Below are 71,683 nucleotides of genomic sequence, written 5' to 3' on the forward strand. Positions count from 1 at the left end.
AGTACCATATCAATGTGGAGGTATATACAGGGAGAACCAGTACCATATCAATGTGGAGCTATATACAGGGAGAACCAGTACCAGATCAATATGGAGCTATATACAGGGAGTACCAGATCAATGTGGAGCTATATACAGGGAGAACCAGTACCAGATCAATGTGGAGCTATATACAGGGAGTGCCAGTACCAGATCAATGAGGAGCGATATACAGGGAGAACCAGTACCAGATCAATGTGGAGCTATATACATGGAGAACCAGTACCAGATCTATATGGAGCTATATACAGGTAATACCAGATCAATGAGGAGCTATATACAGGGAGAACCAGTACCAGATCAATGTGGAGCTATATACAGGGAGAACCAGTACCAGATCAATGAGGAGCTATATACAGGGAGAGCCAGTACCAGATCAATGTGGAGCTATTTACAGGGAGAACCAGATCAATGAGGAGCTATATACAGGGAGTACTTGTACCCGATCAATGAGGAGCTATATACAGGGAGAACCAGTACCAGATCAATGAGGAGCTATATACAGGGAGTACCAGATCAACGTTGAGCTATATACAGGGAGTACCAGATCAATGTGGAGCTATATACAGGGAGAACCAGTACCAGATCAATGAAGAGCTAAATACAGGGAGAACCAGTACCAGATCAATGTGGAGCAATATACAGGGAGAACCAGTACCAGATCAATGTGGAGCTATATACAGGGAGTACCAGATCAATGAGGAGCAATATACAGGGAATACCAGTACCAGATCAATGTGGAGCTCCATACAGGGAGTACCAGATCAATGAGGAGCTATATACAGGGTGTACCAGATTATTGAGGAGCTATATGCAGGGAGTACCAGTATCAGATCAATGAGGAGCTATATACAGGGAGTACCAGTACCAGATCAATGTGGAGCTACATACAGGGAGTACTAGTACCAGATCAATGTGGAGCTATATACAGGGAGAACCAGATCAATGTGGAGCTACATACAGGGAGTACCAGATCAATGTGGAGCTACATACAGGGAGTACTAGTACCAGATCAATGTGGAGCTATATACAGGGAGAACCAGATCAATGTGGAGCTATATACAGGGAGAACCAGATCAATGTGGAGCTACATACAGGGAGTACCAGTACCAGATCAATGAGGAACGCGGTATTTTAGGTAGATATGTACATGATGGCAGAGTAAATAAGAATAGATAATAATAAAAGTACAGTACAGTACCAAAAAAAAAAAATGCATGAAAAAATTAGATTAAATGTATGTATTCACTACTGTAAGTCGCTCTGGATAAGAGTGTCTGCTAAAATGACTAAAATGTAAAAAAAAAATTAAAAAAATGTACAAGTAAAATAAAAACAGAGTAGCAGCAGCAAATTATGAGTGTAAAAGTGTGTGTGTAATGTATGTGTGTTTGTTTCTTGTCTGTATGCTTGTGTGTGTGCATATGTTGCGTACAGTGAGGGAAAAAAGTATCCCCTGCTGATTTTGTACGTTTGCCCACTGACAAAGAAATGATCAGTGTACAATTTTAATGGTAGGTTTATTTGAACAGTGAGAGACAGAATAACAACAAAAATATCGAGAAAAACGCATGTCAAAAAATGTTATAAATTGATTCGCATTTTAATGAGGGAAATAAATATTTGACACCCTCTCAATCAGAAAGATTTCTGGCTCCCAGGTGTCTTTTATACAGGTAACAAGCTGAGATTAGGAGCACACTCTTAAAGGGTGTGCTCCTAACCGCAGCTTGTTACCTGTATAAAAGACACCTGTCCACAGAAGCAATCAATCAATCAGATTCCAAACTCTCCACCATGGCCAAGACCAAAGAGCTCTCCAAGGATGTCAGGAACAAGATTGTAGACCTACACAAGGCTGGAATGGGCTACAAGACCATCGCCAAGCAGCTTGGTGAGAAGGTGACAACATTTGGTGCGATTATTCGCAAATGGAAGAAACACAAAAGAACTGTCAATATCCCTCGGCCTGGGGCTCCATGCAAGAGTTGCAATGAGCATGAGAACGGTGAGGAATCAGCCCAGAACTACACGGGAGGATCTTGTCATTGATCTCAAGGCATCTGGGACCATAGTCACCAAGAAAACAATTGGTAACACACTACGCCGTGAAGGACTGAAATCCTGCAGAGCCCGCAAGGTCCCCCTGCACAAGAATACATATACATGCCCGTCTGAAGTTTGCCAATGAACATCTGAATGATTCAGAGGACAACTGGTGAAAGTGTTGTGGTCAGATGAGACCAAAATGGAGCTCTTTGGCATCAACTCAACTCGCCGTGTTTGGAGGAGGAGGAATGCTGCCTATGACCCCAAGAACACCATCTCCACCGTCAAACATGGAGGTGGAAACATTATGCTTTGGGGGTGTTTTTCTGCTAAGGGGACAGGACAACTTCACTGCATCATTTGACGGGGCTATGTACTGTCAAATCTTGGGTGAGAACCTCCTTCCCTCTGCCAGGGCATTGAAAAAGGGTCGTGGATGGGTATTCCAGCATGACAATGACCCAAAACACACGGCCAAGGCAACAAAGGAGTGGCTCAAGAAGAAGCACACTAAGGTCCTGGAGTGGCCTAGCCAGTCTCCAGACCTTAATCCCATAGAAAATCTGTGGAGGGAGCTCAAGGTTCGAGTTGCCAAACATCAGCCTCGAAACCTTAATGACTTGGAGAAGATCTGCAAAGAGGAGTGGGACAAAATCCCTCCTGAGATGTGTGCAAACTTGGTGGCCAACTACTTGAAACGTCTGACCTCTGTGATTGCCAACAAGGGTTTTGCCACCAAGTACTAAGTCATGTTTTGCAGAGGGGTCAAATACTTATTTGGTCCCAGCTGCCTTGAGATCATTGACAAGATCCTCCCGTGTAGTTCTGGGCTGATTCCTCACCGTTCTCATGCTCATTGCAACTCTTGCATGGAGCCCCAGGCCGAGGGATATTGACAGTTCTTTTGTGTTTCTTCCATTTGCGAATAATCGCACCAAATGTTGTCACCTTCTCACCAAGCTGCTTGGCGATGGTCTTGTAGCCCATTCCAGCCTTGTGTAGGTCTACAATCTTGTTCCTGACATCCTTGGAGAGCTCTTTGGTCTTGGCCATGGTGGAGAGTTTGGAATCTGATTGATTGATTGCTTCTGTGGACAGGTGTCTTTTATACAGGTAACAAGCTGCGGTTAGGAGCACACCCTTTAAGAGTGTGCTCCTAATCTCAGCTCGTTACCTGTATAAAAGACACCTGGGAGCCAGAAATCTTTCTGATTGAGAGGGGGGTCAAATACTTATTTCCCTCATTAAAATGCAAATCAATTTATAACATTTTTGACATGCATTTTTCTGGATTTTTTGTTGTTATTCTGTCTCTCACTGTTCATATAAACCTACCATTAAAATGATAGACTGATCATTTCTTGGTAAGTGGGCAAACGTACAAAATCAGCAGGGGATCAAATACTTTTTTCCCCCACTGTATGTGAATGTGTTGGGCTTTTGTGTGGGAGTGTCAGAAGTCAGCCTGTTGGTCCTGTTGACACTGACTGAGGTTCCTCATCTTCACCAGTAGAGGGCGTCTCCTCTCACACCTACAGTACTAGTGCAGGTCCAGTACAGATCTGTCTGAAGAATTGACACAGGATGGAAAAAAGTCACGAGGATTGTCGACTATACAATATGATTTGACGACATAGGTGTTCAAACGTGGTTCTGGGAAGCTGCAGGATGTCAGGCTGTTGTTTCAGCCCAGCTTTGGCACACTTGATACAGACTCATGATGGTTGTCGTACAGAGTATTACATTCCATGGAAAAACAATTGCAATGTTCTAGAATTATCGGGTACTACTGTGCTTGTATCATTTATGCACTATTTTGTGACAAAATCATGAATTATTGTGGATGATATGTGCTTTTGTAACTTAAATCATCCATAATAATTAATAATTTGATAGCACAAACAGAAGAAAATCAATGGGTACATTGTATTAAGCACAGCACATAAAATCAAGGGGGAAACCCGCATACGAGCAAGGAAGAGAAAGAACACAAAACGCACAAAGCAATCAATATTCATGCTGTCATTTCAGATTTACCTCAAAATGCACAAAATGTTCCTTCTGGGGATTCCTGATCTATAGGGAGCATAGAAAAGAACATCACTAAAAGTCCCATATCATATTAATTTCCCATTTTTCATTATATTCAGGGCTGGAAACGAGGAGGAACTCGGGGGAACTGAGTTCCAAAAGTGAAATAATTATTGGCCTGTAAAATGTTCTTTTCAAGGTGAATTCAAGGATTTTACATTGATGGTTTCCCAAAGTCACATTTTCACCCCAAAAAAATCACCATAATGTGACACTTGGAAATCAGGTCAATATCCAGCACACAGTTGAGAGCCAGTCCATTTCGGCCTGAGATAGAGCCTTGTAGAGTAGTGGCTATCGTCATGCTTTATCCGCAGGTGTAACTCACCCCTCTCTGCAACGAGTTGTCTGGTGATGAGGAAGCTGTAGCCATCAAATAACAGACCATTTAGAAAGCTTGTTTTTATATGGAAAATAAATACTGAATGTCAACAGAGAAGTAGTTATATTATTCAATTCAAAACATGTAACAGTAACGCTTTATAATAACATTCGTTAATACGCTATTAATAGATAATTTATAAGGAATGTGTTAATGACTTGCTGGAAAGAAAAGCCATCTATTAACAGCTTGTAAATTAAAGTTATTATGAAGTGTCACCATAAAAAAGCACTTAAGAACGTACTGCATGACTTTTCATTCAATTCGTTCTCACCGATGCATTCGGGATTACAAAAACTGATGATCCATCTGAAGTACTATAGAAAAATATTTTTAAAATCCCAAAATCTACACACAAACCCTTTAAACAAGCTTAAAAACTCAGTGAAAACCCCAGATTCAATGTTGAATTCACTCAATTGAAATGTCTAATTTGCAAATGCCAGTAGTCATAATGTAGGAACTCATTTTCGCCTCTTTTAAAAAGTCTCAACAGTTACTGTCCATTCTTCACTGAAAAACAGTCAGTCATCCCTGTCCGAAATGAGAACAAACTTTTAGGAATAAGTCAAATCACAAATCCAATCACAAACCATAGATATCTTACTGTGTCCAAGCTGAGACATGGCCTTATAGCAGGGGTGGGCAACTCCAGTCCTCGAAGGCCTGATTGGTGCCATATAGCAGGGGTGGGCAACTCCAGTCCTCGAAGGCCTGATTGGTGCCATATAGCAGGGGTGGGAAACTCCAGTCCTCGAAGGCCTGATTGGTGCCATATAGCAGGGGTGGGCAACTCCAGTCCTCGAAGGCCTGATTGGTGCCATATAGCAGGGGTGGGCAACTCCAGTCCTCGAAGGCCTGATTGGTGCCATATAGCAGGGGTGGGCAACTCCAGTCCTCGAAGGCCTGATTGGTGCCATATAGCAGGGGTGGGCAACTCCAGTCCTCGAAGGCCTGATTGGTGCCATATAGCAGGGGTGGGCAACTCCAGTCCTCGAAGACCTGATTGGTGCCATATAGCATTCTCAAGTCACTGCAGCAGCCCTGGCTTCCAAGACTCCACATGTAAGTACAGTAGTTGGACTGAAGAACAGTCCCTTTTCTCACACAGGCAGTGAATGGCCATGCTTGTGCCTGCTCCTGTTTCCACAGTGACCAGCACTACTCACAGTATCCAATCAGGAAATACCTTCCAGCCTGGAGCTACAAACATCCACTGAGCCAGTCATTTGACACAACATTACCCCCCCTCCCCTCAATGCAAAAACACTCTAGGGTATATAAACCGCCCTATGGCTAAAGAAGGGTGACAGAAAAGCACAACTCACATTCGGGATTTTAAAGTTTTATGTTTGTTGCTTTTTAGTGAGAATCGACAATGTTATGGCAACCTGGTTGTCATATTGTTGCAAATACAATAGATGTATGTTCTGTGACACAAATATTCTATACATCTTTACCCTTATAACCCACCCATAACACTGTAATCAACGGTTGTCCATGTTTTTATATTAAGATGGGAGTGCACATAACGGTCATTTTCATTAATCGTATTGCCTATAGGCTCTATTGCGTCTCTATTACTGCACGATGATATCCACCAGTTCATTGTTGGGGTCAGATTTGGTTAAGCCTCCAAGTGAGTAATTATGGTGCGACAGATGGCTTCACAAACAGCCAGCCAGAGAAAATGGGGTGTGACTGTTTATGTGATGCTATATCTGGAAGTGAGCAGAAGCTTAAGAAGAAGAGGGACAAGAGAGACATCTAGTGTCTTTGTCTAGCCTCTGCTCTTAGGTACTAGACCTTAAAATAGAATTACGACTTTCAAAAGAGTAAAAGAATCCATAAGTCTAATATACAGCATATAAATAATGATGTACTATGGTAATGGAATTTTTAAAAAAAGAAAATAATTATTGCTGAAATAGCACACGTATTTTTAGTCCTTCATATATATGTTGATGACAAAGGAGAAATAGGGTGTAAGAGGAAGTCATAAAATGTGATAAAGCATTTATAGTAGGGCTACACCCTCAACTCAAGCACAGAGCACCACCTTTCCACGCTGCTGTATCGGTCGCTTCCACCCACTGAGACACACATCCACCACGCCCGCTCTTCACGTCAGTCCGCAACGTCAGATTGTGCGTGTTGCTCTGTATCGGTGGGCGTAGGTTTGACCGGCTTTTCAGAGGCAGACACAATGAGCCCTCGGATGATGTAAAGCATGCATGTGGGGCTGGAGGAACGGACACGTTTTGGTAGTATAGTTTTTTGCTTTTGTTTTATATAATTTCGAGCACACATATCGACAAGGCTTTGTGACGGTATAGGGATAGCTGGAAAAGGTCGGTTCAACGAGTTCGTCTGACATAACGAGGTCGAAATCTCTGGCTAGTCCCCTTCGAAAACGACACCGAAAACAAAACAGAATTTTACAAAGGACTTGCAAAAGTCAACGACATAAAACAAGAATGTCGATGGTTGCGTATTCGGATTACTTAGCCGCCGAATGTCTGATGTCGATCTCTAGCGGTCCTGTCCTACACCGACCCACCCCGGTTGTCCCCGCCGCCCAGCCTCCTCCCCAGGCCGTTCATCCTGGGGAGCCCGAAGGGTCGAACGAGGACAGGGAGGTGCGTGAGACGCTGAGACTCGAAGGGGCCAACATGATGACGGTGGCCGGGATCCTCACGGACCTCCACGGCAAGTTCCGGTCCATGTCGGCCTACTCGGAGAGCAGCAACTCCTCATGTGGGGAGAGCGGCTACACCACGTTGTCTGACTCAACTACCCCAACCATGACCCCCTCTGCTACTCCAATTCCTGGACAGTACAATGCTACTCAACAGCAGTGGGGAGGAGGGGCGCCTCGGTCCCCAGTAAAGCGACATCAGTGCATTTACGACGGCTGTGACCGAGTTTATGGAAAATCATCTCATCTGAAAGCCCATATCAGAACCCATACAGGTACAATTATATAGCTGGCTGTTATATAGCTTAACTGTACATTTTGGGGGGGAATTAGCTATAGTCTCCACAAATGTCATTTTATTATGCAATTTGATCCAGAACTTCAAGTTTGTCCATACTTACTAAGCACTCCCCCCTTTGTGAGTCACTCATATCTACAAGTATCATATTTCTGCCTGAAGAAAACTGTTTTTCTTCACAGGGACACTGTCGATTGGGTGGGCGAGACGAGTCGTTTACCCGCGAGTTAGTAACGTTACAATACTCCCAGAACAAAAGGGGAAAAACTCAAACAGAGGGCTCATAACAAAGAAGTAATCGAACAAAAGAATGGGGTTGGACGAAAAAAAGCCTAGTGACGAACATGCTGCAACTAGGTTGGATTTGCATACGAAGTGAGTTCGAGATTAAATGTAACATTCGGGGCGTTTGCGCAGGTTCGGTGGTTCTTTCAGCTCAAACAGCCAAATCTTTTAATCCCACCTCGCATCAATGTGGCCATCGTGTAACAGTCACGTCTTTTTCGAAAACATCTTTCTTGAAATCAGCCATTGCTGTCATAGTTTTCCCATTCAAAATGGTATGTTTAGCGCTGTAACGGTGTATAGATGCATCAGGTGTCCATTGCCCAGGTGTCCGCACAGTCCTGGGGGGGGGGGTGTTCAGGGTCAGTGATGGATTAGAACGGGAACAAATCGTTAGGGAACGCCCACAAAACGGGAGTGAGTGGATCACGGAGAGAAGGGTTTCGTCACATTACGTCATAGTCCCGTTCACTACGACGAGAGTTTGTGTTTTTACACAGCGTCGAGTTCTACAGCAGACTGAATTTCATTTGATTTCCACAGAATCACTTGCGAACTAAAATCGGTATCCCTTCTAGCCATGACCAGTGAGTGGAAGTGTTGCGGTCTTGAATATAGCTCCTGGCACCCCTGCGTCTGTCCTGGGTTAACTCCTATTAGCAATGTTACTCTATTGTATTAGGGCCACAAAATAGGCGTAGGAGGCTGCACATTGTGGATACCTTAATAATGCATTAAAGTCTAGTCAACATAAAGGGTGTCCTCAACGGTGGAAACTCCTTTATTCGCAAAAATGGATATAATGACCATCACATCGATGTAAACTTGTAGTCATGCGATGATATGTTGTGTTGTTGTCCCACTACGACTCGGGAAAGCAGTTTATTCGGCTACAGATTGAATAAATTATGATGAACTTCACATGGTGGTGAACGTGCACAGTGATGAGTTTGATGCTCCTTTCCAATAAATATCGAGGGTCTTATTCTGGTGACATGATCATCGATGCTAGGCTGCCGTTTACAAAACAAAAGTTAAAATCTTGCTCTTATCCATATCATCATCGAAGTAGCCTACCCTCACTGTATATGTGAGGTGTTGGCTAGAGCACACGTGCCAAGACCAGAGTCGGCACATTTGCTATATAATGCAACAGTTTTTGTGACAAATCCATCAGTAGAACTAAAAATGCGATGGAAACCCATTTAGCTTGTATTTTTTATTTGCTGCATGGGAATTTAACCACAAGTTATTTTTATGTGCACTACCTCATCACGCACAGACTTTTATTCGCAATAAATCAGTTTGTTGGTAACGCATCTCTGGCGGGAAAATGTTTTATGCCGATTTTAGAATATTCCCATGAAAATTGTCTTGGGAGCTCTATTGATCCTTTGTAGCTCAGTAGTGCACAGCACTTGTAAAGCCAGGGTAGTGGGTTCGATTCCTGGGACCACCCATAAGTTAAATGTATGCACGCATGACTGTAAGTCGCTTTGGATAAAAGTGCCTGCTAAATGGCATATACTATTGAGGCCATCTCCATTTTGAAGTAGTCAATTTTCTTCATCTACTACTTCTGAGTTGGCAAACAAACTGAAAGGGTGCACACTGCCACCTAGAGTGTGTTGTTTGAACAGATACAAGGCCAAGGTTGTTGATTTACTGCCACCTACAGTTATGGAATGTTTCCTCACGAGAATAATTCACTGGCCGATCTCCTGGTAACCTGGATGGAATTGATTCTATGTTATGTGATTCTTCCTTCACCCATAGGAAGTCCCACCCAGTTGACTACTTGTAGCCCCGTTCATTGACTCGGTACCCCCTGTATATAGCCCCGTTATTTTAAGGTCTACAACTGTTGTATTCGGCAAATGTGACAAATAAAATTTTATTTGATACTTCAAAATGGTGAAAGTCCTCATATGCGCTGGCCATGCTAAAACAGGCTTTTGGGCACTAGAGTCCTCTATCTATCTCTTTTGGATGTGTTGAGGGCACCTTTCTAAGATGGCCGCCCACTGTATGTTGGTGTTAGTCTGCCCTATGAGTGTCAATATCTATTGCTGTCTACGTTTTGCATTCACTTTTCAAAATGTCTCTCTTCAATATGAACCATGACCAGAGTAAGTTTTTCTTTATAACGTAGGTTGATTTGGTGCATTAAATAGAGCAGAGGGGTGGATGACCTTTTTGAGTTGAAAGAAAATGGCTGCTGTTAATCTTATACACTTTCTACTAACTTGATGGGTATACTGGAGTCTGCCAAGAATCTAGCTTACTACCGACCGCTGCATATCTAGTGTTAGTGACTGGTACGAGCAGGGCAATATTTGCCAGTCTGACATTTGTGCCACACTCAGTATGATAATTTGAATGTCTCTCTTTCTGTCTCCCTTCATCAGGTGAACGACCTTTTCCCTGTACCTGGCCCGACTGCCAGAAAAAATTTGCCCGTTCGGACGAGCTGGCTCGCCACACGCGCACACACACAGGCGAGAAGCGCTTCCTGTGCCCGCTGTGCGACAAGCGCTTCATGCGCAGCGACCACTTGATCAAGCACGCCCGCCGCCACCCCGACTTCCAGCCGTCCATGCTGGGCCGCAAGGCCTCGTCCCCTGGGGGACAGGGGGCGTCCAGCCCCGCCATGAGCCAGTAGAGTGCAGGGGTCAGTGGGTTCACTCCCACGTCTAGGGCTGGGGTCAGCAAGGGTCACAGGGAGTGGTCCTAACCAATCAGATCCACTAGCCAGGCCTGTCTGTCACAACTCCCCACACAACAGTATCTAGGTGGGTGCACGTTCACCACCCAGCCGACGTATGAAGACGACACCAGTCTCAACGCTCAACTATAAAACTGAAATCATTTAACTGAAAAACACTCACACATGCAGGGAATTCTCTTTGTCTTCACTCCGCAGTCTCAGCACACGCATCAGCCAAATGTTTTCCTTCCTTTCCCGGCTTATTTTAGAGAGATGGTGCTCCATGCTTTTTTACTGTGGCTGTTTCCTTTCTTGCTAGCGCCATTTTGGATATTTAACTAGAGGCGTAGAGAGGCTGAGGTCAACTAAATGTGTAGCAGCCTTGCTGATGACATGTCCTCAGTTTCTAGAGGTTGCACATTCCATGCATTTTTGTCATTGGAATTTAGTTGGCTTAGTTATCTTTTTTTTTTGTTTTGTTGTAATATCGTATTTACTGTATTATCATTTTAAATTCAGGGTCAACTTAACTTTCAGTAATGATGATGAATGGTTTAAACCGCTAAAGACTAGCTGGTTACACACCATCCTTATTAATTCTAGATCGACTTTTCTTTTTACTATCCATGAAACCTTGACCAATGATATACGTATTATTATGTCCGTCACGGATGCAAATGTATATATCCTTTAACCTTCTATTGTAGAGAATATCGTGAACAAATATTAGAGGAAGTAATACTTGTGATGAATTGTAGTCCTTATATTAGGGGTGACAGACTATACACATGGATAGGATAGCGCTGCTTGTGAGTAAAGCGCGTGTCTGTAATTACATTTTGTTAGAAAGAGAAGACACTTTTTTACTGTTTTCACTCTGTCCATCTAAATGGACATAATTACTTTATCTCAGTGAACAACACTTCAGGAAATTCAGAAAGCCTTAAACTATTTCATACTTATTGTTGCACCATGTTTACAGTTTAAATCATTTATACAGGTTTACGCCGACTCGTTGGCGCATTACAAATACACATATGCAATATTCCACTTTTAACCAGAGGTTGCTTTTAATGCTAGCTACTTGGCTAATTTGTGTGATAGGTAGTCACTGTGTTAATATGCTTCTACAATTGAACACTGTGGAATTTGATAAAGATACATGTGAATTCATTATACTTATTATAACGGATGGTTAGGTTAGTAAGCCACATTTGTCTAAGTGCTTTAGGAAAGTGTGATAAAGGATAGATTGGGGTTATTATGTGTTTGTTTTTTAACTGTTTCTTTGCTGAGCATAATGAATTGTTTCTATCTATGTGGCTTTTCTCAGACACTATGCTCTCAGAGCCTTGTTTATAACTGTCATTTCTTCCACAGAACGATTGAATTGCATGACTAAGGCACCTCTCTCGTCATACTGTCCCTCCAGTATATTCCTTCCTTGTCTTTACTAACAAACTGACTTTAATTGATCATTCTTGCTGCATCATTTGATCACTGTTAGTTCCATTGTAATGGGATGTACCTGTATTCAACTTTAAGTTGAAATGCTTTTGCCATTTGTACACATTTTCACAAGTTCTTATCTGTTTACAGCTCTTGGTAACTGCTGGCAGTTATCGAACAAAAATGGACTACTTCAAACAAAGCCACAATATGACTTAGTAAGAGTGTTTGCTATGTTTTCAAATGAATTGAAAATGTCTCCATGGATCTCATCATTTTCCAAATGTATTTGTTTAATTTTCTGACAGCAAGTCTGCCTCGCGCCAAATTTATGATTATTTCACAAAGGGTAACAATTTACCTCGCAATGTTTGTGTAATACTTGTCTTCCCTTGGAAAGTAGTTGGACAAAAAATGGAGTCCATTAAGAAACTCACCTTTTCTCATGAAATGCTTCTAAACACAATCAAGCCTTAGGTTTGAACTTCCTGCGTTCTTCAAGTGAAAACTACACTCTGCCAGGGAAACATCTCTTTAGTCGTCTTGTCTATATTCTCATGTATGCTCCGCGTACAGAGTTTTGACTGTGCTTAACACTTTTTCATAGTATATTACGTACCCCTGGTGTTCAATAGTGCTGATCATCAGTTTTGGCATCTCACAAGTGTTCAGTATGTATCACTACCCTTCATGTTGCACAATGCTACTTATATCAGTTAGTTTGGACCTACTGCGTTACATTTTGTAACTTCATTTCAGTGGTACCTACATAAGGACTTAATAACCCATTCATAACATATTCTTAAGTAGTACATGAACATTGCATAAATGCTTATGTTAACAAGTTGATATTTCAGTTTTGTCACTATTTGCAGTTAACAAACAAGCATTTATGCACTATTCATTAACTGCTTATAAATGTGTACTGTATGGGTTATAAAGTGCTTATGTAGGTTCCCTTCAGATAAAGTTGCCAATAACTCAATATACATTTTACAAACCACTAAATCTGGCTGGTGGGGGCATAACCATATCTCAAACAATTGAATTAATCGCGCTGAACACCTTATGGGGCATACTATGCTAATTGTTTCCCGCTGTACACTAATTAAACAAATATACACAGCTGCATTGTTTGTATAGAACCAATGTTTTTAGAATTTTGTTAAGCCAAATTTTTACACCAATAACTCTTTAAGAAACCTCTTATTTGAGCTTTGGTTACGTAGATAAGAGGACCTTTGGAACTAATTCAATAAATGCTGCGACTTGTTCTTTGATATTTATACTCTCAGGTGTCTTTGAAACATTTCTTCCATATTTCCTGTGCAGCACCCAAGTGTAATCATGTATTGTTGCTATTATTTTAAGGATTAATTTATTGCGATTTATAATTTTAATTCATTTTTTCCCATAGCTTATTATTTTGTGATATGGAACATATACTAACTGTTTGGTTCCATTGTTTGCTTGATACAAAACTGCCAGTGCTTTTTAATAATAAACAAAAACCTTAAGTTGAATGTTTTGTATGTGTTATTTTCTTGTTAACAGGTGACTTTATCTTGTATCTGTATATAAATGTTGAGTTATACTTGACATATCCACTTTTTTGTGAATATTGTGAAGTTGAAGGGAAGGTTGTCTGTAGATGGCTTTCAAAGTAAGGACAATTTGATCAATCCCTTGAGAAGAATAGTTCACCCAAAATACAAAATGACATGTTGGTTTCCTTACCCTGTAAGCAGTTTCTGGACAAGGTATGACCACAATCCTTGATTCATGATTTGGTTTGTTTACTTGACAACTGCAATATTTTTACAATCTGGCACCAATCCTCTGCAAGTCGATGGTACCTGTGTAAGTACATTTTCTTGTCTCATGTCCAAATGATATTTAAGGAACTTCATTGAGCTTTTTGGATACTTTAGGATGATTTGGACGTTAAGATAGAAAAATGCTAAAATCAGAACCATTGACTTGCACTGGATTTGTGCCACAGATGCAAAAAAAAAGTTAGCATTTGGAAACAGTGGCCAGGTAAACAAAACCAAAGCATGGATTGCTGTCATACCTTGTCCGTAGACTGCTTACATGGTAAGGAATCCAATATGTAATTCTGTAATTTGGGTGAACTATCCCTATAAAATATTGAATATGTGTGTATCCCATAAACTAATACAATCAGCTGGAATGTTTGCAGACAGTTAAAATGCATCATTCTTTAATTAAGCAATAAGGCATGAGGGGGTGTGGTATATGACCAATATATCACGGCTAAGGGCTGTTCTTATGAACGACACAACGCGGCGTGCTTGGACACAGCCCTTAGCCATGATATAATGGCCATATACCACAAACCCCCAAGGTGCCTTATTCCTATTATAAACTGGTTACCAACGTAATTAGAGCAGTAAAAATAAATGTTTTGTCATACCCATGGTATACGGTCTGATATACCACTGCTGTCAGCCAATTAGCATTCAGGGCTCGAACCACCCAGTTTTTAATCCTGATTATATAACGGATGGGTCTAATCCAGAATGCTGATTGGTTAAAACCGCATTCTAGCCGGTGTCTATTCCACACATTACCACCGGCTAAATCTATGACATTAAAATGCCTATTTACTTTATTCCATCTGACTGCACAATCCACTGTCTCATCAGCCCAGTCAGGCAAGTTATGAACTTGATCTCCACTATAAAAAGCATCTAGACATTATCTCACATTTCTTTTAGACTAACATTTAGTTTTCAACAGAGGAGATTTGTATAAATATTGCCGACATTTGCAACATTGTTTCAATATTAAAATTAGATCTCCAGCTGTTCCATAGTAATGAACATGTCGGGAGTCGGGATGAGACAGACGGGCAGGCAGCGTTTCTAAACCAGTCGAAATCATGAATCAGCTGACATCATTTTGATGGATATATACAAAGTAATGTCAATTGAAAAAAGGTCAAACAAAACGAGGTGCAGCTAGTTTGCAGTATTTTCAGCTTCAGTTTGAAGTGATTGTGTTAGGTGTGTTGTTGGCTAGCTCCTCTGATCAACAGTGTCCTGACGAGAGAGCAAAATGTCATTGTGAATGCATTGTGAACGCACAATGTCAATGCCATCATTGTAAATAAGATTTTGTTCTTAACTAACTTGCCTAGTTAAATAAAGGTTAAATAAAAAAATGATATGCCAGGCGAAATCGCGCCACATTAGCTCATTGTTATGCATGTATCCAAATAAAGTTCACTAGAAAACAGCTTAAACAAATGCAAATGCAGCTACTGTTGTTATTCTGGCTGCACTGTTTGACGTGACTGTAAATTAGCCGTAGCAAGCAAGAGATAAGAATGTTGCCAGCCAGTATGGCAATGTAAGATTTCATTTATTAATCATAGGCGTAACGTGTGTGTTTATGTGACCTCAACTCCTCAGAGTTCATCTCTTTGTGTGCTGGCAGATGAGGGTGGGGGCACGCCTCCTCCTTCCTTGGCGATGCCTGGGGGCATAGGCCGCCCCTGGCCGTCCTGCTTGCTGCTTCGCTGGGTGTTCTGCCGGTCCCAGTCGGTGGTTGTGGCCTCATCGTCCCAGATGGTGGAGGTCTCTGTGTCGCTGAAGTAGCCCGGCTCGCCAGTATAGTGGGTGGGGAAGAGGAGCAGCGGCTCCACAGAGAACGCCAGCAGGTCCCTCTGCTCAAACTGGGCCATGTACTCCTCCCTGAGGGCAAGGAAAGTTGAGGAGAATTAAAAAACAACAACACATGCCCGGTATAAAACAACCCCTTCTCCTAGCTCCAAAAGGCCCATTGGAAGATCTGCCTGGAACCACCGCCATATTGTTTGCACCGTTTTAATCTCTACTTAGTCTCTAAAGATCAGCAAACACTGGGTTTGCAGGGACAAATGTCACTCAACAAGCATGTGCTAGAGTGAGAATGTGGACACTGCAGTTAAAAGACAAAAGCCTGTCCGACCACTGGAACTCACCTTGGGTGCTTGTTGAACATGACAGGCAGGTACTCATCCACAGGTAGCATCTTGCCCAGGGCCCGGGCTCCCAGGAGCCTCTTGGCTCCCTGCAAGGAGAGGGCGTAACCCAGGGTCCAGTAGGAATAGTCAGGGTATACCAGGTTACTGACCCCCTCCACCCAGCGCTCCGGCTGCTTCACCTGCAGCCGCTTACGTCCCACGTAGCTGAGGGAGAGAGGGAGAGAGAAACGTCAACCTCTTTCCATTCATTTTATAAAGCATTCCTAGAAAAATAAGCCATTTTACACTATTATGCTGCATCCTAAGATCAGACACACGTTGGCATCCTGTCTGTCTGTCTGTCTGTCTGTCTGTCTGTCTGTCTGTCTGTCTGTCTGTCTGTCTGTCTGTCTGTCTGTCTGTCTGTCTGTCTGTCTGTCTGTCTGTCTGTCTGTCTGCCTGCCTATGTTCGAGTGTGTATGCAGCCAATCAGCCCTCACATCAGATCCCAGTCCAGTCCCACTCGGTCCACGTTCTCCATGATGGTCACCAGTCTGCTTCGGAAACGCGGCTCAAACCTCACATCATCCTCCAGCACCAGCACACGCTGCAGTCCCTGTTCCACCACCTAGGGGGAGTCATGCACCACAGGACAGCCACTGAGCCAGGGTTTGAATTTCCAAATACTTGATACATTAAAACAAGTGACATTGCTTTCTATCTTATATCTTTACATCTAAAGTAGTTTGAGCACTGTTACAGATCATTATCCTTTTACTGCAGTGGGCTAAATCAGGGTTACACAGAGTGATTCTTGGTGGTCTTAAACACATCTACTTTGAAACAAAAATATACACCTCACACACATGGTTATGAGCTTAAAAACACCTGTACCATGTCAGATATAGAGTTTAAATGTACTCCATTTTGAGTTTGCTTCCCAATATTACACTTTATATACATCACAGAAGACTGAAATATAACAAAACTGTTTGACATAAAAACACCGGATTTTTGGGCCCAAAAAAGAAAGGAATGTTTATTAACTATGAACATTCCACCCATAAGGCCACTAGAGGGAGATCTGGTCATTTGACTGCAGGAAAGGGGTGTACCATTAACAATAAAAGTGCTAGCTATAAAGATTTATTAGTATTTTTACGCAACGTTTGCAAGTGTATAGAATCGATTTTCATGTATAGACTGGATGTGTACCGGTTTCATGTATAGACTAGATGTGTACCTGTTTCATGTATAGACTAGATGTGCACCTGTTTCATGTATAGACTAGATGTGTACCTGTTTCATGTATAGACTAGATGTGCACCTGTTTCATGTATAGACTAGATGTGTACCTGTTTCATGTATAGACTAGATGTGTACCTGTTTCATGTATAGACTAGATGTGCACCTGTTTCATGTATAGACTAGATGTGCACCTGTTTCATGTATAGACTAGATGTGTACCTGTTTCATGTATAGACTAGATGTGTACCTGTTTCATGTATAGACTAGATGTGTACCTGTTTCATGTATAGACTAGATGTGTACCTGTTTCATGTATAGACTAGATGTGTACCTGTTTCGTGTATAGACTAGACATGTACCTGTTTCCAGATGTTGTAGTGACTGAGGAAGCAGCCGATCTCCCCTCGCGTTAGCACGCGCCCCGAATACGGGTCTTTGTACCCAGGCAACATGTCTATGCCCATCGCTTGCAGCTGGGAGGAGTTCAGGGCTCTGAAGAAAAGAGAAGAAAAGAAAAGATTAATAAAACATAATTAAATGTTCAAACCCAGCCCAGGTGCGTAAGTCTAGATTTACTACAAGTTTGCACCTGTGCAGTGTTGGCACCTGTTCTTTTTCTGATTCAATTCACAACGGTAGAACAAAAGATCAAAGGAAAATTAAGATACTGATAATACATCAAAGTTTCATGTTTGAGGAATCCATGCTCACTTTATAAAATGTTTTATGTAACCTTTATTTAACTTGGCAAGTCAGTTAAAAACAAATTCTTATTTACAATGACGGCCTACCCCGGCCAAACCCGGACAACGCTGAGCCAATTGTGCGCCGCCCTATGGTACTCCCAATCACGGCCGGTTGTGATACAGCCTGGAATCGAACCAGTGTCTGTAGTGACGCCTCTAGCACTGAAATGCAGTGCCTTAGACCACTGCGCCACTCAGGAGTCCGAGTGGAACCATAGTGGAGAGGAGTGAGGATTCAGTATGGATAGCAGGAAATGTATTTTATTTCCTTCTGAAATAAGAGGTGCAGAAGGTTATGTAAAGTGCTTTTGGATTGTTGTGTCATACTTGCCATCCACCGCCTCTGTCAGTGTGATATCAATGCCCAGAACGGCAAGGGTGCTCAGCATTCGATCCCGCCGGTCAATGCGACGCTTCAGATTAATCAGAAAGATCTAGAATGAAGGCGGGGAGAACAGGTCACTAAAATCCGACTGTTCCATCCATTATCACCTTTCTCATGATTTGTATGAAATAGACGTTTCTGTGATTTCTTTCAAACAATGACAGTGGATGACTAAAGATATACAGTAGATATACAGTAGTGTAGATATACAGTAGTGTAGATATACAATAGTGTAGATATACTGTAAGTACATTCTCAGTACCTCATCAAATCCCATCTTTTCCAGAGGTTTAGCTGTATGGTGCATGTATTTGGATGGCTTCATGAGGTAATCGACTGAAGAAAAATACCTGTATTAGACTCTTATTACTAGATAAAAGATAAAAGCAGATCACACTGTGTTAAGACATTTCCCATCTATGATTTGTAAGGGAATTCGTCAGTCTCTCATTAATGACCAGTTTAGGGATTCTCTGAAGAGACGGGGAGAGATGGAGAAGCAAAAGAGATAACGGAAGAGTGAGAATTCTGACACGGCTGTGAAAGTGAAAGTCAAACGGAATCACAGAGACTGGTCTGTAGGAGAGGAAACAGCAGGAAAGAAAGAAAGTCAAGAGTGGAGAGATACGTTAAAATATAGTGAGGGGAGTGTGTGGGTGGGTGGGTGTGTGTGTGTGTGTGTGTGTGTGTGTGTGTGTGTGTGGGTGTCTGTGTGGGTGGGTGGGTGGCTGTCTGCATGGGTGTGTGTGTGTGTGTGTGTGTGTGTGTGTGTGTGTGTGTGTGTGTGTGTGTGTGTGTGTGTGTGTGTGTGTGTGTGTGTGTGTGTGTGTGTGTGTGTGTGCATCAGATTACTCACTCAGAGCCTCGGTCATGGTGTGGCTAAAGCTCTCCACCTCCTCCTCCAGACTTTGCTCTTGCTTCAGAGGCAGTGGCAGATACCCATAATGCTCTCTATTACATATGTACATCTGCACATCTGTATGGAGTCACAGGTTTAGCATTAGACACAAAACATAATACATATAAATAATAATGGAGTGTTTGTTTGAGCCTGCCTGGAGTGCCACATAGCCCGGCTATTCCACTGGTTCCACTGCGCCAGACAAGCTCAATCAAACGCAACTAAAGTATTTGAAAGAAAACAATGACTATTTGAACTAAGATTCAACACATTCAATACACAGTAAGGAAACTGAGCATTTAAACACAATTCATTATGACTCTATGACTGACCTGCCTGCCGCGCAGAGAAGGCGAAGACCATGATGTCATCCAGGGGGAAGGTGTAATCGTGGTGTGGAGGGTGGAAGGCCAGCGCCCGGGTGGCGCTCCGCCTCAGGTCCACCAGGAAGGTAGAGTGCACCATGGGAACAGCAAAGCAGCCCTGGCGTTTCCAGTTCCTGATGGGGATGTACTCAGGGGTGCGCTTGTAGTAACCCTAAGAGGGCAGGGAGAGACACAGTGGATCAGAGAAACTTAAATAGAGTCCCCAGGGCCAAATTCGGCCCATCGTTACATTTTCTGTGGCCCCTTGACATAAATGCATTTAATGAAGAAAAAGCTTCAATGGTATGCTCTCTGGAAATGTGAATAATTTAAGTCTTTAAATACAATGATGAGCGAACACAAAAGCAAGATGCTATAATATAATGAATTAACAAAAGAAAACACATTTAATGAGCATTAAATGTATAAATCATGAGCATTAAATGTATAAATCATCATCTACACTCAGTGGCTAATTTATTAGATACACCTATCTAGTACCGGGTCGGATCCCCCCTTTGCCTCCAGAACAGCCTGAATTCTTTGGGGCATGGAAACATTTCTCAATTGGTATCAAGGGACCTAGCGTGTGCCAGGAAAACATTCCCCACACCATTACACCACCAGCCTGTACCGTTGACGCCAGGCAGGATGGGGCCATGGACTCATGCTGCTTACGCTAAATCCTGACTGCCATCAGCATGACACACCAGGAACCGGGATTCATCGGACCAGGCAATGTTTTTCCACTCCTCAATTGTCCAGTGTTGGTGATCACACGTTCACTTGAGCCGCTTCTTCTTGTTTTTAGCTGATAGGAGTGGAACCCTGTGTGGTCGTCTGCGGCAATTGCCCGTCCTTAACAAGGACCGACGAGTTGTGCGTTCTGAGATATCGTTCTGCACACCACTGTTGTACTGAGACGTTATTTGCCTGTTTGTGGCCCGCCTGTTAGCTTGCACGATTCTTACCGTTCTCCTTCCACCTCTCATCAACAAGCTATTTTCACCCACAGGACCGCCGCTGACTGGATGTTTTTTGTTTGTTTCCCCATTCTCTATAAACCCTAGACACTGTCATGTGTGTTAAGCCCAGGAGGCCGCCGGGTTCTGAGATACTGGAACCGGCGCGCCTGGTACTGACGATCCTACCACACTCAAAGTCACTTAGGTGACTTGTTTTGCCCATTCTAACGTTCAACCAAACAGTCTCTGAATGCCTCGATGCCTTTCTGTCTGCTTTATATAGCAAGCCAAGGCCACGTGACTCACTGTCTGTAGGAGCAATCCATTTTAGTGAAAGGAGGTGGTGTACCTAATAAACTGGCCACAGAGTGTACAGTCGTGGCCAAAAGTTTTGAGAATGACACAAATATTAAATTTTCACAGTCTGCTGCCTCTGTTTGTATGATGGCAATTTGCATATACTCCAGAATGTTATGAAGAGTGATCAGATGAATTGCAATTAATTGCAAAGTCCCTCTTTGCCATGCAAATGAACTGAATCCCCCAAAAACATTTCCACTGCATTTCAGCACTGCCACAAAAGGACCAGCTGACATCATGTCAGTGATTGTCTCGTTAACACAGGTGTGAGTGTTGACGAGAACAAGGCTGGAGATCACTCTGTCATGCTGATTGAGTTCGAATAACAGACTGGAAGCTTCAAAAGGAGGGTGGTGCTTGGAATCATTGTTCTTCCTCTGTCAATCATGGTTACCTGCAAGGAAACACGTGCCGTCATCACTGCTTTGCATAAAAAAGGCTTCACAGGCAAGGATATTGCTGCCAGTAAGATTGCACCTAAATCAACCATTTATCGGATCATCAAGAACTTCAAGGAGAGCGGTTCAATTGTTGTGAAGAAGGCTTCAGGGCACCCAAGAAAGTCCAGCAAGCGCCAGGACCGTCTCCTAAAGTTGATTCAGCTGCGGGATCAGGGCACCACCAGTACAGAGCTTGCTCAGGAATGGCAGCAGGCAGGTGTGAGTGCATCTGCATGCACAGTGAGGCAAAGACTTTTGGAGGATGGCCTGGTGTCAAGAAGGGAAGCAAAGAAGCCACTTCTCTCCAGGAAAAACATCAGGGACAGATTGATATTCTGCAAAAGGTACAGCGATTGGACTGCTGAGGACTGGGGTGAAGTCATTTTCTCTGATGAATCCCCTTTCCGATTGTTTTGGGCATCCGGAAAAAAGCTTGTCTGGAGAAGACAAGGTGAGCGCTACCATCAGTCCTGTGTCATGCCAACAGTAAAGCGTCCTGAGAACATTCATGTGTGGGGTTGCTTCTCAGCCAAGGGAGTGGGCTCACTCACAATTTTGCCTAAGAACACAGCCATGAATAAAAAATGGTACCAACACATCCTCCGAGAGCAACTTCTCCCAACCATCCAGGAACAGTTTGGTGACGAACAATGTCTTTTCTAGCATGATGGAGCACCTTGCCATAAGGCAAAAGTGATAACTAAGTGGCTCAGGGAACAAAACATCAATATTTTGGGTCCATGGCCAGTAAACTCCCTAGACCTTAATCCCATTGAGAACTTGTGGTCAATCCTCAAGAGGCAGGTGGACAAACAAAAACACACAAATTCTGACAAACTCCAAGCATTGATTATGCAAGAATGGGCTGCCATCAGTCAGGATGTGGTCCAGAAGTTAATTGACAGCATGCCAGGGCGGATTGCAGAGGTCTTGAAAAAGAAGGGTCAACACTGCAAATATTGACTCTTTGCATCAACTTCATGTAATTGTCAATAAAAGCCTTTGACACTTATGAAATGCTTGTAATTATACTTCAGTATTCCATAGTAACATCTGACAAAAATATCTAGACACTGAAGCAGCAAACTTTGTGGAAATGAATATTTGTGTCATTCTCAAAACTTTTGGCCACGACTGTATATGTAAAAAATGACATACTCGCTAATTGAATTGACTATCAATGCCATAGAAAACTGTGAATGCTAATTGAATTGACTATCAATGTCATAGAAAACTGTGAATGCTAATTGAATTGACTATCAATGACATAGAAAACTGACAAACCAGAAGAAAGAAAATGGGAAAGGACAGAAGAGCCAATCATACGGTCATATATCACTAAGGGAAAGTGGCTAGGGGAGTGGTGATGCGAAGATGACAGAAGGCAAATCATCAAAGAGGAATGGCTCCATCTGTTTCCCTGCCCCTACCAAAACCCTTTCCACCATGACACTAACAGAGCCAGCCAGACAGACAGGCAAGCTTGGCATGACAGACAGACAGACAGACAGACAGACAGACAGACAGACAGACAGACAGACAGACAGACAGACAGACAGACAGACAGACAGACAGACAGACAGACAGACAGACAGACAGACAGACAGACAGACAGACAGACAGACAGACAGACAGACAGACAGACAGACAGACAGACAGACAGACAAGCTTGGCATGGTAGACAGACAGACAGATAGACAAGTGTTATGCTTGATTGAATAAACATTTGGGTGGCAGCTAAACAATAAAGTTGTCTTCTGAGAATGGGGCCAGTTGTGGGCCAGAAAAAGTTGGAGAAGTTGGAGAGATTGTTACAGAGATTAATGAAGGGTGTACCTGTGGTGTCACGCCACACCAGAAGTTGGAGTAGAGGACGTGGGACTCCAACATGGGCGCTACCACCGTTAAATTCTCTGCTATCATCTCAGTCAGCACCCGCCGGTTGGTCAGCAAGTTGTCAGTGTCCACAAACTGATTGAAGAAGGAATCATCTCAGTGGAAATTCTGGGTTTCTGCGAACTGGCTCAAGTAAAGTGAGGGGAATTCGCAATTGGCTATTGGTGGTACTTTCGTCCAGTTACAGCTTTAAAAAAATGAAAGTGTCGTTACTGTAACAGTAAACAGTGCCTAAAACAAAACAGTTTGCCATCTCAAAATGTGATGCCTCGGCGCCTAATGACACCTACTACTGACTGTTGTTATCCCACTGTGTTGAGTTATGGGTGACCTCACCAGTATGTAATCAGCCCAGAGAGCCCTGGCAGATCTGAGAGCAGCCTGTTTTAGCTCCATCACGTGGGTGAACCGAGAGTTAGGCCAGTGCTTCGGCCCCAACTCACCCACATGCGATCTAGGGGAGAGGGGGAGATGGAAGGAGAGAAATGAGTGGAGAGGTCTTTATTCTTGACTTTTGTTGACATAGATATTGAATGACAAGAGTGCACAATATGGGTCCTTGATAGTTATGAACACCCCAGCTTCACAGGGAAAGGTGAGTCGTCTGAGAAGAAGACATGTAAAGTGAATGTGGAGAAAATGGAAGGATGTATTTCAGAGTGTGCTCACCTTGGTTCTTCCATGGGTGTCCACTTCACAGAGTGATACTGGCTCTGCACCCCTCTGATCCACTCCTGCAGCATGGCTGTGGTGTTGTCCACACTGTGGTCTGCAGCAGCACTGGAACAAAGTGGCTAGAGCATCAGCCCACTAGAGCTACTGGCTGGATTAGATAGCTCTGTTGGTTGGAGCATGGTGCTTTCTTTCCACACCATGGTTTTAAACTTGATTCCCATATGAGCCTTAGACCCGGTTTCCGGACACAGATTAAACCTAGATTTAAGCATGATGAACAGAGAGTCTGGACACCAGATTTCTACATAGCATGTGATTTACTGTAAGTGTCTTCAGATAAAAACATATTACTGTATTACATCAGCATAGACTTCTTTATTATCTCTCTCTCTTTCTCTCTCTCTCTCTCTTTCTCTCTCTCTCTCTGCCTGGTGCTGTGCCACTCCACGTCACATCTCACCCTCTCTCTCTGCTCCAAGACCACTATTTACTCTTCTCACATTCATCTCATATTCATCTCTGAATATTTCGGGTAGAGAGGTTGAACTCGGGCCACTTAATCCACTGACAGCAACTGGTTTTTAATAGGTTTTGCCCAATGAAAGTGCCCTCCGTTCAGGGATTGATATATATTTGATTCATTTATTATGGTAAAATGCAGTTATAATTAGCCCATAGGGCTGGGTGACACTGTAAATAATCTATCGAACTCCACCTCAGTAACGTCCTTAGTGGAACTGAGGAATTTTTCAATTCAAAACTAAAATCTGATGCTCTTTAAACAAAAATACCCAATATTCCCAAAATGTAAGCATGTGGTGTCTTCTGGAATTAATGGGCAACAATGTGACAATACGTGACTGCTTTAGTTTACATCACTCAATGAGCTAGCCATACTCTGACTAACCATGGATATGATACATAATTTAAAGGATTTTCAAAGGGTTAAATGTCTAAAAGTAATAAACAATGTGGAACAAAATATTAAACTGAACATGTTTTACCAGATGGCGATACGATCCTTAGGATATTCCAGCCTGTCGATGCACCCCAAAAAGTAGGGAAGACTGTGCTCCGCATTGCGCGCAAGGATACTGAGCAATACTTTGGGCTTCAGCAACGAAGACTCGGGCAGGACAGGTTCTACGGGTTCAGTTATCAAGTCTTCTGTACATGTGTTGAATGGGAGTATCGCGGTCAAAATCAAGAAAAGCAATCCGAAACCCACAATTTCAAACGGCATTATTTCCTTAAGGGTGCTCTATCTCCCTCCTGAACTACATGTACTGCAGCTGAGAGTGGATGAATGGTGCAAGTCGAGTATGTGGCACTGATCTGGTAGGTGAGATGCAGACAGTGTGAAGACAACCGGTGAACGGCTGGTAAGCCGACTATCTATCCACCCAAATATGTTTTATTATTTATGTTTTCTGGGGGTTTTCCTTTCGGTGTAGGACTACCAATTTAGGCCTATCCCAGCTAAATACAAACGTTCTCACAACTTTAGAGAATGTTCCCTTAAAAGTCTCATTATGTCATTACATAACGTTTTCATATGATCATTTCCAGTGATGTGCAAGGACCGTTTCCAAGAGACCATTTCCTCAATGTCAAATAGAATTGACCTAGAACGTAGTTACCATGTTCTCAGAATATAAGATATTAATGTTGTAGACATGTTTCATAGGAACATTGCAAGAACATTCCTGTGTTCATGATGTTGAAAAAGTAGGATGTTCGGTTATGGCCCTCTGGAGGTTTGTCTAGTTCCCAGCTTGTTCCTCCAACGTCCCTAAATACGTTTTTACAACGTCTCCTGATGGTCCCAAAGAAACATTCTTGCCACCCCCAAAAAAACATCTCTTCACATGCCACCCCTTGTTACTGTTGCCAAGCCGATCGGTGAACCACTGATCCACCCAGAGCCTGTAACTTACAATGTTTTCAACTCACATATTTAACATACATGATTACATTGTGCATGTTCATACAGTAATTATTATTCAACATGTCCTCACCTGGGTTTTGAACTCAGAACCTCTGGGTTCACAACATTCCGATCTTCCCTCTACACCAACATGCCTGTGTCAGTTATCAGTTAATCTCACTATTATTTAATTGATTTCATATACTTTATTTCAGCAATTTTAGGGTTTTCTGTATAGTTGTCTAACGTTGGTGGAGTATTGTAATAGGGGATTTTAGGGTTTTCTGTATAGTTGTCTAACGTTGGTGGAGTATTGTAATAGGGGATTTTAGGGTTTTCTGTATAGTTGTAAAAGAGAAGAGCAGGCGCGGATATTGTCAATCATAAATCAGGTTAAATAACAAGTTACAAAAGGGAGACATCTCCGGCACAGAAGCAGAGAAAATGTCTAGCAGTCCTTCTCTGAGAAGGCACTTTATATTTTAATCAGACAGTAACAAATGTTCTGTAAACACAACATCAGCGGCTACAGATTCACACAGTGTCACAATTTCAGTGTGCCCTTCGCTCAGTGTGGCGTCAAACTTGAACCATAACACCATATTTGATACTGGCAGTTTAATTAACAGGTCAAATGTACCAACATCAGTACTTAGTTACAGTACATCAAATACAGGAGAGGAATTCATCAAACAGAATTCCCCATTACAGGCTTATTGGTATGTTTTAAAGGGATAGTTCACTAATTACAAAATGACACATTGGTTTCCTTACCCCGTAAGCAGTCTATGGACAAAGTATGACAGCAATCCATTCTTTGGTTTAGTTTCCCTGGAACTGTTTCCACATGCTAATGTTAACTGATATGAGCTTTTTTCGCTCATAATGTCCAAATCATCCAAAAATATCTACAATTGACTGTGAAGCTCAACAAAGTCACTTATAGGTGATTTTAAGGTTTCCCTTCATCTCCCCTGGAGAGCTGCCAGTGAGCTCTGTGGGCCCTCAGGACGGCACATTTCTAGCTGTGAACAATGATACAACAAGTAAGCTGCCTATCAGTAATGAGGTACTGACCACCAGAAACACTTTGTTCCTTGGAGAGGAGTCCTCCACCAGCCTCTCTACTGCTACAGGTGGAAGGAAGAATGCTGCAGGAACTGGCTGCTTCCGTGGACTCTGGAGAGCACTGAGAGGGTGACAGAGGAAAGGAGAAGGAGCCTGTAAGCATTACCAGTCACTGTTGTACTGTTATTCTGTATTTCAGTTCTCTAATATCGTAGCAACACATGCTGTCAACACAGTTGTAAATAACAGTTTTTTCCCCTTATTTTTTTGTCTTTATTTTTCAGGCTCACTGAGTTGCTCAGGCAGATGAAAACCAGATACACCTTCCAAGCAAAATAGTAATTTTAGTTGTGTGTTGTTAACTTTTTATCATTGTTTTTAACATTTTTTTTTCTTCACCTTTATTTAACCAGGTAGGCTAGTTAAGAACAAGTTCTCATTTACAACTGCGACCTGGCCAAGATAAAGCAAAGCAGTGCAACAGTAACAACAACACAAAGTTACACATGGAATAAACAAACATACAGTCAATAATACAATAGAAAAAGTCTATATACAGTGTGTGCAAAGGAGGTAGGATAACGGAGGTAAGCGAGGGCCAGCCAACGAGAGCATACAGATCGCAATGGTGGGTAGTATATGGGGCTTTGGTGACAAAACGGATGGCACTGTGATAGACTGCATCCAATTTGCTGAGTAGTGTTGGAGGCTATTTTGTAAATGACATGGCAGAAGTCAAGGATCGGTAGGATAGTCCGTTTTATGAGGGTATGTTTGGCAGCATGAGTGAAGGATGCTTTGTAGCGAAATAGGAAGCCGATTCTAGATTTAATTTGGGATTGGAGATGCTTAATGTGAGTATGGAAAGAGAGTTTACAGTCTAACCAGACACCGAGGTATTTGTAGTTGTGTAATTACATTAAATGTGTAATTTCTTTGCAAATGTGTTCTGTTTTTCACTGAAACCATAAGTACTGACTAACTATTAAAAGTAAGCTCACTTACTACAATAAATACAATTGGCACGTAGAATAGCAATGCAGTTTTTCAGTAAGAAGTTACTCTCCCAAGGCATACATTTAACTAAAGAGATTCAGATCTATGAGAAGAAGAACCTGCCTGTCTGGTGCTGTAGACCAGGTCCATGATTAGGTTGTACACACTAACCGCTTACTGAAGTTTTACACCTAATCAAATACTTGATTTTGTTAGTTTAACTTAAAAAAAAAAAAAAATCATAATTAACACACATCTCCATATCTACCTAAAGAAAGGGAGTTAGAAGTGCCCCGGAACTTATAATACCGGCAAAACAATTACCCGGACCGTTTACATTGCAGTACTTTAGCGTTCTAAATGGGAGTGAGGCGCTTTCACTCGTTGTCAGCGTCACAGTGTATGTGTGGGATTTAAAGTGATTTACAAAATATAGACGAGGAAATATGTCGGAGTTGACGAAGAAAACAGACGAGGATGTAATTGAGAAACCACTTCCCCCTAATTGGATTTTACAGCATCCAATGGTAAGTGCCAAATGCCATCAACAAACATGTCCAAGCTGACGTTAGGCATGAACAACAACCGATGCAGTATCAGCCAATGTTTTAAACTTTTACCCTCATGCTCATAGTACCAGCATCTGATGAACCTAGACGTTGGAGACGGTGCTCAAGTGCATGCAGCTTTCTTGGTGTACCTGGATCTTGCTGAAGGTTAGTTAACCATGAATTGGATCGACAATCAACTCTGTGTTTCGCATCATCACAAGCTAGCTACTTGACCTTTCAGGCGAGTGCTACCCAAGGGGGCTTACATCCTTTTGGGTTTTCAGCTGAAGGAAGGTATGGAGGACAACTCAATGTGTACTACAATCCCGACGCTCTGTTTTAACGTTTCAAAACGCATGCAATACGGTTTTGGAAACATTTGTAACTTTCATACTACCAAGAAATTATCTTTCAAATACAAAAGATCCACTTAATGTACGGAGTTTAGCAAAGTTACAAGACAGCCTCCAGTCGAGGTATGACACATGCTCTCTCCTTGCGCTCACATTTCCATTGGACCATTCCATATTTCCAGCAAGTGTTAAGCCTCGAACCCACCAACCTTTTATTTACCAAGGTGTGTGTGTGTGTGTGTGTGTGTGTGTGTGTGTGTGTGTGTGTGTGTGTGTGTACATACACACACACACTTATTTTTTTTATCCCGTCCCTGCAGGAGACCTTTTGTCTTTAGGTAGGCTGTCATTGTAAATAAGAATTTGTTCTAAACTGACTTGCCTTGTTAAATAACATTTAAACAAAGTGCATGGCAGTGTATATATATATAGATTAGATCACCACTTCATTTTAAGAATGTGAAATGTCAGAATAATAGTAGAGAGAATGATAGATTTTTTTTTTTAAAGCTTTTATTTCTTTCATCACATTCCCAGTGGGTCAGAAGTTTATATGCACTCAATTAGTATTTGGTAGCATTGCCTTTAAATTGTTTAACTTGGTTCAAACGTTTCGGGTAGCCTTCCACAAGCTTCCCACAATAAGTTGGGTGAATTTTGGGCCGTTCCGCCTGACAGAGCTGGTGTAACTGAGTCAGGTTTGTAGGCCTCCTTGCTCGCACACGCTTTTTCAGTTCTGCCCACAAATTTTCTATAGGATTGAGGTCAGGGCTTTGTGATGGCCACTCCAATACCTTGACTTTGTTGTCCTTAAGCCATTTTGCCACAACTTTGGAAATATGCTTGGGGTCATTGTCCATTTGGAAGACCCATTTGCGACCAAGCTTTAACTTCCTGACTGATGTCTTGAGATGTTGCTTCAATATATCCACATAATTTTCCTTCCTCGTGGTGCCGTCTTTTTTGTGAAGTGCACCAGTCCCTCCTGCAGCAAAACACCCCCACAACATGATGCTGCCACCCCTGTGCTTCACAGTTGGGATGGTGTTCTTCGGCTTGCAAGCCTCCCCCTTTTCCCTCCAAACATAACAATGGTCATCATGGCCAAACAGTTTGTTTCATCAGACCAGAGGACATTTCTCCAAAAAGTATGAGCTGTGTCCCCATGTGCAGTTGCAAACCGTAGTCTGTTTTTTTTATGGCAGTTTTGGAGCAGTGGCTTCTTCCTTGCTCAGCGGCCTTTAAGGTTATTCCGATATAGGACTCGTTTTACTGTGGATATAGATACTTTTGTACCTGTTTCCTCCAGCATCTTCACAAGATCCTTTGCTGTTGTTCTGGGATTGATTTGCACCAAAGTACATTAATCTCTAGGAGACAGAACACGTCTCTTTCCTGAGCGGTATGGCGGCTGTGTGGTCCCATGGTGTTTATACTTGTGTACTATTGTTTGTACAGATGAACGTGGTACCTTCAGGCGTTTGGAAATTGCTCTTGATTTTTACTTTTGATTTTCCCATGATGTCAAGCAAAGAGGCACTGAGTTTGAAGGTAGGCCTTGAAATACATCCACAGGTACACCTCCAATTGACTCAAATTATGTCAATTAGCCTATCAGAAGCTTTTAAAGCCATGACATCATTTTCTGGAATTTTCCAAGCTGTTTAAAGGCACAGTCAACTTAGTGTATGTAAACCTCTGACCCACTGGAATTGTGTTACAGTGAGTTAGAAGTGAAATAATCTGTCTGTAAACAATTGCAACTTTGCTGAACTGTGTGCAGTAAGTGTAGCTTTTTATATTTAAAAAAATACATTTCTTGCTCATATGAAAGTTAAGTTCCAAAACCATATTGCAGGCGGGGCATATTTGCGTTTAGACAGAGCATTTGGGCAGCCTCGGGGCATTTCCCTCACAAGGCAAAAGGGGACATGCAAGGGCTAGTGCTACAGATGATATCAGTTGGATAAACCTACCTAGGCTACATAAAATGTCAACTAAGTAATTTGCAATGAAAACCTATTATTAGCCAGGTGTACCTAGTGTATAGCAAGTTACTTATCATGCTCCTGACTGTGCCCACAGCTAGCTAGCCAGCGAATCATCTCTGTCCTTTCCACTACAGTGCGTCAATGGAAGGAGGTGAGTGGAGTGGGGTGCTCCGAGCTGCGACTGGTGTTGCTGGAGGGAAGGGAGAAGGAAGGAGAGCCCACTCAGACGGTGCTCCCACTACCTGTACACAGAGGCCTGTGCCACAGAAGGTGAGATAAGACTGGGCCTCTTTATCGAATACCCACTCAGCTATAACACCTCCAAATGCAGCGAACATAGAAAGGAATGAATTAATGTACAAAAATAAAAGACTGATGCTATGCTACAGGGTTGCAGTCAATTCCATTTATATTCTAGTCAGTTCAGGAAGTACCCTACTTTTCAATGAGGAACATTTGGAGTTGGAATTTGTTGACTGTCATTGAAATGGAATTGACCCAACGTTAGATTACGCCACAAATCAACATTTTGCAACACTTGCGGAACACCAGCGGATAATGAACGCAGCCAGCCCCAAAGAATGTAGGCGAACGGAAACTGGAGTGTGATTACTGTGCATTTTCTTCAATGTAAGATCATTTCTTTATACATATCTATGATTTGGTCCATCTCTGACCTCTTCTCCTCCCTCTCCTAGTGTGCGGTCAGTGCTGGCCAGAGGCTCGCCCATGCTCCTGTGTGTGGTGGCATCTGACTCCAGCCTTGTCTACCAGAGGATGTGTGATGGCCTGTTGACCCCTGACCCCCCCGTGGGCATCCAGGACCAGGGCCGCCGGCAGCACCGCAAAAGACGGCAGCAACATTGAACCGCAGAAGAACCACAGTGACCGTTAGTAGACCGCTATGGTCTGGTAATGAACTCTGCAGTGACCAGGAGAGAACCACAGACTGAATGGCAGGCTGTTGTGGTCTCGTAATGATGAACCAAAGTGCCAGTGTTTTCATTAAATTTGGCAGGGCGCGTGCCTAGCTTCATTGCTCCCTTTCTGAACTGTTTTTGGGAACCTGGGCATAGCGACTTTCTTAAGGCTCAACAGCTAGCCTACATAAAGTATGACAGACCCTGAGAGACTGCGTCAAGATAAATATGACAAATATTACAACAGCCATAACTGCCTTTAAAAGGTGCTACAGTCTGTGGACCAGAGGGTTTGTGTTATAGCTTCTCGGACAATTGAGAGACAATCAATCAGACACTGGATTGCAGTTGGACATAAAATTGCCAGAGGATACATACGTTGTATTGAATTAAATCTCCATACAGTACATCCATGAAGCAATACATGCTTATGTAGCAGACTGCAGAAGGCTACTTCCATATGACACCACTTAGAAGTCGTTCAGCTGGTTATAGTTACTGCAACACTGTTTTGTTTTGTGCCGATTCCATACCCATTTACTTTAAATGCAGTTGTGATTTTTAAACTGTAGAGGGCATGAAAGATACCATGGATGCCTCAGTGATATCATTGCTAGACCGTCATTTGACATTGACAGATAAAGAGTAAACACAATGTTGGGTGTGCCTGTGCATTATGAAGTATTAGTAACACCACAAGGACCATATGAGAAACCATTTTGTTTGACTAATTATATTACAGTGACCTGAAAACACTTTATTTTACTAGAAAAACTCAAATTGAACATGAAAAACGAACAAGCAAAAATGAGCATGATAACAAATGCAAGGAGCACTACATAATCTGACTATGCTCCTTATACAGTATACTGTCTTTAGATTGAACACTGATATGGTCTTATTAACAGGTAAGAACTGATACTGACAGAGTGCTGTGTGTGTGTGTGTGTGTGCGCATGTGTGTACAATTGGTGCAACAAAGCCTAATGAAGAGGTAGGCTTGACTACAAAACAACAATGACTAGAACACTTCAACCCTGAGCATTGACATTAAACAAGAATACTCTACGTAGTAAAGTAAGAAGACATGGGCCGACTATGAATCACATACAGTGCATTCGGAAAGTATTCAGACCCCTTCACTTTTCCCACATTTTGTTACGTTACAGTCAATTTCTAAAATTAATTAAATAGGTTTCCCCCCCCCCTTATCAATCTATGCACAATACCCCACAATGACAAAGCAAAAACTGTGTGCTTAGGTTTGTTGTCCTGTTGGAAAGTGAACCTTTTCCCCAGTCAGGTCTTGAGCGCTCTGGAACAGGTTTTCATCAAGGATCTCGCTGTACTTTGCTCTGTTAGTCTTTCCTTCAATCCTGACTGGGAGGCTAGTCCCTGCTGCTGAAAAATCTCCACACAGGATGATGCTGCCACCACCATGCTTCGCCATAAGGATGGTATTGGCCAGGTGATGAGCGGTGCCTGGTTTCCTCCAGGCGTGACACTTGGCATTCAGGCCACAGAGTTCAATCTTGGTTTCATCAGATGAGAGAATCTTGTTTCATTGTCTGGGAGTCCTTTAGGTTCCTTTTGGCTAACTCCAAGCGGGCTGCCATGTGCCTTTTACTAAGGAGTGGCTTCTGTCTAGTGGCTTCTGTCTGGCCACTCTAAAATAAAGGCCTGATTGGTGGAGTGCTGCAGAGATGATTGTCCTTCTGGAAGGTTCTCCCATCGCCACAGAGGAACTCTGGAGCTCTGTCAGAGTGACCATCGGGTTATTGGTCACCTCCCTGACCAAGGCCCTTCTGCTCAGTTTGGCCGGGCAGCCAGCTCTAGGAAGAGTGTTGTTGGTTCTAAACTTCTTCCGTTTAAGAATGATGGAGGCCACTGTGTTCTTGGAGACCTTCAATGCTGCAGAAATATTTTGGAATTTACCACAGGTGGACTCCAATCACGTTGTAGAAACATCAAGGAAAATAAATGGGAACAGAATGCACCTGAGCTCAATTTTGAGTATCATAGCAAAGGGTCTGAATACTTATGTAAATAGGTATTTCTGCGTTTTATTTTTAATACATTTGCAAAAATGTCTAAATCAGTTTTCGCTTTGTCATTACAGGGTATTGTGTATAGATTGAGGAACATTATTTTATCAATTTTAGAATAAGACTAACATAATAAAATGTGGAAAAGGTGAAGGTCTGAATACTTTCCGAATGCACTTTATAAACATACTGTAGAAAAGAAAATTCAAAAAGTATCCTGGAATGCAGGAAGTAACCAACCCCGGTTTCCCCTCCAGGGGTGTGTTCATTGGGGTGACACTCGCAGAACATTGCAGATAGAAATACGCTACATAGAGAGACACTGATAAGAGAATCAATGATACAATACGATGATGGGAGAATCCCCAGCTCTATTACTTTAAGTTTCTATCTGCAATGCGCTGAAGGTTTCAGCCACCTGGATTGCATTCATTAAGGCACACCGTAGCCAAATGTTTTGCAAAGGAAAACGTCAACTAGCGTTTCTTATTGGAAGTTCTTCCCTGTTTCAGTCTGTTTTCTTCCATTTGGTGCCTAATGAATACGACCCAGGAATAATTTCCAGATTCATTTTCCTCTGCCCCCCCAATTACCTCCATTGTTCATCATCCAATCAGAATCAGATGAGGAATGACAAATGTTCCTTTAAGCCATTACGAATAACCATGATGGACTGGTCTCAGTCAATCCATGGGTTCAAAATGACTGGACCTCCATTGTCTTTTAATGGACCACAGTCACAGAGTCGAGCGGCTGCTGTACTTATTGTCCATGGTTACTGTGGCGACAGACTTGGAGAGCCGTTCAGTATAATAGGCCTGGTGCTGAAAGTAGTCCCGGCCATGTCTTGTAACATTGCTCCTTTGGGGGTAAAACATTGTCGCATTGGACTCGTAGATCCGTTACGTGGAGTCAGGGTTGTAGATATAGACACAGGGCCGGGCAAAGGTGCTTGCTTTGGGTCAATGTGTCTCCCCCTCCATCCTCGAAATGGTCTAAAAGGAAGAGGGCCGTTGGGTAAGGGTTATGTGGTACAGTCCGTCCATACCATTGGACAAATCCTTCCTCTCGGGAGCAGATGGTGGACCTCAGTGCTATGTCATATCTTCTTCCTCTGAGCAGTAGTCCTGCCCCTGAAAAAGCAAAGCAGAAGATTGAGTAGAATTAAATCCTCCCCAGACACTGATCTAACCACCCCACCCCAGACACTGTTTGGTCGTCTTGCCGAACCCTATGAGGTCATTGCTAAAATCCCAGATCTGTTTGGTCGTCTTGCCGAACCCTATGAGGTCATTGCTAAAATCCCAGATCTGTTTGGTCGTCTTGCCGACCCCTATGAGATCATTGAACTCACCTTTTCTATCTTCTCATCCAGCATCCTGAAGAACTCTTGCTGGCTCTCTGAAGAATGGATCCTGTGGAGAAAGAAACAAGACAGTTCCAATTCAACACTGTTAGTTCAGGGATGGAAAGGGAGAGGGAAAACCCTGCATTGTGAGTGACAACAAAAATAGTTGGTTGAGCTCACTGTGTCTTCCCATTGCCATTTGATCCTGTGTCGTCTGTTTGTTGGACCGTGGTGAGCAGGGCAGTATTCTCCTGAAACACACACAGGGCTATCACTGATCCTGCTGCTCCTTAAATATTTGTTACTTTTATTTCTTATTTTTTTCTTTAAACTGCATTATTTGTTTAGGGCTTGTAAGTAAGCAAGGTCTACACCTGTTGTATTCGGAGCATGTGAAAAATACAAATTTGATTAGATTTTAATAGATGAGTTCTGGCCAATATATTAAGTATCCACATTTTGTAATGGAACACATCTCCTTAGAACTTACCCCGCCCTTTATATTTTTAGCAATGACCTCATAGGGGTCGGCAAGACGGCCAAAAAGATCTGGGATTTTAGCAATGACCTCATAGGGGTCTGCAAGACAACCAGCATCTTTCTACGGCTGGCCATGCTTTCCACCTGGCTATCCCTACCCCGGCCAACAGCTCTGCACCCCCCACAGCAACTTGCCCAAGCCTCCTTCACCCAAATCCAGATAGCTGATGTTCTGAAAGAGCTGCAAAATCTGGACCCCTACAAATCAGCTGGGCTAGACAATCTGGACCCTCTCTTTCTAAAATTATCCACCACAATTATTGCAACCCTTATTACTAGACTGTTCAACCTCTCTTTCGTATCGTCTGAGATCCCTAAAGATTGGAAAGCTGCCGTGGTCATCCCCCTCTTCAAAGGGGAGACACTCTAGATCCAAACTGTTACAGACCTATATCTATCCTACCCTGCCTTTCTAAAGTCTTCGAAAGCCAAGTTAACAAACAGATCACTGACCATTTCGAATCCCACCGTACCTTCTCCGCTATGCAATCTGGTTTCCGAGCTGGTCATGGGTGCACCTCAGCCACGCTCAAGGTCCTAAACGATATCATAACTGCCATCGACAAAAGACAGTACTGTGCAGCCGTCTTCATTGACATGGCCAAGGCTTTCGACTCTGTCAATCACCGCATTCTTATCGGCAGACTCAACAGCCTTGGTTTCTCAAATGACTGCCTCGCCTGGTTCACCAACTACTCAGAGTTCAGTGTGTCAAATCGGAGAACCTGTTGTCCGGACCTCTGGCAGTCTCTATGGGGGTGCCACAGGGTTCAATTCTCGGGCCGACGCTTTTCTCCGTATATATCAATGATGTCGCTCTTGCTGCCGGTGATTTTCTGATCCACCTCTACACAGACAACACCATTCTGTAAACTTCTGGCCCTTCTTTGGACACTGTTAACTAAACCTCCAGACGAGCTTTAATGCCATACAACTCTCCTTCCGTGGCCTCCAACTGCTCTTAAATGCGAGTAAAACTAAATGCATGCTTTCAACCGATTGCTGCCCACACCTGCCGACCCCCAAAGTAAATTCCTCCTTCGGCCGCCTTTCCTTACAGTTCTCTGCTGCCAATGACTGGAACGAACTGCAAAAATCACTGAAGCTGGAGACTCCTATCTCCCTCACTAGCTTTAAGCACCAGCTGTCAGAGCAGCTCACAGATCACTGCACATGTACGTAGCTCATCTGTAAATAGCCCATCCAACTACCTCATTGCCATACTGTTATTTATTTTGCTCCTTTGCACCCCGATATCTCTACTTGCACACTCATCTTCTGCACATCTATCACTCCAGTGTTTAATTGCTATATTGTAATTATTTTGTCACTATGGCCTCCCTTGCCCTACCTCATTTGCACACATTGTATATAGACTGTTTGTTTATTCCAAGTGTAACTCTGTGTTGTTGTTTGTGTCGCACTGCTTTGTTTAATCTTGGCCAGGTTGCAGGTGTAAATGAGAACTTGTTCTCAACTAGCCTACCTGGTTAAATAAAGGTGAAATATATATTTTTTTAAACATACACTAAATTGACTGGGCCTTTAAACAGCTTGGAAAATTCCAGAAAATTATGTCATGGCTTTAGAAGCTTCTGATAGACTAATTGACATCATTTGAGTCAACTGGCGGTGTACCTGTGGATGTATTTCAAGGCCTACCTTCAAACTCAGTGCCTCTGGTTGACATCATTGGAAAATCAAAAGAAATCAGCCAAGACCTCAGAAAAAGAATTGTAGACCTCCACAAGTCTGATTCATCCTTGGGAGCAATTTCCAAATGCCTGAAGGTACCACGTTCATCTGTACAAACAATAGTACGCAAGTATAAACACCATGGGACAACATAGCCTTCATACCGCTCAGGCAGAAGACGCATTCTGTCTCCTAGAGATGAACGTACTTTGGTGCGAAAAATGCAAATCAATCCCAGAACAAAAGCAAAGGACCTTGTGAAGATGCTGGAGGAAACGGGTACAAAAGTATCTATATCCACAGTAAAACAAGTCCTATATCGACATAACCTGAAAGACCGCTCAGCAAGGAAGAAGCCACTGCTCCAAAACCGCCATGAAAAAGCCAGACTACGGTTTGCAACTGCACATGGGGAGAAATATCGTACTTTTTGGAGAAATGTCCTCTGGTCTGATGAAACAAAAATAGAACTGTTTGGCCATAATGACCATCGTTATGTTTGGAGGAAAAAAGCAGATGTTTGCAAGCCGAAGAACACCATCCCAACCATGAAGCACAGGGGTGGCAGCATCATGTTGTGGGGGTGCTTTGCTGCAGGAGGGACTGATGCATACTTCCAAAGTTGTGGCAAAATGACTTAAGGACAACACAGTCAAGGTATTCGAGTGGACATCACAAAGCCCTGACCTCAAGCCTATAGAAAATTTGTGGGCAGAACTGCAAGCAAGGAGGACTACAAACCTGACTCAGTTACACCAGCTCTGTCAGGAGGAATGGGCCACAATTTACCCAACTTATTGTGGGAAGCTTGTGGAAGGCCACCCGAAACGTTTGACCCAAGTTAAACAATTTAAAGGCAATGCTACCAAATACTAATTGAGTGTATGTAAACTTCTGACCCACTGGGAATGTGATGAAAGAAATAAAAGCTGAAATAAATAATTCTCTCCTATTATTCTGACAATTCACATTCTTCAAATAAAGTGGTGATCCTAACTGACCTAAGACAGGGAATTTTTACTTGGATTAAATGTCAGGAATTGTGAAAAACTGAGGTTAAATGTATTTGGCTAAGGTATATGTAAACTTCCCGACTTCAACTGTTTATTTCACTGGTCATCCACAAAGCCAACTCCTCCTTTGGCCGCCTTTCCTTGCAGTTCTTTGCTGCCAATGACTGGAACAAATTGCAAAAAAATCACTGAAGCTGGAGACTTATCTCCCTCACTAACTTTAAGCATCACCTGTCAGAGCAGCTTACTGATCATTGCACCTGTACACAGTCCATCTGTAAATAGACTACCCAACTACCTCATCCCCATATTGTAATTTATTTTTTTGCTCCTTTGCACCCCAGTATCTCTACTTGCACATCATCTTCTGCAGATCTATCACTCCAGTGTTAATGCTAAATTGTAGTTATTTTGGCACTATGGCCTATGTATTGCCTTACCGCCCTAACCTTACTACATTTGAACACACTGTATATAGATTGTTCTATTGTGTTATTGACTGTATGTTTGTTTATCCCATGTACAACTCTGTTGTTTGTGTCGCACTGTTTTGCTTTATCTTGGCCAGGTCGCAGTTGTAAATGAGAACTTGTTCTCAACTGGCCTACCTGGTTAAATAAAAAATGACATTTTTTGTTTAAACGATTTGAAAAAGTGTGTGTCAAACTGTATGATGAATGAGTAAGTTAACATCAGTCTTTCTCACCGTGCTGTCCTGGTCGCAGTTTAGTCTGTCCTCTTCTCTATTTATATACTTCACACTTGCCACGCCTTTCTTGTACTCCTCTGTAAAAAGAGCAGGCGTATGAGGAATTTGGGTACAAAAAAAAACATGCCAGAGTGCATTTATATTTTTTGCCATTGTTAACACTACCAGCAACGTCAACTTATTTTTCCTTGTGACAGTACAATTTTATTTGATATCTGCACGCTTCAGATTAGAGGATGACTGATTAGAGCATATATTCATGACAGTCCCCATCAATTAGATTGATCAGTAATCGACTGTTCATCCAGATAAGTGGAGAGGAGGAGCTGCAGTAATCAGCAGAATAATCAGTGACATCCAGGTCAATACTTGACAAATAATGACATGCTCAAATTAACTGTTCAAAGAAGATTCTCTTTTCACAATGGTTGGAAAGCAGGACAGCTCCTGTTCCCCCCCCCCTTACACACACACACACACACACACACACACACACACACACACACACACACACACACACACACACACACTAAGCAGAGAGATTAGAGGAAAGGGAAACAGATGCATGATGCACAGCCAATGACCTAATAAAGAGAGAATGACCTGACAACAGACATGCAGCCATAAACAAGCCATTGTGGGTACTACCCTCATCAGAACATAATGTCATAATAGTAGTACAAGGTCTTCTTGTTCCTCATTTTACAGGTCAATAGGAACAAGATAAAATGACTGGTATTAATGGAAAATATGGGACCCATATTAGGAACCAAGGATTGGAACCAAAATTATTTTTCTGAACAGAACCACAAAAAAATGTGGTCCTTTCCACTGTTCCAAACTGGAAAATAAAGTTCTGAACCGGTTCGAACCCCCAAAAATGCAGGTTCATGTTGTTCCTTTTTTAACCTGTGAAATCAAGTTAAAAAAACAACATTTAGCTCATTAAGCTGCTGCTACTCTGTTTATCTTATATCCTGATGCCTAGTCACCTTACCCCTATACATATCTAGCTCTATCACTCCAGTATCCCTGCACATTCTAAATATGGTATTGGAACCGACCCTGTATATAATATGCTTATTTACTTATTGTGTTCTTCATATTTTTCGTGTGTTTTTTTTTCTAGCATTACATTGTTATTGATTATTGCATTGTTGGGTTTTGAGTTTGCAAGAAAGGCATTTCACTGTACTTGTAAATGTGTCATTAATACTAAATGACTTCACCAATCAGTGCGAATTGAGCAGGCAAACTAGTTGTTTCCATGCGTGATGGACAGTGTAGCCTTATGGCGCAAGATGCGACTGAAATTTTGCGGGTGAGGAGAGAGCGTTGAGCATCTTGTTATGGCATGCATTATCTGAATTAGGTTCGTAGAATTCTACCTAGGAGGACCGGCTTCTATGGAGGAACTTTGAATGTCCTTTGAGCTAGCTAGTTAAACACGTCTTACCTATTTGTAGTTAATAAATCCAGCGTGAAACGTGATAACTAGGCCTATAGTATCCTTTAATAGCATTGAACAAGTTAATCCATTCTTCTCTAGCTAATAAAGAATCTCTTTCCCTGTCTTCTGAATCACGTTTGTAACGTCAGTACAGTAGCCTATGGTAACGTCAGTATGGTAACGTCAGTGCAGTAGCCAATGGTAACGTCAGTACAGTAGCCTATGGTAACATCAGTACAGTAGCCTATGGTAATGTAGGTGCAGTAGCCTATGGTAACGTCAGTATGGTAATGTCAGTATGGTAACGTCAGTACAGTAGCCTATGGTAACATCAGTACAGTAGCCTATGGTAACATCAGTACAGTAGCCTATGGTAATGTAGGTGCAGTAGCCTATGGTAACATCAGTACAGTAGCCTATGGTAATGTAGGTGCAGTAGCCTATGGTAACATCAGTACAGTAGCCTATGGTAATGTAGGTGCAGTAGCCTATGGTAACATCAGTGTGGTAACGTCAGTACAGTAGCCTATGGTAACATCAGTACAGTAGCCTATGGTAACATCAGTACAGTAGCCTATGGTAATGTAGGTGCAGTAGCCTATGGTAACATCAGTACAGTAGCCTATGGTAATGTAGGTGCAGTAGCCTATGGTAACATCAGTACAGTAGCCTATGGTAATGTAGGTGCAGTAGACTATGGTAACATCAGTACAGTAGCCTATGGTAATGTAGGTGCAGTAGACTATGGTAACGTCAGTATGGTAACGTCAGTATGGTAACGTCAGTACAGTAGCCTATGGTAACGTCAGTACAGTAGCCTATGGTAACATCAGTACAGTAGCCTATGGTAATGTGGGTGCAGTAGCCTATGGTAATGTAGGTACAGTAGCCTATGGTAATGTAGGTGCAGTAGCCTTTGGTAATATCGGTGCAGTAGCCTATGGTAATGTAGGTGCAGTAGCCTATGGTAATGTAGGTACAGTAGCCTATGGTAATGTAGGTGCAGTAGCCTATGGTAATGTGGGTGCAGTAGCCTATGGTAATGTAGGTACAGTAGCCTATGGTAATGTAGGTACAGTAGCCTATGGTAATGTGGGTGCAGTAGCCTATGGTAATGTAGGTACAGTAGCCTATGGTAATGTAGGTGCAGTAGCCTATGGTAATGTGGGTGCAGTAGCCTATGGTAATGTAGGTACAGTAGCCTATGGTAATGTAGGTACAGTAGCCTATGGTAATGTAGGTGCAGTAGCCTATGGTAACATCAGTGCAGTAGCCTATGGTAATGTAGGTGCAGTAGCCTATGGTAACATCAGTACAGTAGCCTATGGTAATGTAGGTGCAATAGACTATGGTAACGTCAGTACAGTAGACTATGGTAACGTCAGTACAGTAGCCTATGGTAACATCAGTACAGTAGCCTATGGTAACGTCAGTATGGTAACGTCAGTATCGTAACGTCAGTACAGTAGCCTATGGTAACGTCAGTACAGTAGCCTATGGTAACATCAGTATGGTAACATCAGTACAGTAGCCTATGGTAACGTCAGTATGGTAACGTCAGTATGGTAGCATCAGTACAGTAGCCTTTGGTAACATCAGTACAGTAGCCTATGGTAACATCAGTATGGTAGCCTATGGTAACATCAGTATGGTAACGTCAGTACAGTAGCCTATGGTAACGTCAGTATGGTAACGTCAGTATGGAAACGTCAGTACAGTAGCCTATGGTAACGTCAGTATGGTAACGTCAGTGCAGTAGCCAATGGTAACGTCAGTATGGTAACGTCAGTACAGTAGCCTATGGTAACGTTAGTACAGTAGCCTATGGTAACGTTAGTACAGTAGCCTATGGTAACGTCAGTATGGTAGCATCAGTACAGTAGCCTATGGTAACGTCAGTATGGAAACGTCAGTACAGTAGCCTATGGTAGCATCAGTACAGTAGCCTATGGTAACGTCAGTATGGTAGCATCAGTACAGTAGCCTATGGTAGCATCAGTACAGTAGCCTATGGTAATGTCAGTATGGTAGCATCAGTACAGTAGCCTATGGTAATGTCAGTATGGTAGCATCAGTACAGTAGCCTATGGTAATGTCAGTATGGTAGCATCAGTACAGTAGCCTATGCTTCAGAGGGGGGATGGGTAGGTAGCCTAAACATGCACACACATTGGCAAAGATTTTCAGCTGGCAGGCAGGGAGGCAGACACTGGAATACGTTTCCGAGTGACAGAGTAAGGGCTTTCCATAAGCGCTTTGTTGCGTTTTTTTGTGGGACTAGAAAAAAATGCCTGGAATGTAAAATAACGTTATTAACCGGTTCCCATGCTTTTAAAATAACCAGACCAGTATGGATCACTTTCGTTCCCGGTTCCGTTCCTTGAAAATGTTAATTATTTTCCTGTTTTCTGTTCTGTTCCCAGAACCGGTTCCAACCACTGTAAGAAACTCCTCCTGGTTTGAATAATTTACTGAAACTGCTGTTTCATTGTAACAACCAAAGTGAACCCTATTGGGACTGTGTGGATAGCGGTTTTTCATTTGACCCACTAATGGTTAGGTTATGATTGGGGGAGAGGAAGCTGATCCTAGACCTGTTCCAAGGGAAACTTCACCTCGGAGCGGTAAAGCATGTTGGCACAGTGTGCTGTCTGTAAATCAGGGGTGTATTCAGTGAGGCGAAATGTTCCTAACATTGCAGAGAGAATTGTAACAAATGAAACTAACATAGAATTCCATATTCTACTGACACACGCATTTTTGTTTTACAGCATGTTCCGATATGAATGGATGGTCTGAGTCTCCTGAACGCAACCCAGGTGGATGTGTTTCCAGCACTGACCAGAAAGAACATCCCCATTGCTGTAGGCTTTACTGCGGCCCTCCTCACCACTGGGCACGGCCAACACCTGCTTGGCCGAGGTGCAGCCCATCTCCTCACCCACACACATCACAGGCTGACCTAGAGGAAGGGAGGGAGGTAAAAGGAGACAAAGATATGAATAATTCATAATTCATTTATTGGACTTACATAGCGCTTTTCTAGACACCCAAAGTGCTTTACCTACTGTAGCAAGGAGGAAGCTCACCTCATCCACCACTAATGTGTAGCACCAACTTGGGTGATGGACGGCAACCAATTTGCGCCAGGACGCTCATCACACATCAGCTATCAGGTGGAGAGGTGAGGAGTGATATATGCCATTTAGAAACGAGGTGGATGATTATGTGGCCATGATCGAAATATGGACAGGTTGCGAATTTAGCCAGGACACCGGGGTTAACACCCCTACTCTTACAATAAGTACCATAGGATTCTTTGTGACCACAGAGAGACAGGACACCCGTTTAACGTCTCATCCGAAATGGAAGTCAATGAACTAAGTTGACCAGACCCAGCTGCTATCGCATTGGTGTCTAAGGGAGAGCCACTCCCTTAAGTAGACAGGAACTTAAAAAAAAAAAATCAATGATAAACACCTGAGTTGAACTATCTTAATTTATCCACCATCTTGGACAGCACCCTACGCAGGGCTATGTCCCCATCACTGCCCTGGGGCATTGGGATTTGATCTTAAGACCAGAGGGAAGACTTTCCCCCTACTGGGCCTCTAACACCACTTCAGCAACATCTGGTCTCCCATCCAGGGACTGACCAGGACCGACCCTGCTTAGCTTCAGAGGCAAACAAAGAGGTGTAATGGGTTCGCACTCAAAAATATGTCTCATAATGATTACTTCATTATTCAATGTTTTAAAAAAAAAAATGTTTTACTGTGTCAGGGATAGCGTACACAAACGTTCCGGCTTCACAGCCTTCTTCAGTGTGTAGGACAGAGGCAAGCCAGAAGTGGGATGCAGACCAGGGTGGTATGCTGCTGGAAGGGGAGGAGTGGGGGTGAAGAGTAGGGTGGAGTGGTGGTGAAGGATATACATTCCAGATAGAAGTGGCCCATAACCACAGATCTGAACTTAACCATCAGGAGGATGGGAAAATATCTGACCTTGTGTCAGTGACTAGTCAATTAACTTACCTATTAGCAGGCCACCCAAATGAACGTTCCACCATGATAAAGTAATCATAAATATCCAATAATAACCCACTGGAAAAGGACTTCACTAAGTCTACATGAATATATGAAGAGGCCTTGTTTTATGAAGAGGCCTTGTTTTTTAATTGTCCAATCCCAACACACGGTTTAGCGATGCGCAGTCGTGAGCTCCAATCACAACACATGGTGTGCCAGCTGCACCTCACACCATGGGCCATTCAAAGGCGTGCGCGATGCCAATGGTGCCAACGTGCGGGGTAATCTTCTGCGAGACGGATTGCGCCACCAGCAAATGGAGGGACGTGACAATTAGGAATATGCGTTCGTGACCCAATCAAGTTACCAGCCATGTCTTGTGCGAATGGTAGACGAGAGAGTATATAAATAATGGCTGGTTGTGTGTGCTATTGAGGCATGTTAGTTGATGGTCAAGAGCACGGATACATTTTTTTATAACATGAGCCCTCAAATGGAGACGGATTGTTTGTAGTGCAAACATGCAATAGGCTATATTGGGATAGCTATATGGTCATATTTGCCATCATCAGGCTATTTCAATGCATCGAGGATGCTATCAATTGAGCTTTATTTATAGGCAGGCTATTATTATTTTATTTCATAAGCGAGAGCTGGAAAAACGGGACCAAAATTGAATCGAATTTAAATGAAAAAAACTAAAGAAAGCTGAATATCAGCTTTTGAGTATAATAACAAAAGAAAATCCAATAAGAACACGGTTCCATTGCACAACGATTCCCTATACAAAGAGCCAGCAAACCTTAACACAAACAAAACGACTGGACAAGACAAAATACAAATATACAATGTTATCGCAAGGACAAACATGAGTCAATTTACCATTTTTTACAGGATCTGTTCATGGTTCTGCCTGTATTGGTTCTTAGGCGTTCGAGCAGCTTCAAAGGACAGGCGCCGGCATCAGGGACATCTGCATCTCTCAATACACCATCAGACATAAGCAATCGAGGTGCTATCCGTCTGGCTCACTGTCTGGTCCGGTCTGGATAATCGAACTTCATGAGACAAAAAATCTAAACAAAATTACCTTACAACATATTGTCAGGGTTTTTTTTGCAACAAATTCCGTTGCGTTTGTTATTGTATAACTGACAAACGATACAGTTATGGCTATTTGTAAGAAAGTTGCAAAAAAAACGGATATGCAGTCGGACGCAACAACACGGACTTCCGGCCAGCTCACACATCCAGCGCGTCAGATTTGACAGTAGAAGCTACGCAGCCAAGTTTATAGGAAGTTTTGGCACAGCCAGTAAACACCTACAACTCAATCTGTAGTGTGAATTTGAGAGATTTCGGTCAATATGGTTTTGCTGACAATGATCGCTCGGGTAGCAGATGGACTGCCGCTTGCTGCATCGATGCAAGAAGACGAGCAGGTTTGAATGAATACAATGTGTTTCCTAGCTAACGTTAGCCCTCGATCACGACTCGGTGTCATTACATTGCACATAAGTTATTTGACGAAGGCGTCTTCTGTATGTGGGTGCTCTGTCAATCTGAACATTTACACATCGTTATAAGGACCTTGTATTTCATATCATCTAGAAATAACATACTTAAAAAAAAAATTATACGGACCTTGTAAGGGTTAGTGTTCCCACATGGCCATATCTCCATGTTACAGCGCAAGTTTACGGAAAACATACTGAAGACAAGGTGTTAAAGTTAGCTAGCTATCTAGAAAATCAAATCAAGTTTTATTTGTCACGGGTGTAGACTTTACAGTGAAATGCTTACTTACAAGCCCTTAACAAACAATGCAGTTTTAAGAAAAACGAGTGTTAAGTTAAAAAAATAGCTAAGTTAAAAATAACAAATAATTAAAGAGCAGCAATAAAATAACAGTAGCGAAACTATATACAGGGGGTACAAGAAGTACCGTACAGAGTCGATGTACGGTGGCCCAGGCTAGTCGAGGTAATTGAGGTAATATGTACATGTAGGTAGAGTTAAAGTGACTATGCATAAATAATAGAGTAGCAGCAGCGTAAAAGAGGGGGACGACAACAATGCAAATAGTCTGGATAGCCATTTGATTAGCTATTTAGGAGTCTTATGGCCTGGGGGTAGAAGCTGTTAAGAAGCCTTTTGGACCTAGACTTGGTGCTCCGGTACCGCTTGCCGTGCGGTAGCAGGGAGAACAGTCTATGATTAGGGTGGCTGGAGTCTTTTTAGGGCCTTCCTCTGACACCGCCTGGTATAGAGCTCCTGGATGGCAGGAAGCTTGGCCCAAGTGATGTGCTGGGCCGTAAGCACTACCCTCTGTAGTGCCTTGCGGTCGGAGGCCAAGCAGTTGCCATATCAGGCAGTGATGCAACCAGTCAGAATGCTCTCGATGATGCAGTTGTAGAACTATTTCAGGATCTGAGGACCCATGCCAAATCTTTTCAGTCTCCTGAGGGGGAATAGGCTTTGCGTTCCCTGTTCATGACTGTCTTGGTGTGTTTGGACCATAACAGTTTGTTGGTGATGTGGACACCAAGGAACTTGAAGCTCTCAACCTGCTCCACTACAGCCCCGTTGATGAGAATGGGTGCATACTTGGTCCTCCTTTTGCTGTAGTCCATAATCATCTCCTTTGTCTTGTTCACGTTGAGTGAGAGGTTGTTGTCCTGGCACCACACGGCGAGGTCTCTGACCTCCCTATAGGCTGTCTCATCTTTGTCTGTTATCAGGCCTACCGCTGTTGGCAAACTTAATGATGGTGTTGGAGTCGTGCCTGGCCATGCAGTCATGAGTGAACAGTGAGTACAGGAGGGGAGTGAGCACGCACCCCTGAGGGGCCCCCGTGTTGAGGATCAGCGTGGCGGATGTGTTGTTACCTATCCTTACCACCTGTCAGGAAGTCCAGGATCCAGTTGCACAGGGAGGTGTTTAGTCCCAGGGTCCTTAGCTTAGTGAGGAGTTTTGAGGGCACTATGGTTTTGAACGCTGCGCTGTAGTCAATTAATAGCATTCTCACAAATGTATTATTTTTGTCCAGGTGGGAAAGGGCAGTGTGGCGTGCAATAGAGATTGCATCATCTGTGGATCTGTTGGGGCGGTATGCAAATTGGAGTGTGTCAAGGGTTTCTGGAATAATGCTGTTTATGTGAGCCATGTCCAGCCTTTCAAAGCACTTCATGGCTACAGACTTGAGTGCTATGGGTTGGTAGTCATTTAGGCAGGTTACCTTAGTCCCTGTGCCCAAGAACACTATGGTGGTGTGCTTGAAACATGTTGGCATTACAGACTCCGTCACGGAGAGGTTGAAAATATAAGTGAAGACACTTGCCAGTTGGTCAGTGCATGCTCGGAGTACAAGTCATGGTAATCCGTGTGGCCTTGTGAATGTTAACCTGTTTTAAGGTCTTTAGCACATCAGCTACGGAGAGCGCGATCACACTGTCGTCTGGAACAGCTGATGGTCTCATGCCTGCTTCAGTGTTGCTTGCCTCGAAGCGAGCATTAAAGTAATTTAGCTCGTCTGGTAGGCTCGTGTCACTGGGAAATGTGCTTCCCTTTGTAGTCTGTAATAGTTTGCAAGCCCTGCCACATCTGACGAGTGCTAGAGCTGGTGTAGTACGATTCAATCTTAGTCCTGTATTGACACATTGCCTGTTTTATGGTTCGTCGGAGGGCAGCTCCTTGAAAGCGACAGCTCTACCCTTTAGCTCAGTGCGGATGTTGCCTGTAATCCATGGCTTCTGGTTGGGGTATGTACAGTCACTGTGGGGATGACGTCATCGATGTACTTACTGATGAAGCCAGTGACTGATGTGGTGTACTCCTCAATGCCATTGGAAGAATTCTGGAACATATTCCAGTCTGTGCTAGGAAAACAGTCCTGTAGCGTAGCATCTGCGTCATCTGACCACTTCTTTATTGAACGAGTCACTCATACTTCCTGCTTTAATTGTTGCTTGTAAGCAGGAATCAGGAGGATAAGATTATGGTCAGATTTGTTAAATGGAGGGCGATGGAGTGCTTTGTTTGCGTCTGTGTGTGTGGAGTAAAGGTGGTCTAGAGTTATTATTATTATTTTTTTTTTCCCTCTTGTTGCCCATATAATATACTGGTAGAAATTAGATAAAACTGATTTAAGTTTCCCTGCATTAAAGTCCCCTGCCACTAGGAGCGCTGCCTCTGGATGAGCCTTTTCCTGTTTGCTTATGGCCGTATACAGCTCATTGGTTGCGGTCTTAGTGCCAGCATTGGTTTGTGGTGGTAAATGGATAGCTACGAAGAAAATAGATAAACTCTCTTGGTAAATAGTGTGGTCTACAGCTTGTCATGAGATACTCTACCTCAGCCAAGCAAAACCTTAAGACTTCCTTACTATTAGATTTTGTGCACCAGCTGTTGTTTACAAATATACACAGACCGCCACCCCTTGTATTACCGACGATGGCTGTTCTATCTTGCCGATGCAGCGTAAACCCCGCCAGCTGTATGTTATTAATGTTCTCGTTCAGACACGACTCGTGAAACATAAGATATTACAGTTTTTAATGTCACGTTGGTAGGATATTTGTGATTGTAGTTCATCTATTTTGTTATCCAATGATTATACGTTGGCTAATAGGACTGATGGTAGAGGCAGATTACCCACTCGCTGTCGGATCCTTACAAGGCACCCGACCTACGTCCCCGATATCTCCGTCTCTTTCTAATGTGAATCACAGGGATTTGGTTCTTGTCGGGTGTCCGAAGTAAATCCTTTGCGTCCGATATCCTGATATCTTGAAGCTCTTTTCGGTCATAAGAGACATTGTACAAAATAAGTTACAAATAACGCGACAAAATACACACAATAGCACAATTGGTTAGGAGACCGTAAAACGGCAGCCATCTCCTCCGGCACCATTACTTATTATGCTCAGTGTGACTCAGGAAGTGGAAGCTGTATGGATTAGAGGTTGACCGATTATGATTTTTCAGCACCGATTTATTGGAGGACCAAAAAGAGCCAATACCGATTAATCGGCCAATAATTTTTCTAAATTTATATTTTTGTAATAATGACAATTACAACAATACTGAATGAACAATGAACCCTTTTATTTTAACTTAATATAATACATAAATAAAATCTATTTAGTCTCAAATAAATAATGAAACACTTTCAATTTGGTTTAAATAATGTGAAAAGAAAGTAAAAGTGCAATATGTGCCATGTAAAAAAGCTAACCTTTAAGCTCCTTGCTCAGAACATGAGAACATATGAATGCTGGTGGTTCAATAATCCCAGTTAAGAAGTTTTAGGTTGTAGTTATTATAGGGAATTATGACGCATCGACTATTTCTCTCTGTACCATTTTGTATTTCATATATCTTTGACTATTATATGTTCTTATAGGCACTTTAGTATTGCCAGCCTAATCTCGAAAGTTGATAGGCTTGAAGTCATAAACAGCGCTGTCAAGCATTGCTAAGAGCTGCTCACAAACGCAGTAAAGTGCTGTTTGAATGAATGCTTACAAGCCTGCTGCTGCCTACCACCGCTTAGTCAGACTACTCTATCAAATCATAGACTTAATTATAATAAACACACAGAAATACAAGCCTTTGCTCATTAATATGGTAAAATCCGGAAACTATCATTTCGAAAACAAAACGTTTATTCGTTCAGTGAAATACGGAACCATTTCGTATTTTGTTGAATGGGTGGCAACCCTAAGTCTAAATATTGCTGTTACATTGCACAACCTTCAATATTATGTACAATTCTGGCAAATTAATTACGGTCTTTGTTAGGAAAAAACACAGTTCGCAACGAGCCAGGCGGCCCAAACTGTTGCATGTACCCTGACTCTGCTTGCACTGAACACAAGATAAGTGACACAATTTCCCTAGTTAATATTGCCTGCTAACATGCATTTATCTTAACTAAATATGCAGGTTTAAAAAAATATACTTCTGTGTATTGATTTTAAGAAAGGCATTGATGTTTATGGTTAGGTACATTTGTGCAACAAATGTGCTTTTTTCACAAATGCGCTTTTGTTAAACCATCACCCTTTTGGAAAAGTTGAAGTATGCTGTGATTCGATGATAAATTGACAGGCACCGCATTGATTATATGCAGCGCAGGACAAGCTAGTTAACCTAGTAACATCAACCATGTGTAGTTAACTAGTGATTATGTGAAGATTGATTGTTGTTTTATAAGAAAAGTTTAATGCTAGCTAGCAACTTACCTTGGCTCATTGCAGCCACAAGGGCCTTTTGACGCTGCACTCACGTAATAGGTGGTCAGCCTGCCACGCAGTTTTCTCATGGATTGCAATGTAATCGGCCATAATCGGCGTCCAAAAAGGCCAATTACTGATTATCGGCCATGCCGATTAATCAGTCGTCCTCTAGTATGCATCTGTGCAACACTGAGACCGTAAGTGTCTTTTTTTTATTTATTTGAAGGATTCTTTCTCGCTGTTGAAAGATAAGGGCCATATGTTTCAAAAGCCATATTACAAGCAATGATTATTGATGTTTCTAAGTGTTAAATCACAGTGTTGGGATTGTAGTTAACCTGAATCAGTCTTCGGTGAAGCTAATGGCTGAGAACTCTAGGGAGAAGTCAGAGTAATACCTGGAGTTTGAGAGCTACACTATACTACAGTGCATTCGGAAAGTATTCAGACACTTCACTTTTTCCACGTTACGTTCCAGCCTTATTCTGAAATGGATCAAGTAATTGTTTCCCCTCATCAATCTACACACAATACCTCATAAAGACAAAGTAAAAACAGGTTATTAGACATTTTTTTATTTATAAAAAAAGAAAAAGCAGAAATACCTTATTTACATAAGTATACCCTCAGAGCAAAAACCAAGCCATGAGGTCGAAGGAATTGTCTGTAGAGCGCCGAGACAGGATTGTTTCTCGAGACAGATCTGGGCAAGGGTACCAAAAAATGTCTGCAGCGTTCAAGGTCCCCAAGAACACAGTGCCCTCCATCATTCTTAAATGGGTGAAGTTTGGAATCATCAAGACTCTTCCAAGACCTGGCCGTCCGGCCAAACTGAGCAATCGGGAGAGAAGGGCCTTGGTCAGGGAAGTGAACTTGATCTCTGGAAAGACCTGAAAATAGCTGTGCAGCGACGCTCCCCATCCAACCTGACAGAGCTTGAGATGATCTGCAGAGAAGAATGGGAGAAATTAATCAATCAAATGTATTTATAAAGCTTTTTTTACATCAGCTGATGTCACAAAGTGCTATACAGAAACCCAGCCTAAAACCCCAAACAGTAAGCAATGCAGATGTAGAAGCACGGTGGCTAGGAAAACTACCTAGAAAGGCAGGAACCTACGAAGAAACTCCCCAAATACAGGTGCCAAGCTTGTAGCATCATACCCAAGACGACTCGAGGCTGTAATTGCTGCCAAAGATGCTTCAAAAAAGTACTGAATAGTCTGAATAGTTATGTAAATGTGATTCGTTTTTTTTTTTTTTATAAATTAGCAAAAAGTTCTAAAAGCTCTTTTTGCTTTGTCATTATGGAGTATTATGTAGATTGATGGCGGAGACGATTTGATCCATTTTAGAATAAGGCTGTAACTTAACAAAAAGTGGAAAAGGTGAAGGGGTCTGAAAACTTTCCCGAATGCACTGTATATACAAAAGTATGTGGACACCACCCTTTTAAATGAGGGGATTTGGTTATTTCAGCCACACCTGTTGCTGACAGTTGTTTGAGCTCACAGCCATGCAATCTCCATAGTCAAACATTGACAGTAGAATGACCTTACTGAAGAGCTCCATGCCTTTCAACGTGGCACCGTCATAGGATGCCACCTTTCCAACAAGTCAGTTAGTCAATTTTCTCCCCTGCTAGAGCTGCCCTGGTCAACTGTAAGGGCTGTTATTGTGAAGTGGAAATGTCAAGGAGCAACAACGGTTCAGCCGCGACGTGGTAGGCCACACAAGCTCACAGAGCGGGACCGCCGAGTGTTGAAGCGTGTAAAAAGCATCTGTCCTCGGTTACAACACTCACTACTGAGTTCCAACCTGCCTCTGGAAGCAGCGTTCGTCTGGAACTTCATAAAATGGGTTTCCGTTGCCGAGCAGCCGCACACAAGCCTAAGATCACCATACACAATGCCAAGCGTCGGCTGGAGTGGTGTAAAGCTCGCCACCATTGGACTCTGGAGCAGGGGGAAACGCATTCTCTGGAGTGATGAATCAGCATCACCATCTGGCAGTGCGACAGAATGAATCTGGTTTTGAGGGATGCCAGGAGAACACTACCTGCCCCAGTACATAGTGCCAACTGTAAAGTTTAGTGGCGGAGGAATAATGGTCTGGGGTTGTTTTTCATGGTTTGGGCTAGGCCCCTTAGTTCCAGTGAAGGGAACTCTTAATGCTACAGCATAAAATTACATTCCATCCAATTCTGTGCTCCCAACTTTGTTGTAACAGTTTGGGGAAGGCCTTTTGCTCTTTCAGCATGACAATGCCCCCATGCACAAAGCGAGGTCCATACAGAAATGGTTTGTTGATCGATGTGGAAGAACTTGACTGGCAGAGCCCAGACCTCAACTCCATCTAACACCTTTGGGATGAATTGGAACGGTGACTGCGAGATAGGCCTAATCGACCAACATCAGTGCCCAACCTCACTAATGCTCTTAGTGGTTGAATGGCAGCAAAGTTCCAACATCTATTGGAAAACCTTCTCAGGAAGACAGTTATAGAAGCAAAGGGGGACCAACTCCATATTAATGCCCTTGATTTTGGAACGAGGTGGTCGATAAGCAGGTGTCCACATTGGTCATGTAGTGTATTTTAGTAGGCTATAGGTAAAGACCAGATTAAATTGAGAATAGTCTGAGTATATTATCAAGTGGTTGTCAAATTGTGAATGAGAGACTGATGAAGTGTGTGCAGATGTTCGATGAGCAGGTGTACACATACTTTTGGTCATGTAGCGTACTTCCTAACTTAACTAGCTAGCTTGTTAGAAGGCTAAATCGTTTTTGTAAAGTTAGCAAGGCTAAGTTGTATCATATTCTGCTGAATACTACTAGCAAACATTTTATTTTTCCCATTTGCGTTCTATCAGATATAGTGTAGCTGTTTGTTATAACTGCTAACGTGTTATTTTATACCGCTTTATCTCACCTATATTTAGTCAGGAAGAGACTTGCAACACTACCAGAGCCAGGCTAAGCAGCTCTGCCGCAAACTCAATGCCCAGAGCCCCAACCGATGTACCCTGGAGGCTGGGGTCATGTCTTTCCAGTAAGTATTGTTAGAAGTGGATTTTCTTAATATATTATTTTATTTATCTTTTACATTTGTCTTAAATAATATCATAGTCACTACTGCATCCAGAGTGATATTGTTGAGGAAGGTTACTACACTGAACAAAAATATCAACGCAACATGTAAAGTGTTGGTGTCATGAGCTGAAATAAAAAATCCCAGAAAAGTTCCATATGCACAAAAAGCTTATTTTTGTCAAGTTTTGTGCACAAATTTGTTTGCATCCCAGTTAGTGAGCATTTCTCCTTCGCGAAGATAATCCTGACAGGTGGCATATCAAGAAGCTGATTAAACAGCATGATCATTACACAGGTGCACCTTTTGCTGGGGACAATAAAAGGCCACTTGAAAATGTACAGTTTTGTCACACAACACAATGCCACAGATGTCTCAAGTTTTGAGGGCGTGTGCAATTGGCATGCTGACTGCAGAAATGTCCACCAGAGCTGTTACCACATAATTTAATGTTAATTTCTCTACCATAAACTGCCTCCAATGTCGTTTTGGAGAATTTGGCAGTATGTCCAACCAGCCTCAGAACCGCAAACCACACGTAACCACGCCAACCCAGGACCTCCACATCAGGCTTCTTCACGTGCGGCAGCGTCTGAGGGGGGTTACTGAGGAGTATTTCTGTCTGTAATAAATCCCTTTTGTGGGGAAAAACTCATTTTCATTGGCTGAGTCTGGCTCCCCAGTGGGTGGGCCTGACTGCCAAGTTGGTGGGCCTATGCCCTCCAAGGCCCACCCATGGCTGCACCCCTGCCCAGTCATGTGAAATCCATAGATTAGGGCCTAAACAATTTGTCAATTTAGTGATTTCTTTTATATGAACTGTAACTCAGTAAAATCTTAGAAATTGTTGTTTATATTTTTGTTCAGTATGATAAGCTAATGAAGATGAATTTCTCTTTCACACACACAGCCAATAGGATCGTAGTTGGATGGACTAGACACACACACACTACAGGCTCTACTAGGCTGAACATGCAAAATTATACCAAAAAAGTGACTTATTAATTAACTATTGACTAACTGATAATAACCAACTAATAACCAGGCTGATGAGGCCTTAAGAACACATCCTTGTTTACATTTGAATAACCAGCATACTGAAAACACTAACACTTAGTAACATGATTAATCTTCTATGCACAATTGTCATTTAAATGTTGCATACAGCCTACCCACCATTCTATATTTACCAGTCAAGTAGCAGTCTTGTGTGATAATCAAAGGTGGAACTCTCTAGGACCTCCTCCTAAATCTGTGTTTATAATACTTTCATTATTATCTTGGTGTATTTGGTGGTATTAAGGAAGTTAACGTGATGTTCCGATTGTCCTCGCCGTTCATTTAGTATGCACTGCAGTGTGTCTGCTGTGTCATTCAGGGCCCAGAGTGTTGTTGTGAGTAAACTAGGCAAGTCTGGTTACGTGGTCAGGAGTAACTCTGGAGACGACTACCCTTTTACGATAACTCCCTAACCTGTCACTGGACGGGTCTATGTGGAAATCTCAATCAAGCTTCACTATAACTCTGTTACTTTCCACTAACATACTAATGTCTGTCTCCCCAGCTATGTATTAGAACATGGTGTGTGCTACTTGGCCTTGTGTGAAGCTGTGTTTCCCAAGAAGCTGGTCTTTGGTTACCTGGAAGACCTCCAGACAGAATTCCATGAGCAGCATGGAAAGAAAGTCCCCACAGTCTCCAGGCCGTACTCTTTCATTGAGTTTGGTGAGAGGTTTTCTTTTTTCACTCATTATCGTCCCGTTAAGACATCCCAGGCAAACAAAAAGCATTTGGGAAATGTCCTTTCCTTCATAATTCCTTTCCTTCATAATTCCTTTCCTTCATAATTCCTTTCCTTCATAATTCCTTTCCTTAATCCACACTGATGTAAAAACCAACAACTAAATAAGTCTGGCAAAAGCAAATTCCCTGCTATATTGCTTTCCCCCATTCCATGTTTTTTGATTCAGTGCAGAGACAAGTAGACAACTACAGGATGCCACATTAGAGTAGGGTGTCAGGTAACCTAGAGGTAAGAGCGTTGGACCAGTAACCTGAAGGTCGCTGGTTCGAATCCCTTAGCCAACAAGGTGAAAAATCTGTTGGTGCCCTTGAGCAAGGCACTTAACCCTAATTGCTCCTGTAAGTCGCTCTGGATAAGAGGGTCTGCTAAATGACTTAATGTAATTGAGATGCACCATAAACCAACACTTGGTGTGTAATTGCGTCTCATCCTTCCTCTATCCTCAGACACATACATCCAGAAAACCAAAAGAAACTACATTGACAGCAGGGCACGGAGGAACCTGGGCAGCATCAACACAGAACTGCAGGATGTCCAGCGGATCATGGTGGCAAACATTGAAGAGGTCCTGCAACGAGGAGAGGCCCTATCGGGTAATTTATAATACTCATACCTCGTACAGTACACAGCCCTGGCATCAAACCCACCATACAGACATAAAATACACGTCATTCATTTAAAAGGGATAGTTTATCAGATGTTTTCATACATACAGTTGAAGTCAGAAGCTTACATACACTTAGGTTGGAGTCATTAGAACTTGTTTTTCAGCCACTCCACAAATTTCTTGTTAACAAACTATAGTTTTGGCAAACTTTGCATGACACAAGTAATTTCTCCAACAATTGTTTACAGACAGATTATTTCACTCATAAATCACTGTATCACAATTCCAGTGGGTCAGAAGTTTACATACTCTAAGTTGACTGTGCCTTTAAACAGCTTGGAAAATTCCAGAAAATGATGTCATGGCTTTAGAAGCTTCTGATAGGCTAATTGACATAATTTGAGTCAATTGGAGGTGTACCTGTGGATGTATTTCAAGGCCTACCTTCAAACTCAGTGCCTCTTTGCTTGACATCATGGGAAAATCAAGAAATCAGCCAAGACCTCAGAAAAAAATGTGAGACCTCCACAAGTCTGGTTCATCCTTGGGAGCAATTTCCAAACACCTGAAGGTTCCACGTTCATCTGTACAAACAATAATACGCAAGTATAAAACACCATGGGACCACGCAGCCGTCATACCGCTCAGGAAGGAGATGCGTTCTGTCTCCTAGAGATTAATGTACTTTGGTGCGAAAAGTGCAAATCAATCCCAGAACAACAGCAAAGGACCTTGTGAAGATGCTAGAGGAAACATGTACAAAACAATCTATATCCACAGTAAAACAAGTCCTATATCGACATAACCTGAAAGGCCGCTCAGCGAGGAAGAATCCACTGCTCCAAAACATCCATTTAAAAAAAGCCATACTACCGTTTGCAACTGCACATGGGGACAAAGTTTGTACTTTTTGGAGAAATGTCCTCTGGTCTGATGAAACAAAAATAGAACTGTTTGGCCATAATGACCATTGTTATGTTTGGAGGAAAAAGGGAGATGCTTGCAAGCCGAAGAACACCATCCAAACCGTGAAGCACGGGAGTGGCAGCATCATGTTGTGGGGGTGCTTTGCTGCTTGAGGGACTGGTGCACTTCACAAAACAGATGGCATCATGAGGAAGAGAAATTATGTGGATATATTGAAGCAACATCTCAAGACATCAGTCAGGAAGTTAAAGCTTGGTCGCAAATGGGTCTTCCAAATGGACAATGACCCCAAGCATACTTCCAAAGTTGTGGCAAAATGGCTTAAGGACAACAAAGTCAAGGTATTGGAGTGGCCATCACACAGCCCTGACCTCAAACCCATAAACAATTTGTGGGCAGAACTGAAAAAGCGTGTGCGAGCAAGGAGGCCTACAAACCTGACTCAGTTACACCAGCTCTGTCAGGAGGAATGGGCCAAAATTCACCCAACTTATTGTGGGAAGCTTGTGGAAGGCTACCTGAAACGTTTGACCCAAGTTAAACAATTTAAAGGCAATGCTACCAAATACTAATTGAGTGTATGGAAACTTCTGACCCACTGGGAATGTGATGAAAGAAATAAAAGCTGCAATAAATCATTCTCTCTACTATTATTCTGACATTTCACATTCTTAAAATAAAGTGGTGATCCTAACTGACTTAAGACAGGGAATTTTTACTAGGATTAAATGTCAGGAATTGTGAAAAACTGAGTTTAAATGTATTTTGCTAAGGTGTATGTAAACTTCCGACTTCAACTGTATAGTTGTCTAACATGGAGCTGGTCCCATATTCAGTGACATCAGTTGTTGAATTGCAATATCTATTAAATGGCAACCATCACTTTCATACATGAGTTATTATTTCTAAGTTTTGTAGAATCCTTTTTTTTTTTTTTAAGTTCTATCTGATGACATCAAAGTTAAAACAGTGATTTTCCAAACACTGAGATTCGCAGTTATATATACTCTCTCTTGTATTAGAAACTTGTTGCACATTTTGAAAATATCAGTTTTCTACTTTTAATTGTACTTTGATGTCAGGAATTGCACATCTTTCCTATTAATTTATTATTGAAGCCTGCATACATTCACGGTTAGATATAATGCAGCTATTGGTTACATTATGGTCCTAAATATTAATCAGACATTTTTTTCCCCTCCAGCTCTCGACACCAAAGCCAGCAATCTGTCTAGCCTTTCAAAGAAGTACCGCAGCGATGCCAAGTACCTCAACACCCGATCCACCTATGCCAAGATAGCAGCCGGGGCAGTCTTCTTCATTACACTTATCGTCTATGTGCGTTTCTGGTGGATCTGATGCATAAGGACTGTGAAAGAGGAGATAGTCTGGGTTCCCTTTGTAACCAAATATTCAAACTGTCAATTGTAATATATTAATGGTTTCTGTTAACAGCAAAGCTTAAGTTCCTACATGGGTGCCTTAGGGGGAGGGTGGGACCTTGTACATGGGTGCCTTAGGGGGAGGGTGGGACCTTGTACATGGGTGCCTTAGGGGGAGGGTGGGACCTTGTACATGGGTGCCTTAGGGGGAGGGTGGGACCTTGTACATGGGTGCCTTAGGGGGAGGGTGGGACCTTGTACATGGGTGCCTTAGGGGGAGGGTGGGACCTTGTACATGGGTGCCTTAGGGGGAGGGTGGGACTCATGTCTGTTTCAGCTGTGTGTCATGTCGCATACCTGTATGGACACATACTGACCTGTGGTTGCTAATGTGAGCGAGGTGTAGCTTTCTGTGCATTCATAGTGTTTGTATAATCCCATTCGCTGGAGTATAAAAGGGATTGAAAATGCGTTATCAATGTTTACATTACGAGTTTTTTTTTTTTTTTACCATGTCTCTGAAGGAAAATTCTATATGTAAATGGTCTTAAGTGTGAAACAACTTGTTACCTTGAGTTTGTTTACAAGACATACATAATTGTAAGTAATTATTTGTTGAAAGGTATATTTACTATCTTCTCAATGTTTATCAGATTTAAAAAATAAAAATGTGGAACACTACATGATGAAATTAGAAATAACACTCCAAAAAAATAGTCGCATGGTTAAACGCACACACATGCTCATACTTGAAATGCACACATAAGCATGCAAGCCTATTCAATGACCCAGTCGGTCAATGGGTCTGCACCACAAGATTCTCCCTCTGGAAAACAAAAGGCACCAATGAGTCCATCAGAATCCCCATTTGTACAACACTATTTACCATCGTAGACTATTTCATCCAAACGTATGCCTGGAACTTTTGAGCTTTCAAACATATTGTCAAGGTAAGTGTGACAAAGTGCAGTTTATGTTGATAGTGATCTCACATCATTGTAGGTCAAACATGCAGTTAATCTTTGAAGAGTCAATCCAGGTTACAAAGTCATATTATATATTTATCACATATATCAATTATATTTATCATATATATCACATATATCATATTTCTGATTAAATAAATAATGTAGGATTTGGGGACAGTGCAGCTGGTTTGAGCAATGACAAGATGTTAGAAAGTAAAAAAGTAGTCAAGACAAAATCGAAACCCAACACTTACCTAGTGACAAGGAGAGCTAGGTCTGTGACAATCTCTGGTCCCACATGCACATCTAAGGTACAGTCAATGCCACAAAGCACTAAATACTGTAGATAATCACAGAAGCACAATCTAATTGACATTTCAGAAGGTTGAAAAACACATTGCCACAGCACACGTACACACAGCTCTACATCGTTCATGTACATTCATCATTCATGTTCAGGTTCTGAGCCATTTGTAAGCTAACCGTTATGGTGGGCAGCCACCACCTTGAAATCAGAGATGGAGATATAGACAATTTTCCTGTCCTGCTAAGTTCTTTTGGGTGTCAGGGAAAATGTATGGAGTAAAAAGAACATTCTTTTCTTTAGGAATGTAGTGAAGTAAAAGTAGTCAAAAATATGAATATTAAAGTACAGAAAACTACTTAAGTAGTACTTTAAAGTATTTTTACTTAAGTACTTTACACCACTGCTTAACCTTCCCCATAACTGTTTCATGGGTGCCCAGTGTGGCAGCCCCCTGCTCCAACCTGTGTAAGTATGTGTCTTCCAGAAGGATTGGGATAAAGCAGAAGTCAAATTTCCGTTGGACCTTGTGTACAATTGATGAATAACGTGATCTAAATCTACTTTTGGTATTGAGAGATGGAATGGGTTCATTCACCAGCAGAATGAAGAGGCTGTGACTTTCTCTGTGAGAGTCAAGTTCTGTTTGGTAGGGATCAGCCCAGTGCCGTACTTAAGAAGAGATGCAAATGTTAGACACCATCATCACTCTGTAGTAAAACTGTGTTACCACACGTTCATTTTAGATGACAGACAGTTTCCTATGGGTGCAAGGGGACCTGAGTTCGAATTTAGTAGGTCACAGTGATACTGTTTCTCAAGTAGTTTACCTGTGCTGTGGGCTCTGAAGCCATCCTTTTCATCCAGATCACAGATCTTTTGAGCAAGCTCTCTGATGTTATGGCTCAGATTATTGTACCTGTGGAGACTGCAGGTAAACAACTAGTCCCGAATGTGACTATGCTTTCCATTGCCTGTATAGCATAGTCACGCATTTTTATATGGAAAAATAACAAAACATCCCTTGTCTGTCATGAATGTTGAATACAATTTTATTTGAACTTACTGTCGATTATCCATGGGGTCGGTTCTTATTCGGGTCGAAATTTGAGACAAAATATCCACAGGAAGTATTATTAAAAACAAACCGACTTTAAAACGCAGGTCTCTGTGTCTGGCAATCAAGATTTGTTTGCTCATCACTTAAGGCAGTGTTTCCCAACTCCTTGAGTACCATCAACGGCACACGTTTGTTGTTGCAAAACTTATCTAATTCAACTCATTGAGGGCTTGATGATTAGTTTATTAGTTTAAGTTCAGTCTGTGTGCTTGTCCTGGGTAACAACAATATTGTGTGCTGTTGGTGGTACTCAAGGACTGGAGTTTTGAAAAACTGACCTAAGGCACATGCACAAGACAGAAATACATGCACACGATGCATGCATACTAATTTAAGTTGTGTGTTTACATGGTTTTGCGCATGTGCCAGCTGATAGAAATCTCAATGGCAGTACCGGCGCTCTAAAAAGTCAGGTAAACAATGCTTTCCTGTAGATATTATATCTCAAATTTCAACCAGCAGAAGGACCAACTGCACAGACAACGGGTAGGGGAAGTTCAAATGTCATTTTATTCAACATTCTGGCTTGTAAGGAAAGTTTTTGCAGTGCTTAGTTTCAGGCTGTGTAAACAGAAAGCTGGAACCACAGTCTGATTTATCAGCCTAGTAAACAAGCACCTAGGTTGCTTAAACATCAGACTGTTACCATGGCTACCCCATGGATATTCAGTCTGAAAGAAGTGTTAAAAAACATGCAAGAGTCGCTACAAGGAAGAATGTTAAATAAAAATATATTTACACTTTACCGGTTGGTCCTTTTGAGGATAGGAAGTGGAGAGAAAATATCTACAGGAAAGTATTGTTTACCTGACTTTTTGCGACGCAGGTAGGTTCTGTCACTTGTATTTTCAATTTCCTGACATATTGCACCAGATGCACAATATGTAAACAATAGCTGAATGTAAGCGAACGTTGTCAATCAAAGCACATTCCCTTTGCAATCAGCTGGAAGTGCTGGTGAAATTTTCCAGCTGATTGTGTAGGACAACATTCGCTCTGTGGTTTGGTTAAGCTTGGCCATTGTTTACATATTGTGCAAGTGTTTGTAATGTGCGAATTGTGTGACTGTTGAAAATATAAACCAGAAATATAAACCAATTATAAAAACCAGCATACTGAAAGTTGGGTTAATAACACTTCCCGGTGGATATTGTGTCTCAGATTACCTCCAACATAAGGACAAAACCCAGCGGTAAAACAGTAAGTTAAAATGAAGTTTATTCAACACTCTGACTTGTAACGGGACTGTTCGGGAATGCTGAGCCTCCATGTTAGAGAAGATGGTGTAAGTCTTTCACTCTCGGGTTGTAAAAGAGGCTAGCACTGAGGCAAGAAGTAGCAGTATTTCAATCTTCTCGATGGAGCAGTGTGGATAAAGGTAACATTTAGTACAGTAGCATATCCCATAACTACATTGAGGTTTGTTTTTTGACCCATATCTCGTTCTGGCTCCATGGTGTCTTAATGTAACTCTGATTGCGGTCAGACCCCAGTGCAGCTCAGTGTAAACAAGCATAATAGTACTGGGGTCGGTATCTTCTGGAAACTACAATGTGCAAAAATAAACACAACATGTAACAATTTCAAAGACTTTACTGAGTTACAGTTCAAATACGGAAATCAGGCAATTGAAATAAGTTAATCAGGCCCTAATCTATGGATTTCACATGACTGGGAATACAGATATGCATCCAATGGCTAGCTAGTTAGCGAGGTGTACGCTAATAGCGTTTCAATTCGTGACGTCATTTGCTCTGAGACTTTGAAGTAGTTGTTTCCTTGCTCTACAAGGGCTGCGGCTTTTGTGGAGCGATAGGTAACGATTCTTCGTGGGAGGCAGTTGTTGATGTGTGCAGAGGGTCCCTTGTTTGAGCCCAGGTAGGGGCGAGGAGAGGGACGGAAGCAAAATTGGAACATTTCTGGGATATTTTATTTCAGCTCATGAAACATGGGACCAACACTTTACATGTTGTGTTTATATTTTTGTTCAGTATATATGTAAAATCCACTGGTGAAAAAATGTGTAGAGAGCAGGGATTAGACTTCAGGATGACATAGGCCTAGTGTAAGAGACTCTGCTACACTGCAGACAGACAGTCAATGTTAACATGCCGATCCAGCAGGTGTAAATCAATTTAAAGTTTTATTGAGGCTCAAGTTCCAAAACAATATGAAGAAAAAGTTGACTGAAACCATAGACATCACACCATTGTATCTGTCCCATTATGGTGTCTGTGAGAGTATGGGCAGTGCCATTGGCAATTTACTTCTGACTACTTGAGGGGCAGGTAGTTTGAGCCAAGTGTACATAAAGAACCTCTCTCTACATTTGCATCTCTGTTGACAGAGCAGACTGGTCTCAGACTAGACGTAACATGGTAAATATAAATCCGGGACACTCAAATTAGTATGATATGTTACGTTTGGTATGTTTACATAAGACAGAAGGTTACTTAAGGCAAAAGCGTGACCGTCTAGCAACCCAAAGGTTGCATGTTCAAATCTCATCACGGACAACTTTAGAATTTTACCTATTTCGCAACTATGCAACTATTTAATACTTTTTAGTAACTTTACTTTGCAACTACTTAGCATGGTAGAAATCTCTTGTCCTAACCCTGTCTTCTAACCTTAACCCTAACCTAGCTAACATTAGCCAGCTAGGTAACGTTAGCGTTAGCCACCTCTTGCTAACATTAGCCCCAACAAATTGGAATTCAGAACATATCATACACTATAGCAAATTCGTAACATAGTGTACGAATTTCAATTTGAAACATATATACGAATTGTAAGTCGTAACATATCATATAAAATGGATGATGTACATCTACAAATGAATACATACCATACAAAGGGTAACGTATCATACAAATGAAATGTCTCGAAATGTACATACAGAATAATACGAAATGCTCTGAGACCACATTGGACCGAGAAATGGGGCAACTATCAAGTCTTTCTGCCAGAAGTCTGCTAGAGTTGGACAAGGAGAGTGAGAGACACTTATTCGAATGAGGTGTCGTCATCATATTCCCCCGCTCACCTCTCACCTCTCACCGCTCACCTCTCCAATTGAATTCTACAGGTAAAGTTGCGACTGTGTTTACCTTCATTCTGAACACGTTTGGGTCAAGATTGCGCGCCAGCAAGTAACGTTACACTTCTAAAGAAGTTAATAAGGTAATGAAGCTTATCTGCAAGTCTTATAGCTTATGTCGTTACATTGTATGTACAATGTTGTTACATTATTGTTAGCTACATTATTATGTTGTAACATTGTGTTGTTTCATGGTGTTTCCAGCTACATTGTAGGTTATTCAGAATGTTACACTGTAGACTACAGTCACAGATTGAGAGGAATCGTTGCTACAGTAACATAACATGTAGCCTAGCCAGGACGTTTTGCAAATAAAGTTTTAGCCTACAGCTACAATTCTACAGATTGTGGAATTAATATTTTGTTTTGCCCTTAATTCACAACAAGATAAACTAACTTTAAATCAAACAAAATTACCATTTGACAGCAACCCAGTTACTGCAACATATCTTTGAAAAATAGAGAGAAGTAACGTTAGAGAGCTGTCAATTGGGGTCTAGTGGAAGTAGCTGCTATGCAACCAAGCGAGTTTGTTGGAACATTTGGCAGTTAGTTATATAACAGTCAAACAAGCTGGTTTGGTTGCATCACGGCTAAAGTGGAAGGAGCCCCCTGAGACCATTTCAGCCATGCAAAAAGGGTTAAGATAAAGCTGCACTGAGTGTCTCCCCTATTATTTTTATGTTAGGCCTTCACCTCTTGGTTAACGTTACACCTATCAGGCTCATTTTCTCAGGTCTAACCTCTTACTCAATCGGATTTGTTCTCTGATAACATTTTGTGGCAAGATAAATATTTATTTTTCAAACAAACTCCCATCAAAGTCAATAGGTGCGCTGTTGATATGTATCCCCCATTGCTCTTAGAAAAGTATCCACATCAGCATTTGGACTTAGGTTTCTCTTCTGCCTTGAATATACAGGTATGTGGCAGGGCCCGTAGGTATTTAGCAGTAGCTCTGTACTCGTGACATAATTAAACAATCTTGTTTGACCAGTTTTTGTTTAGTCATAGTATAGTTCCTGGCAAACACATACAAATGACTTCAAATCCAGAAAACCATCTTCCACTTCCTCTGCCAGGCTACTTGTAGTGCCTATGTGTCAGGTCAAATCAAATCAAATTTTATTTGTCACATACACATGGTTAGCAGATGTTAATGCGAGTGTAGCGAAATGCTTGTGCTTCTAGTTCCGACCATGCAGTAATATCTAACAAGTAATCTAACAATTTCACAACAACTACCTTATACACACAACTGTAAAGGAATGAATAAGAATATGTACATAAAAATATATGAATGAGTGATGGCCGAATGGCATAGGCAAGATGCAGTAGATGGTATAGAGTACAGTATATACATATGAGATGAGTAATGTAGGGTATGTAAACATTATATAAAGTGGCATTGTTTAAAGTGGCTAGTGATACATTTATTACATACATTGTTTCATTATTAAAGTGGCTAGAGATGTCAGTATTTTGGCAACAGCCACTCAATGTTAGTGATGGCTGTTTAACAGTCTGATGGCCTTGAGATAGAAGCTGTTTTTCAGTCTCTCAGTCCCAGCTTTGATGCACCTGTACTGACCTCACCTTCTGGATGATAGCAGGGTGAACAGGCAGTGGCTCAGGTGGTTGTTGTCCTTGATGATCTTTTTGGCCTTCCTGTGACATCGGGTGGTGTAGGTGTCCTGGAGGGCAGGTAGGTTGCCCCCGGTGATGCGTTGTGCAGACCTCACTACCCTCTGGAGAGCCTTCCGGTTATGGGCGGAGCAGCTGCCGTACCAGGCGGTGATACAGCCCGACAGGATGCTGTTGATTGTGCATCTGTAAAAGTTTGTGAGTGTTTTTGGTGATAAGCCGAATTTCTTCAGCCTCCTGAGGTTGAAGAGGCGCTGCTGCGCCTTCTTCACCACGCTGTCTGTGTGGGTGGACCATTTTAGTTTGTCAGTGATGTGTACGCCGAGGAACTTTCCACCTTCTCCACTGCAGTCCTGTCGATGTAGATAGGGGGGTGCACCCTCTGCTGTTTCCTGAAGTCTACGATCATCTCCTTTGTTTTGTTGACATTGAGTGTGAGGTTATTTTCCTGACACCACACTCCGAGGGCCCTCACCTCCTCCCTGTAGGCCGTCTTGTCGTTGTTGGTAATCAAGCCTACCACTGTAGTGTCGTCTGCAGACTTGATGATTGAGTTGGAGGCGTGCATGGCCACGCAGTCATGGGTGAACAGGGAGTACAGGAGAGGGCTGAGAACGCACCCTTGTGGGGCCCCAGTGTTGAGGATCAGCGGGGTGGAGATGTTGTTACCTACACTCACCACCTGGGGGCGGCCCGTCAGGAAGTCCAGGACCCAGTTGCACAGGGCAGGGTCGAGGCCCAGGGTCTCGAGCTTAATGACAAGTTTGGAGGGTACTATGGTGTTAAATGCTGAGCTGTAGTCGATGAACAGCATTCTTACATAGGTATTCCTCTTGTTCAGATGGGTTAGGGCAGTGTGCAGTGTGATTGCGTCGTCTGTGGACCTATTGGGGCGGTAAGCAAATTGGAGTGGTTCTAGGGTGTCAGGTAGGGTGGAGGTGATATGGTCCTTGACTTGTCTGCCAAAGCACTTCGTGATGACGGAAGTGAGTGCTACGGGGCGATAGTCATTTAGCTCAGTTACCTTAGCTTTCTTGGGAACAGGAACAATGGTGGCCCTCTTGAAGTATGTGGGAACAGCAGACTGGGATAAGGATTGATTGAATATGTCTGTAAACACACCAGCCAGCTGGTCTGCGCATGCTCTGAGGACACGGCTGGGGATGCCGTCTGGGCCGGCAGCCTTGCGAGAGTTAACACGTTTAAATGTTTTACTCACGTTGGCTGCAGTGAAGGAGAGCCCGCAGGTTTTGGTAGCGGGCTGTGTCAGTGGCACTGTAAAGAAGTTGTTTAGTTTGTCTGGGAGCAAGACATCGTGGTCCGCGACGGGCTGGTTTTCCTTTTGTAGTCCGTGATTGACTGTAGACTCTGCTACATACCTCTCATGTCTGAGCCGTTGAATTGCGACTCTACTTTGTCTCTATACTGATGCTTAGCTTGTTTGATTGCCTTGCGGAAGGAATAGCTACACTGTTTGTATTCGGTCATGTTTCCGGTCACCTTGCCCTGATTAAAAGCAGTGGTTCGCGCTTTCATTTTTGCGCGAATGCTGTCATCAATCCACGATGAACAGACCTGAACACGGGCACTTCTTGTTTTAGTTTCTGTCTATAGGCTGGGAGCAACAAAATGGAGTCGTGGTCAGATTTTACGAAAGGAGGGCGGGGGAGGGCTTTATATGCGTCGCGGAAGTTAGAATAACAATGATCTAGGGTTTTGCCAGCCCGGATCGCGCATTCGATATGCTGATAAAAAATTGTTGGTGTTGGTGTCCTTCCTTTCATGTGTGTGTGTGTGTGTGTGTGTGCATACATGTGTATGGGCATGACTGTCTGTCTGTCTGTCTGTCTGTCTGTCTGTCTGTCTGTCTGTCTGTCACTGTCACCCCAGTAATTGAGGGAAGTCTATGTTTGGGATGCTCTGAGGGAGACACTGCCAAGAAATCAACTGGTTTGCGTCTGTGTATGGGATGAATTACCAATAAGATTTTCAGTGGATTTTTACATATGGTAGCATTTTATATATTATTTCTCCTACAAAGGATCTTCGAGAACAGAGTATGCAGTATAATGCTTTTTGTGAGTCAAAGGTGGCACCACAGGTCCCAGAGTGATGGGGTCATTTTTTTCTCCTGATGGTAACCAGGTAAAACTCTGAAACCTAGTTGTAGCAGGGACCTTAAGGGTTGCCCTATTGCCTGGGCCAAGTCAACTGAGCAGTCAGGCAAGTTGAGCCTGCTCTAAAGTTGCCCCAGGTGATATTTTTGACAGAAAAAATAAATGTTTTGTTCGGAATTTCAGTAGGCGTAGCCTAAAACTGATGGTCAGGGCAAGCAGAACGCGAGCCACTTTATCCTGTTGCCCCGGCTGAGATACACTCTATAGCGGTAACTCGCCTAGCCACACTAGCTTCGCCCTCATGTGGGTGCCAATAAGCTGGCATGCATGCTAGGTTGTGCTACGTATCAACAGCCATTGTACCTTGTATCTTTATTGATCTTTTATTTCAGTATTTGCACTGTCTCTATGTTCACTCACAGGGCACTCCCTCAAACACACAAACACTCACTCCATCATTTTCTCACACACATAATATGTACCAGTGGCAGTCAGTGCCGTTCATGAGGAGGGAGGACAATGTATTTTTTCATGAGCATGGCCTTATTTCTTTTACAGCATATTGGATGACTGTAATTCATATTCCATCCACCCAGTTCAATGTAAAATCGATAGGTTTAGGCTACTACATGATACTCAAATTTCCCCTATACCCATCATGAGGTTGCTACAACCTAGCCTATGAATTAAAGTTTACAACTTAGGTGCACACAGGTCGAGAGAATAATTTGAGGTGACAGACAGTGACACATTCAATACCGCCTTGCACACTCTTGCCTGAATCTATCTTATCTAGGGTGTAATCATTAGTCCAACAGTTGCAAACGAGAGTTTCTATTGGACAAATTATGGTATTTTTATCCCTGTTTCGTTTGCTTCCATTTAAGAAATATTTTTCAACAGAATCGGCGGAATGAATACAGCATTGAGCACGCGTAACACAGTTCACTTTCATTGCAGCCACGTTGTATTCCTTCTCGCCTCTATGCACGCTTCTTCTCTCACTTTTTCCCTTCGTTTGTGGACTTTATTGCACAACACATCAGCTGTATGTGACCAGGCGGAAAAACCTTTCCAAGTCAAACCATGTCATAACCGCTACGCACAGCCTACATCGTTGTCCCCATATTAGCTAAAGTAACGTCCTAGTCAACATAGCTAATCTAACTAATGCGTTAGTAAACCCGCTACAACCATGCAGTAATGTTACAGTGTATATTCAGTAAGCAGTTTAGCCGGGGCAGTGGCAATAAATTAATAAAACCAAAAGCTTACCTTGACTTGGAAGCATTGTTGTGTGTTGTTGTGTTGTGTTGGATAGTCATAGCCAGCTAGCTAACATAGCATCCCTCTGTTTGAGCCGGGTGTTTGAGTAGGCTAAACTAGCCAGCTGCATTTGCTAGCTAAGTAAGTGAAACTGAAACGTGAAAAAAATGACACTTCTCTCTCTCTCTCTTGCTTCTCCTTGAATAAATTAATTTGTTGAAAACTGTTTAACTATTGTCTTAATCTTTGAGTCAACTACTCACCGCATTTTATGCACTACAGTGCTAGCTAGCTGTAGTTTATGCTTTCAGCACTAGATTAATTCTCTGATCCTTTGATTGGGTGGAAAACATGTCAGTTAATGCTGCAAGAGCTCTGATAGGTTGAAGGACGTCCTCCAGAAGTTGTTATAATTACTGTGTAAGTCTATGGAAGGGGGTGAGAACCAAGAGCCTTCTATTTTTTGTATTGAAGTCAATGTACCAAGAGGAGGACGGAAGCTAGCTGTCCTCTGGCTACACCATGGTGCTACCCCAGAGAGTGCTGTTGAGGCTACTATAGACCTTCATTGCAAAACAGTGTGTTTTAATAAATTATTTGGTGATTATTTAGTTTTATCTAAAAAGGATAAAGTTTTAAATGTTGTTGTAATTTTAACCCCCTTTTCGTGATTACGATCTTGTCTCATCTCTGCAACTCCCCAACGGGCTCGGGAGAGGCGAAGGTTGAGTCATGCGTCCTCCAAAACATGACCCGCCAAGCTGCGCTTCTTAACACCCGCTCGCTTAACCGGGAAGCCAGCTGCACCAATGTGTCAGAGGAAACACCATTTAACTGACGACCGATGTCAGCCTGCAGGCGCACGGACTGCCACAAGGAATCACTAGAGCGCGATGAGGCAAGTAAAGCCCCCTCAGCCAAACCTTCCCCTAACACGGACGACGCCGGGCCAATTGGGCGGTGCCATATGGGACCCCCGGTCACGGCCGGGATCAAACCCCAGGCTGGGGTGATGCCGCAACATTGCAACGCAGTGCCTTAGACCACTGCGGCACTCGGGAGGCCCACTTTTGAAATGTTTTCAAATGTTTAAAATGCTCCTCTGAGGAGCCTCCACTGATATGTACATACATTTACACTGACTCTACACCCCCGTACACCCACTTACATGCAAGCTGCTGCGACTCTGTTTATCTTACATCCTGTTTCCTAGTCATCTTACCCCTATACATATCTACCTCCATCACCTATACATACAGTTGAAGTCGGAAGTTTACATACACCAAGTACAAATTCCCTGTTTTAGGTCAGTTAGGATCACCACTTTATTTTAAGAATGACTGAGAACTCAACTAGCTGGTTTGAGCCACAGCATTTTATAGCAAAGTCCATCTTCCTTCAGTTTACATGACACACAACAGATGTATGGAATGAAAGATACTTATAATTCACAGCAGACAATATCTGCTGTGTCAACAGTTTTCATTGTGTAGAGACTAGTGTCTGGCCCCCCAACTCCATACAGGAGCCATGTCTCCCTGGTACCGTATAGAACAGAAACATTAACTCACGCTCTGGAATACGGTATCCCCAAAGACATCGTGAATCTCCAGTCAGTGTTATCTCCCAGAGGCCCACTTTCAGTTCACACAGACACAATAGAGAGTTATAAGAACCCTCTATTCTGTTGCATAAAACAACCATTTGATGCAATAAAGTATTATAACATAGGCTTGTAATTTCCACCATAGGTGCTACCCACTCATCGACGAATTCTGACAAGGTACCCTGGTCTGCACCCCCTGTATTTCCTTATTTTCTTCATGTGAATGACGGGGATTTGGGTCTTGTGATGGGAGCAGCATTATATCTTTCGCGTCAGACTCATTAAAGAAAAAATCTTTGTCCAGTTCGAGGTGAGTAATCGCTGTTCTGATGTCCAGAAGCCCTTTTCGGTCATAAGAGATGGTAGCATTAACATTAAGTACAAAATAAGTTACAAAAAATATTAAAAAACACACAAAATAGCACAATTGGTTAAGTGCCCGTAAAATGGCAGACATCCCCTCCAGTGCCATATTCACAAATAAGAAATGCCACATTTGTCACGCCTGCTCACGCTCTCCCTCTTTGGCACTAGAGGGCGCCAGACTACCTTCATTACGCACACCTGTCACTATCGTTACGCTCACCTGCACTTCATCACCGGTCACCATCACGCGCAGCAACGCATCATTGGACTCACCTGGACGTCATTACCTTGTTGATTGCCTCTCCTATATCTGTCTGTTTCTTTGGTTCGATCCCTGTGTCAGCATTAATGTCATTGTGTGTTCCTGTCCAGATGCCTGGCCTATGTCTGTGGTTAATTAACCTGTTGGGGTTAGGGGGCAGTATTTGCATGGCCGGATAAAAAACGTACCCGATTTAATCTGGTTATTACTACTGCCCAGAAACTAGAATATGCATATAATTATTGGCTTTGGATAGAAAACACCCTAAAGTTTCTAAAACTGTTTGAATGGTGTCTGT

At 42.4% G+C, this 71,683-nt stretch overlaps 5 protein-coding genes across 5 annotated transcripts; 3 read left to right on the top strand and 2 right to left on the bottom strand.

Moving 5' to 3' along the window:
• The first annotated feature begins 6,698 nt into the window (after positions 1 to 6,698).
• On the top strand, positions 6,699 to 13,521 carry zgc:153115 (C2H2-type zinc finger protein). Its single transcript, XM_014189843.2, has 2 exons — positions 6,699 to 7,534; positions 10,251 to 13,521. The coding sequence occupies exons 1-2, from the start codon at positions 7,039 to 7,041 to the stop codon at positions 10,502 to 10,504; spliced, it is 750 nt and encodes a 249-aa protein (XP_014045318.1). The 5' UTR covers positions 6,699 to 7,038; the 3' UTR covers positions 10,505 to 13,521.
• Positions 13,522 to 15,366: 1,845 nt separating this feature from the next.
• On the bottom strand, positions 15,367 to 25,331 carry LOC106598837 (procollagen galactosyltransferase 2). The gene is made up of 12 exons (XM_014189846.2): positions 24,954 to 25,331; positions 23,944 to 24,054; positions 23,611 to 23,728; positions 23,215 to 23,349; positions 19,581 to 19,785; positions 19,204 to 19,323; positions 18,610 to 18,683; positions 18,290 to 18,396; positions 17,576 to 17,708; positions 16,469 to 16,596; positions 15,987 to 16,193; positions 15,367 to 15,717 (listed from the first exon to the last, which is right to left on the bottom strand). The coding sequence occupies exons 1-12, from the start codon at positions 25,190 to 25,192 to the stop codon at positions 15,432 to 15,434; spliced, it is 1,863 nt and encodes a 620-aa protein (XP_014045321.1). The 5' UTR covers positions 25,193 to 25,331; the 3' UTR covers positions 15,367 to 15,431.
• A 2,979-nt stretch (positions 25,332 to 28,310) lies between these two features.
• On the top strand, positions 28,311 to 32,380 carry tsen15 (TSEN15 tRNA splicing endonuclease subunit). Its single transcript, NM_001140759.1, is given in 4 exon segments — positions 28,311 to 28,467; positions 28,575 to 28,656; positions 30,970 to 31,105; positions 31,534 to 32,380. Coding segments are annotated over 4 exon segments (468 nt in total). The 5' UTR covers positions 28,311 to 28,386; the 3' UTR covers positions 31,703 to 32,380.
• A 1,424-nt stretch (positions 32,381 to 33,804) lies between these two features.
• Positions 33,805 to 45,739, bottom strand: LOC106598840 (uncharacterized protein C1orf21 homolog). The gene is made up of 6 exons (XM_014189849.2): positions 45,466 to 45,739; positions 43,398 to 43,517; positions 39,103 to 39,182; positions 35,329 to 35,399; positions 35,155 to 35,215; positions 33,805 to 34,933 (listed from the first exon to the last, which is right to left on the bottom strand). The coding sequence occupies exons 2-6, from the start codon at positions 43,504 to 43,506 to the stop codon at positions 34,895 to 34,897; spliced, it is 360 nt and encodes a 119-aa protein (XP_014045324.1). The 5' UTR covers positions 43,507 to 43,517; positions 45,466 to 45,739; the 3' UTR covers positions 33,805 to 34,894.
• On the top strand, positions 45,736 to 59,313 carry LOC106598838 (vesicle-trafficking protein SEC22b-B). Its single transcript, XM_014189848.2, has 5 exons — positions 45,736 to 46,025; positions 53,764 to 53,873; positions 55,477 to 55,637; positions 56,163 to 56,309; positions 58,455 to 59,313. Exons 1-5 carry the CDS (start codon positions 45,951 to 45,953, stop codon positions 58,607 to 58,609), a joined length of 648 nt encoding a protein of 215 aa, XP_014045323.1. The 5' UTR covers positions 45,736 to 45,950; the 3' UTR covers positions 58,610 to 59,313.
• The last annotated feature ends 12,370 nt before the right edge of the window (positions 59,314 to 71,683 follow it).

This window comes from Salmo salar, chromosome ssa03 (assembly GCF_905237065.1).
Source record: "Salmo salar chromosome ssa03, Ssal_v3.1, whole genome shotgun sequence".
In the NCBI taxonomy this organism is placed as follows: domain Eukaryota; kingdom Metazoa; phylum Chordata; class Actinopteri; order Salmoniformes; family Salmonidae; genus Salmo; species Salmo salar.

Coding starts and splice junctions, on each gene's coding strand:
- zgc:153115 (XM_014189843.2), top strand. CDS start 7,039: ATGTCGATGGTTGCGTATTCGGATTACTTAGCCGCCGAATGTCTGATG. Junction 7,535..10,250: donor CCATATCAGAACCCATACAG/GTACAATTATAT, acceptor TCCCTTCATCAG/GTGAACGACCTTTTCCCTGT.
- LOC106598837 (XM_014189846.2), bottom strand. CDS start 25,192: ATGCCGTTTGAAATTGTGGGTTTCGGATTGCTTTTCTTGATTTTGACC. Junction 19,324..19,580: donor CTTCTCTGCGCGGCAGGCAG/GTCAGTCATAGA, acceptor GACTCCATACAG/ATGTGCAGATGTACATATGT. Junction 15,718..15,986: donor ATGTTCAACAAGCACCCAAG/GTGAGTTCCAGT, acceptor CCTTGCCCTCAG/GGAGGAGTACATGGCCCAGT.
- LOC106598840 (XM_014189849.2), bottom strand. CDS start 43,506: ATGTGTGTGGGTGAGGAGATGGGCTGCACCTCGGCCAAGCAGGTGTTG. Junction 39,183..43,397: donor CAATGGGGATGTTCTTTCTG/GTCAGTGCTGGA, acceptor CTCTTTTTACAG/AGGAGTACAAGAAAGGCGTG. Junction 35,400..39,102: donor ACTGCGACCAGGACAGCACG/GTGAGAAAGACT, acceptor TGTGTGTTTCAG/GAGAATACTGCCCTGCTCAC.
- LOC106598838 (XM_014189848.2), top strand. CDS start 45,951: ATGGTTTTGCTGACAATGATCGCTCGGGTAGCAGATGGACTGCCGCTT. Junction 53,874..55,476: donor GCTGGGGTCATGTCTTTCCA/GTAAGTATTGTT, acceptor CTGTCTCCCCAG/CTATGTATTAGAACATGGTG. Junction 55,638..56,162: donor GTACTCTTTCATTGAGTTTG/GTGAGAGGTTTT, acceptor CTCTATCCTCAG/ACACATACATCCAGAAAACC.